The sequence below is a fragment of the Medicago sativa genome, chromosome 3 (assembly GCF_051527215.1).
Source record: "Medicago sativa cultivar Bolivia chromosome 3, Bolivia_mono, whole genome shotgun sequence".
Taxonomy (NCBI): domain Eukaryota; kingdom Viridiplantae; phylum Streptophyta; class Magnoliopsida; order Fabales; family Fabaceae; genus Medicago; species Medicago sativa.
In genome coordinates, this window is record NC_140751.1 from 21,547,393 (window position 1) to 21,619,481 (window position 72,089).

Genomic DNA, 72,089 nt, shown 5'->3' on the forward strand with positions numbered 1-72,089 from the left:
CTCGTAGTTTTGAAAGGGTCAAAATATAAGAAAGAAGTAAGACTTCTTATTTACCCATATAGTTATAGAAAGTTAAATTTCTACTTCTTCATCATAAGTATATGATACTTGATGATTAATCTCATATTTGTTGAAATATAGAGAGTTTTAAAGAAGTAGAACATTAACTATAAGTGAAGTTCACCTACGTCTGGAATGGAACAAATTGTTTCATTGACTATAAGAGCTTATGCTTGGACTTAAACTTAACTTGATATGGAACCAAATAATTTTTATTAAATTCCATATAAAATAGAAACATTAAATCATAAATCTTGTATTGACAAGAGAAGGATTATGTAGTTGAATGATAGACAAATATTGTCCTATTGTCCTAATAATGTTTTCTATACAATGTGCTGATCAAGTAATGGATTTGAGTTCCATGATCTTGTTAAGCTAGTCTATAACATATGAGGAAAGGATCAAATGAGATTTGAACCTTTTGTATATCATTGGCATCACTGTTTAGTTCAAACAAGTGTGATTCACATTTCCAAAATCCATGGATATGGACTATTGGACTCATTTGGTTTTATATCATTTGAAGGATGTGAGTTGCACCTTTCAAAATAGATTAATATACCGGTAAAGGTGAAAAGGACACATAATCTATTTGAGTTGATATACATATGAGATGTATATGGAACACTAAACATATTTGCTGGATATTTTATTTCTCTTACTTCATCTAACATTACTAATTAATAGTATATGAGAAAAGTGTATTTGACACAGTTCAAGAAATCTTTGAAATTGTTCAAAGAGTTTAACAATGAAGTAAAAGAAATAGGTTTGAAAAGTATAAAGACCATATGAGTAAGTCGTGATGGTAAATGCTTGATTAATGAGTATAATTATTATTTATATCGCTTCATGTTTGACATGAATCGATCTAAAATAGTTTGGTTATAACTCATTGACTCTTGATGTTAAATTAAATTACAGTTATTCTTCACCCACTACAAGTTCCAATAGAGTAATCATAAAGACAGCATATTAGATATGGAGGTAAGAGTACCTAGTTTTTGACTTTATGATAATTTGAGGTTATATGGTTTATTAGATAAACTAAACTACAAATTAAATGAATGTACATTTGTGGAGGTACCCTAAGGAAACTAAGGGATACTGATTATACATCACCTTTCATGACAATAGTCGTTTGTCTCTAGATCTGGAGTATTCCTATTAAAGGAGTATGTCTCTGCAGGAGCCAGTGGGAGTGTTGTAGAACTTGAACTAAGTCATGTACCACAAAATACATGTATCTTTAAGAATGGAACATGAACTAATTCAACAAAGGGTTGTTGTTAAATCACCAGTTCGAGTAGCACAAGATCTAGATGAGTTTGATATGTCATATCACTACAATGAGTAACATGATTTTGTCATGGCTCAACAAGGTGTTATGATTTTCATGGTAGATGAGCCCCAAACTTACTAGAAGGTCGTAAATGGCCTGAACTTTGAGAAATGGCTAAATGCCATGGGATCTTATAAAGAATCCATGTACACAAACCATATATGGATATTGGTTAAATCATCCAAATGAGTATGACTCATGAGATGAATGTGAGTTTTCTTGTAGAAAGCTGACATGGATGGTATTATGAATACATTTAAGATGTGATTGATTGTAGAAGGTTTCATGCAACTCGTGATGCAAATCATGACGAAACTATTACATCATCATAATGCTTAAATCTAACGATCCCACTTGTCATTATTGTATAATGCAAATTCTAGGAGATGGACAACGATGTTGCATTCTTTAATTAGAATGACCTTGTATATGTATTTGACATATATGTAGGGTTTCGTTAATCCAAAGGATTCTAGAAAGGTATATATATTACAAAATTCATGTATGAATTGGAGCAAGCTTCTTGAAGTTGAATTATTTGTTTTATTAGTGAAGTTTTATGAAAAACTTTGATTAATAAAAATCTTGTACACACAAGGAGAATAGTGGGAGCATTGATATTAGTTTGGTGGAGTATGTGGATGACATACTAGTCACCAAAACAATTTATCTACACATGTGAGACATGGTTAGAAAATTATTTTCAATATGTACCAAAATTGATTGTAGTGTTCGACACTAGAATACTTTCAAGAATATCCATGGATGTCTTAAAGGACTAAGGATTGTTTCTTGAACACGGATTAAAGGAACATTGTAAAGAAGTTACAATAATGCTGACTTTAATATCGGTGTACAGTATATCCAAATCGCAATTTGGAATAAATGCTATGCTTGGATATCAACTATGAAATTTGTAAAAGTACAAGCTTCAAATAGTTGTTGTTTCTATTACAGATGTCAAATATATATTGGATTGTTTAGCTCATAACTGAACGAAACCATGTGTCTCTTGCGTTGTGGATTCCATTGATCCCGTCTGAGGTGAAATTGGTTTAATCTTGCGAGCAATGAATACTTGATCTCACCAATAATCCAAATGTATACTTTGACACTTCAATTTCTTTTCGATGGAAGATCGAAAGTGGAAATTGAAAGAAGTGTAACCTACCAACATAGGAAAGAGTTCCTTATCTACTAGAATAGTATCATGCCCAGGGTGTGCTTGATACTAACACTTGATCAATATATATTGAGTTAATATTTGATTGGCTTTTAGTGCTAGTGGGAGATTGTTGGAGTAAGCCCTAATATCCAATCAATATTGATTGGGTTTGGCTTTGTATCATGATATTGATATAAATATATATTGTGAATATATATAATCATAAGGCATTTCTTTATTGATTTTGTTATGTTTCAAAATAATAAAGTCCCTAGAATAGATAGTTCATGTAATGGAATATTAAGTGTGACTTAATCATGAGATTACATTACGTAAAGAACGCTATTCTTAAACATATCCATAGTCAAGCTTTAATATGAATTGGGATAATAATAAAGCATAAAGACTATTATGTATGTAGACTGATGATTGCATCTCATGGGTCATTGATATTGAGATATTAAGTCTATACATAGGTATAAATATTAGGAGTAATATTTATACTGGATTGACCCGCCGTGAGAATACTACATAGTAAGTTATGAAATTGTCATAAGATATTCTCACAATGATAATAATGTATATCGCTCTTAGACCTGAAACCACTATGATCCCTAGATGTGGACTCAAGTGCTTTGTTGCCATTCTAACGTTGTCTGTAAAAGGATAACCATAACGTTGGTTGATGGGTACTTGATGAATCATGCTGAGGGACATGAGTGTCCTAGATGGGATTTGTCCCTCCTCATAAACAGGAGATATATCTTTAGGCCTCTTGATGAAATATGACTGTAAAATTGCATGGCCATGCCGAACTAAGTCAATATAAGATATTGGACTTATTCGTTATTCAGTATATTTCAGAATCAAGAAATATAAATATTGATCTATACAAGGGTGACAATATCTATGCCTTGGGATCAATAAAGATATCGAGACAAAGGAGTAATTGTACACATGAGTATTATCATGGAAAGGTTTCGTCAGATCACTTGACATTCTTGTCACTTGGGTAGCAATGATGTGTTGCTAGATACCGCTCATTGTTTATAATATTAAATATTAGATTTAATATTATTGCCAACGTGACTAGAACCTATAGGGTCACACACAAAGAACAGTCAAAAGAGAAATATATAAGTATGACTTATATAAGGGGTGCGTTTAGTAAATAATGCTAATTAGTTAGCAAAATTACTAAACTCGGTGTTGGGCTTACTGAAGCCCAATAGTGACTTATGACTTGCAGAGCACACTAGATGTTCTATAAATAGAACTCTGGTGCTGAAGTTTTTGGTTACACGTTTTGAAGCAACCCCTTTCTTCTCTGCACTTCCAATTCATTGGCTAGCACCGAGTTTTGGAGGAGCACTGTTCGTGTGGACTTGCTAGAGGCTTTGCTGCTTGCTGCTTGCTTGGCTGTGATCGAGATTCCAGTTTCCAGTTCCAGCTTTCAGATTCCACAGTTCAAGGTAACAATCGAATCACTGATTCATGTTTGAATTTCGTAATGATCCAAGGAATGAAAATCGAAAATTTTCCGCTGCTTCTACTCCATTCTTCTATTCGATTTTCCTTCAGAACTCGCTGCTGCTTTTGAAGGTCAATATGAGTTCAATACCCGTCTAAGGCCAAACAGGGACTCTCTCAAAGCCCTATCTCAGAAATCAGATGAAACCTTCCGTGAATATGCTCAGAGGTGGAGAGGGGCAGCTGCCCGTGTTTCTCCTCGACTTGATGAGGAAGAGTTGACACAGACATTCCTGAAGACTCTGAAGAAGGAATATAAGGAGAGAATGATAGTCTCTGCCCCAAACAACTTCTCTGATATGGTTACAATGGGAACTCGCCTAGAGGAGGCCGTCCGAGATGGTATTATTGTCCTCGAGAAAGGTGAATCTTCCACCAGTGCACCAAAGAAGTACGGTAATGGCCATCACAAGAGAAAAGAATCTGATGTGGGAATGGTGTCTGGTAATCCGTCTGCAGCAGCCATGCAACTACCTTTGCCCTATCAATACATGCAATACTCTCAACATCCTTTCTTCCCACCGTTCTACCAACAATATCCTCTGCCACCGGGTCAACCACCAATGCCCGTCAATGCCATTCCTCAGCAAACACAACAACAGCCTCCTGCTCAACAGCAACGACAGCAACAACAGGGTCCCCGACCCAAGCCTTCTTTTCCACCAATACCAATGCGGTATGGTGAGCTGCTCCCAACTCTACTGGCTAAGGGACACTGTGTCACCAGACCAGGCAAGCCTCCACCTAATCCATTGCCTCCCAGGTTCCGTCAGGACTTAACATGTGAATTTCATCAGGGTGCTCAAGGCCATGATATTGAAGGTTGCTTTGCCCTGAAATATATTGTGAAAGATCTGATAGAAAAAGGACGTTTGACTTTTGAGAATAGTGTTCCTCATGTCCTTGACAATCCGCTTCCAAACCATGCTGCTGTTAACATGATTGAGGCCTTTGAAAGGGTTCCTGTCCATCAAGAGGATCCCAGGTTGGATGTCCGCAATGTCGTTACTCCCTTGGTGCCATTACATGTCAAACTGTGCCAGGCTTCTCTGTTCAATCATGATCATGCTTCCTGTTTAGGATGTTCTCAGAATCCTATGGGCTGTTGTGTTGTGCAAAATGATATCCAGAGTCTGATGGATGACAAACACTTGGTCGTCAGTGATGTATGTGTGATTGTGCCAGTGTTCCATGATTCTCCTGTTGAAAGTGCAAAGAATGTTGAGCCTTTGGTGATCAGGTTACCTGGTCCGGTATCTTATACCTCTACCAAAGCAATTCCCTACAAATACAATGCAACCATGGTTGAAAATGGGGTGGAAGTACCTCTGGTATCCCCAGCTACAGGTGATAATGTTGCTAGCGAAGTTACAGCTCTGAGAAGTGGAAAAGTCCGTCCACCCTTGTTTCAAAAACAGGTGGTCACACCCATTGCTACGGTAACTCCACCAGTCGCTCCTCCCGTTGACAAAAACACCGGCCCAGCAGGCCAATCTATTGAAGAGTCCAATCTGGACGAAATCCTGAGGCTTATCAAGAAAAGTGACTATAAGATTGTTGACCAGCTGCTACAAACCCCATCAAAGATATCCATCTTGTCTCTGCTCATGAGCTCAGAAGCTCACAGGAAGGTGTTAATGAAGATACTGGAGCAAGCTTATGTCGACCACGAAGTCTCTGTGGATCAGTTTGATGGGATAGTGAGCAATATTACTGCCTGCAACAACTTGGGGTTTGGAGATGATGAGCTCCCCGAAGCAGGGAAACGCCACAACTTGGCTCTGCATATCTCAGTGCATTGTGGATCTGACCTGATATCCAACGTATTGGTAGACACCGGATCATCTCTGAATGTAATGCCTGAATCCACACTAAGGCAATTGAGCCATCATGGAATTTCTCTGAGGGGTAGCAGTTATCTGGTTAAAGCTTTTGATGGATCCCGCAAGGATGTTCTCGGGGAGGTAGACTTGCCAATTACCATTGGTCCCGAGACATTTCAGATTACGTTCCAAGTTATGGACATCAATGCTTCCTACAGTTGTCTCCTCGGAAGACCGTGGATCCACGACGCTGGAGCAGTCACGTCCACTTTGCATCAGAAGCTTAAGTTCATGAGGAATGGTAAGATTGTCACTGTGCATGGTGAAGAAGCATATCTAGTTAGCCAGGTATCATCGTTCTCTTGTGTTGAAGCAGGATCCGCTGAAGGGACGTCGTTTCAAGGCTTGACTGTTGAGGGTGCAGAGCCCCGGAGGGCTGGTGCTAGCATGGCCTCACTGAGAGATGCCCAGAAGGCTGTCCAAGCAGGGCAAGCTGCTGGCTGGGGCAAGGTGATTCAGATTCTGGAAAACAAGCGTAAAGAAGGCCTTGGATTCTCCCCGACATCTGCTGTTTCAAAGGGAACTTTTTACAGTGCTGGGTTCATCAATGCTATTACTGAAGATGCTGCTGAAGGTGGTCACGTGCCCGCGTTTGTTATACCAGGAGGCACTGTGAGAAATTGGGAAGCCATTGATGTTCCTTTAGTCATGCATGCTTCCATGTAATGTGTTTTGTTGCTCATGTTTCTTGTTTTCAAAATAACAATCCTTTCGCTCTGCCCAAGGCGAAAGTGATATCTTTGTAAGGGCGTGTTTGTTTCGGCATTGCCGTTAATCAATAAAAGTTGTCGTTTTTCTCACGACTCTTTGTTTTTTACTTTTAGTGCCTTTTTCTTGGAAATAATGGTAATGCCAGAAAAAACCAAAACATCTGTATTTTTCTTATTAATTTCAAAAATCTGCATAGAAAACATTTTTCTAAAAATCATCCCAATCATATTATGCAGATTGAACCATAATAAACCCGTTGAACACAGTGACCCTATGGTTCCTCCAAATTTTGAATTCCCTGTATGTGAAGCCGAAGATGAGGATGATGATGAAGAGATACCGTATGAGATCACTCGACTGCTTGAGCAAGAAAGAAGAGCCATTCAGCCTCACCAGGAAGAGATTGAGCTTATCAACCTGGGTACTGAAGAGAACAAGCGAGAGATCAAGATTGGTGCAGCACTGGAGCCAGAAGTGAAAAAGAAGATTATTCAGCTTCTCCATGATTATCCAGATGTCTTTGCATGGTCCTATGAAGATATGCCGGGTCTAGATCCCAAGATTGTGGAACATCGGATACCGACAAGACCTGAATGTCCTCCTGTCAAACAGAAATTGAGAAGGTCTCGTCCAGACATGGCTCTTAAGATCAAGGCTGAAGTACAAAAGCAAATTGATGCGGGTTTCCTCATGACAGCTGAATACCCTGAGTGGATTGCCAACATCGTACCAGTACCAAAGAAAGATGGGAAAGTTCGAATGTGTGTTGATTACAGAGATTTGAATAAAGCCAGTCCAAAAGATAACTTCCCATTGCCTCATATTGATGTGCTTGTTGACAGTACTGCTCAATCCAAAGTGTTCTCTTTCATGGATGGTTTCTCTGGCTATAATCAGATACGAATGTCTCCCGAAGATAGAGAAAAGACGTCCTTCATCACTCCGTGGGGAACGTTCTGTTATAAAGTGATGCCGTTTGGCTTGATAAATGCCGGTGCTACCTATCAAAGGGATATGACAACTTTGTTTCATGATATGATTCACAAAGAGATTGAAGTATATGTTGATGATATGATTGTGAAGTCAAGTGATGAAGAGCAGCATGTTGTGTATTTGAAAAAGATGTTTGAAAGATTGAGAAAGTACAAGCTGCGGTTGAATCCTAACAAGTGCACATTTGGTGTAAGATCTGGAAAGTTGCTAGGCTTCATTGTCAGCCAAAGAGGCATTGAAGTTGATCCTGACAAAGTCCGAGCCATCAGAGAGATGCCGGCCCCTCAAACTGAGAAGCAAGTCAGAGGTTTCCTCGGACGTCTGAATTATATTTCAAGATTCATATCTCACATGACTACTACTTGTGGACCAATCTTCAAATTGCTCAGAAAGAACCAGCCTGTTGTATGGAATGATGAATGTCAGGAAGCTTTTGATAGCATTAAAGAATACCTGTTGGAACCACCTATCCTTGTCCCACTAGTGGAAGGAAGGCCTTTGATTATGTATCTGTCAGTGTTAGATGACTCAGTGGGCTGTGTTCTCGGTCAACAAGATGAGACTGGTAAGAAAGAGCATGCTATCTACTATCTGAGCAAGAAGTTCACCGACTGTGAGACTCGGTATATAATGCTTGAAAAGACTTGTTGTGCTTTAGCTTGGGCTGCCAAACGCCTGCGTCATTATATGGTGAATCACACAACTTGGTTGATATCCCGAATGGATCCAATCAAGTACATCTTTGAAAAGCCTGCTGTTACTGGAAAGATCGCACGTTGGCAAATGTTGTTGTCTGAATATGATATTGTGTACAAAGCTCAGAAAGCAATCAAAGGAAGTATCCTTGCTGAGCATCTTGCTTGTCAACCTCTTGATGATTATCAGCCGATTAAATTTGATTTCCCTGATGAAGAGATCATGTATCTGAAAGCGAAAGATTGTGAAGAGCCACTGATCAATGAAGGGCCGGATCCCAATAGCAAATGGGGATTGGTGTTTGATGGTGCTGTTAACGCTTATGGTAAAGGAATTGGAGCCATCATTGTAACTCCACAGGGGCACCACATTCCTTTCACCGCTCGAATAACTTTTGAATGCACAAACAACATAGCTGAATATGAAGCATGCATCTTGGGTATTGAAGAAGCCCTTGACCTGAGAATCAAACACCTTGACATCTATGGAGATTCTGCACTTGTTATTAATCAGATAAAAGGTGAATGGGAGACTCATCATGAGAAGCTGATCCCTTACCGTGACTATGCAAGACGTCTGTTGACATATTTTACCAAGGTTGAGCTGCACCACATCCCTCGGGATGAAAATCAGATGGCCGATGCTCTTGCTACTTTGTCTTCCATGTTTCGTGTCAATCACTGGAATGATGTGCCTGTAATCAAAGTGCAACGTCTTGATAGACCCGCTCATGTGTTTACTATTGAAAATATGCCAGATCAAGCTGACAAAGATGTAAATGACAAAAAGCCTTGGTATTTCAACATCAAGCAATTCTTGCAGAATCGTGAGTATCCACTTGGTGCTTCCAACAGGGATAAAAAGACTTTGAGACGATGGGCTAGTAGATTCCTTCTGGACGGAGAAATCCTATACAAAAGGAACTATGACATGGTCTTGCTGAGATGTGTTGACAAACAAGAAGCTGAGAAGTTAATGCATGATGTACATGACGGTACTCTTGGGACCCATGCTTCGGGTCATACCATGTCAAGAAAACTGTTAAGAGCCGGCTATTACTGGATAACTATGGAGCGTGATTGCCACAAACATGCTAAAAGATGTCACAAATGTCAAATTTATGCTGACAAGATTCACGTGCCTCCACATGCTCTCAATGTTATATCTTCCCCATGGCCTTTCTCTATGTGGGGCATTGACATGATCGGAAGAATTGAACCGAAGGCTTCCAATGGACATCGTTTTATTCTAGTGGCAATTGACTATTTCACCAAGTGGGTTGAAGCTGCCTCTTACGCCAATGTGACCAAGCAAGTGGTTGTCAAGTTTATCAAGAATAACATCATCTGTCGATATGGTGTTCCCAACAAAATTATCACTGACAATGGTTCCAATCTGAACAATAGCATGGTGCAAGCTTTATGTGAAGAATTCAAAATTGAACATCACAACTCTTCTCCTTACAGACCTCAGATGAATGGTGCAGTTGAGGCCGCTAACAAGAACATCAAGAAGATTGTTCAGAAGATGGTCACTACTTACAAAGACTGGCACGAAATGCTACCGTTTGCCTTGCATGGTTATCGTACTACGGTGCGCAGTTCAACCGGGGCAACTCCTTTCTCTCTTGTATATGGCATGGAAGCAGTTCTCCCTCTGGAAGTGGAGATTCCATCTCTTCGAGTGATCATGGAAGCAAAATTAACTGAGGCTGAATGGTGTCAAAGTCGGTATGATCAATTGAATCTGATTGAAGAGAAACGTATGGATGCTATGACTCATGGACAGTTGTATCAAGTGCGAATGAAGAATGCTTTTGACAAGAAAGTCCGACCTCGAGAATTCAAGGAAGGCGAACTTGTATTGAAGAGAAGAATAAGTCAGCAACCCGACCCAAGGGGCAAGTGGACACCTAACTATGAAGGTCCTTATGTTGTCAAGAAGGCTTTCTCTGGTGGTGCTTTGATTCTTACACACATGGATGGTGTTGAGCTTCCAAATCCTGTTAATGCCGATATAGTCAAGAAATACTTTGTCTAGAAAGAAAAGAACAGCGTGGTAGGCCGAAAACCCGAAAGGGCGGCCTAGGCAAAAATGCGCTTCCCGGTGGATCGAAAACCCGAAAGGGCGATCCAGGCAAAAGTTAGGGACAAAAAAAAATGAATATGAAGAGCTCGCTGAGATCGTACGCAACTCAGGCAAGAATGAGCGCCTCGATGAGCCGAAAACCCGAAAGGGCGGTTCATGCAAAAATGAGGTTGACAATAAAAGACGAGTAACTATATCTGGCAAATCACCATCACCCCTTGGGGCATCTGCAACTGTCAATGATCGTCTTCATCGGAAGCTTCTGTACTTGTGAATTCAAAATTTCTATGAAATGTAGCGGTCATCGTGTTCAATGTATCACCAACCAATAAAATTACCATTTTCCAAGCTTTATAAATCCGTGAAGTCATGCCCTTGGCTAACTTTCACTCTTCTACATCAATTTGAGCCTTTCTACTGTTTGAAACTCTATTTTTCTTTCTACTTTCAATGTTATATACAAAACATTTTCCTTCTATTTGATAATGTCAATATCTGAAACAAACATCTTTTAAAAACTAAAAATCTTTTCTGTCTATTCTGAAAGCAAACCTGAGCAACAGGGTACATTTCAATGAAACATGCATGAATGAATGAATATCAATGTCTATTTCAATACATGTTACAAACAGGTTACCCCCCCAGGATGATCTGTGGTCAATGGCAAGAATGAAAAAACAGAATGGAAATGAAAAATGAAAAAAAATACAAATAAAAAGCTCGCTAAGTCGAAAACCCGAAAGGGCGGCTTAGGCAAAAATGAGCACCCCGCTGATTGACAACCTATGAAGGCAATTCAGGCAAAAATGGGGCAATGAAAAGAGTCTTTACTCCCCGGTGAATCGAAAACCCGAAAGGGCGGTTCAGGCAAAAATGGGGTTTGAAAATGAAAAATGAAAGAATGAAATATTGAAAAAGCATTGACCACAGATGCGAACATCCAATGATTACCCAGCACTGATACGCCTAGCAACGGCGACCTGTATCCAAGGATTTTCCAAGGGTCCCTCCTCTACAAGTTTCACTGCCCTCAGCCATGGTTTTGATACGTCTCTCAACGACGGTCTCTCCAAAGAGGTTTTTCCCCTATGAATATGTTGCAGCACGAGCCACTACGTGCCCAATCTTCCAATGTTTCGTCTGCCTTTGTGAAACTTCTCTGTCAAACTGCCAATCAATCATGCATTTCAAGCATTCATACATGCATAATCATGCATTCTATGTGCTCATACATCCAATAATCTTGCTATACCATACATACATGTTGCATATCCAACTTTCAACTGCCAAATTCAATGCAAGTTTCAACTCTCCAACTTCAATTCCAATCATGTCAAACTGTCAAATTCGAAGCAATTTCCAATCTCCAATGTCAATTCCAATCTCAATTTCAATGTCAAACTGTCAAATTCAACTCAATTTCAACTGTCAAATTCAAAAGCAATCTCAACTTCAATGATAATGTCAATGTTGACATCCAATGACAATGTCAATGTCAATCTCCAATTCCAATGTTGACATCCAATGACAATGTCAATGTCAATCTCCAATTCCAATGTTGACATCCAATGACAATGTCAATGTCAATCTCCAATTCCAATGTTGACATCCAATGACAATGTCAATGTCAATCTCCAAATCCAATTTCAATGTCAATCTCCAATGACAATCTCCAATGTCAGTTTCAATGTCAATTTCCAATTTCAATCCAATCCCAATGCCAATTTTCAATCCAATTCCAATGTCAATTTTCAATCCAATTTCAATCCAATTTCAATGTCAATTGCAACTCTCCAATCCAATGTCAATGTCTATGTCTCAATCCAATTCCAATTCCCAATGTCTCTTTCAATTTCAACTCTCAATCTAATGTCTATGTCTATGTCTCTGCCAATGTCAACTTTCAATTCAATCCAAACCAATGTCAATTTACTCTTGGGCCAACAAAAATGGTCATGTCTATTTGCAAATCAGGTCAATAACAATTTACCCTCAATTGGTATCTTGTTAAGCCAGACTTTCAATTGGTATCTTGTTACTGGTCAAGTGCCAGGTTCGATCCAAAAAAGAACCACTTGTACCTGTTTATATACCTATGCTTCCGGACAAACGGCAAGTTCGATTTGAAGAACAGTTTGTACCCAGCTCATGCTTTGTTATCAGTCGGACGGCAAGTTCAATCTGAAGAACAGTTTGTACCCAACTTATGCTTTGATTCGGTCAAATGACAAGTTCGATCTAAGAGAACAGTCTGTACTCTCCCACATGATGTGGTGATAATCCAACAAGCAAGTTCGATCCAAAGGAACAGCTTGTATCAACCCTTTTGTCTATATCTCCAGCCAAACAGCCAGTTCAATCCAAAAGAACAGTTTGTGTCTGTCTATCTGTCTGTGTTTTCAACCAAGTGTCAAGTTCGATCCAAAGAACCGCTTGTATCTGCCTATATGCCTAAGTTTCCGGTCAAGTGCCAAGTTCAATTCCAAGAACAGCTTGCCCCTATCTCTTGTTTTGTATTCCTTGATCAAGTGACTAGTTCGACCCAAAGAACAACTTGCACCTTATTCTCTACTCCCTGGTTTGTCTACCCCGTCAATGTCCACCTGAATCCCCAGTGACATGATAGGTTCCATAGACTCCAGTTGTTTGTCTTGCATTCATAATCAAATATTGCATAGCATTCAAAATTTTGAAAATCTGAAGCGTATTTTTTCGTCCAAAAACAGTGCAAATGTTAATATTTAAGTATCTTCGTCCCGTCAACTCTAAGACTTCGTCTCTTGACTCTCCGGACAAAGAAACTTAAATAGGGGCAGCTGTTATACCCTAATTTTGGACCTAAAAATACTAGTCAATTTCTCTTTTCTTGCATCTCAAGTCATTTGAACTATCTCTGATTAATTGCATCTTTCCTTGCATTTTATTTCAAAGTTATTTGCAAAATTTACATGTAAGGGCATTTTAGTCATTTCCTATGTCAAGTGTCTCTCAGTCTTTCAAAATTTTGTTTGAAGTCCTTTCAAGTAGTGTGAATAAGTCTCTGTTTCATTCTATGACAAAATCCAGTTCAAAATTTGCATTTGAAGTCATTTTGAGTCAGTTTTGCCCCTAGGGGCATTTTGGTCATTTCAAGTGTCAAGTCACTGTTTAAATCCTAAAAATTGTCTCTGAGTCTTTTAATTTTGCTTGTATGAGTCTTTGATTCAATTTCTTGTTAAAAATTCATTTTAAAATTCGTATCTGAGTCATTTACAGTCGTTTTAGCCCCGGGGGCATTTTGGTCATTTCACACGAAATTTCGGCAGAGAGGTACTTTAAAGTACCTCATTTAGGCCATTGGTTTATTTTAATCCGTTTTGCCAAATTTTAGTCGTTTCACTTTACGTTTATTTCAAATTACGTTTTTTAAATCAATTTTATTATTTTTTTGTTTTAAAGTCCAAAACTTCCAAAAAATTGCATTCAAGTCCTTCTAAGTTCCAAATTTTACCTTTAAACCTTTTTTCTTCTTTGTTAAGTCTTTTTTTTTAAGTCCTTCGAAGTTTTTTTGTTAGTCCTTTTGTCCAAATGTTTTTTTTGCAGAACAGTCCTTCAAGTTTTCCAAATTTGCAAAAAGAGCCCAAGTCCAGTCATTTTAGTCCAAGTCCAGGTGGCAGTTTTCTATTAGTCCAGTGGCACACATGTCAGCCTATATAAGGCTGCGTCAGCAACACAATTACACAGAAGCCATTCACTTTCGGCCAACTCACCAAAAACTGACACCATTTCATTTCCACGCGCCCACGCGCCACCCTAACAAAAAACTCTAACAAACTTTTTCAGCCTTTGAACCACCGTAACAAACACAAAAACTGCACCAATTCTTCACAAATTCAACACAGAACTATCACAAGTTCACCAATCCATTGCCAAATACAGAAGAATCAACACAAATTTCTGAGAATCAAGATCAAAAGTTGCAATTCATCGAAAAGGTTTTCGGATTCAACAAACTCTCAGAGATCACTTGCGTGATCTTCATCATCGAGCTCGTTTCCCTGCAATTCAAGCACAGATTCATCACCGGAGCGACAAATCATGCGATCACAGGGATAAAAGAAGAGAGAAGAAGGGAAATAGAAGCAAAATCAGACCAGTTCGAAGAAGAAGAAGATCAATACCGATTTATTTTCGGTTTCGAAGCTTACCAAAAGGATCTGAAGCTCGCAAGGATCCACTTGCTCAAATCTCCAAGGAATTCAGGTAAAAACACAAAGAAACCTTCTCATATTCATCATCGAAGCTTTGTATTGAAAGATAAACGGTGAATTCGATCGAAAGCTTGAAAAAATTCGAGCAAGTTGAAAACTGAAACCCTAAGACGCAAGATCATGAAAATTCACCGGCTACCTTTCAATTCAGAATGCAAATTCATCATTAACAAATCAATTAGGGCTTCAGTTCCAAAAATCCCCAAAAATCCGAAACGTTTCGAATTGGTGAGAGTTTGAGTTTAAATCCGTTCGAATCAACGAGTTCGAATCACTTCGAACATTTTTTTTCCATCAAGAACAACAAGTTCAAACTATTTCGAACGATCTCTTGTCAAAAATGTCAAAATCGAAGCAGTTCGAACAGTTTCTTTCAAGAAACTTCAAGATCGAAGTGCTCCGAATACTTTTCTGCAAAAAAACTACGAATTCGAAATGGTTTGAACAACATCTTTCAAAAAATCACAAGTTCGAAACGGTTTGAGCATCATCCTTCAAAAATCACAAAAGCGAAACGTTCTGTGTCAGATCCATGCTAGTTTGTGGTTTAGATCACAGTTTATAAGTCAAGAATCATGAGGATGAATGAAAACGATGAAGAGAGAACGAGAGAGTGTGAGAGAATCTGAAGAAGAGAGAGAGAAAACTAGGGTTAGAATGACTTTGAACCGGTCTCCCTGCTTTTATACTGGAGTGAACCGGATTGGTTCAGTCAGACCGGTCTGGTTCACTCCTGAAACCTGAATCCCCCACCGTTAGATCTAGGTCTAGGGTTCCTGGATCAATCCTGCGTTCCACAGGCTTCCTTGTGATCCAGGACCCACTTGTGTTTGGGTTTGGGCCTTAAGCCCGTTATTTTTCTGTATTTCCTTTGTTTTGTGCTATTTTCATGGTATTGTTTGATAATCACACCCCTGGCATGCTTGAAACATTTTAGGAAACCCTAGCAAAATTTATAGATTTTTCTTAGTGTTTTTATGATGCTTTTGTGTTGATTGTACACTGAAAAACTTGATAAAAAATGTTGAGATAATTTCTTGTTATATTTCTTGGACTTCATGTTAAAATTAGGGTGAAATTGGTTTAATTCTTTTGTTTCTATTCTTGATGCACATTTGTGATTCATGAAGGGTGTTTTTGTGAAGAATTTACCATAGTTTGAATGTATTTCCTACTGGTCATGTGCATATGTTACTCACTTGCTTTGCAAGTAATGTTGATAAATCTTTAGGCCTAGTTTGCATTATTTGTGTTTGTTTTTATGTTGATTTTCTTACTTTTGTTATGATAGCTTTGTTTTGTTTCATATCTTGTGCTACTAACCCTCTCCATTTCATGTTTCATATTCATCATAAGCATTCCCACTTCATCTCCTTCTTCATCTAATTTCTTGCATTTTAGGTTTCAATTTCATGCCAAAGTTAGAATGTAAACACTTAGGGGTTTTGTAATATTTTCCTTTCATGCACTTTTAATTTCTTGGCAAAGAGGCCATAGAATGTATCTAGGGTATGATGTAAAGGACAATGGACTCTAATGATGTACACCGACACATGCACACACACCACTATAGCTAGAATATGCATGTATGTTTAGATGAATGCCTAGGACTTATACTTAGAAAAAACCAACTTTCCAAACAAATGTGAACAACTTCACTCAAATCTTTTCCAAATAAACCTTGGGATCCAATATCCCATTGTATTTTCTTTCTCATTTTCTTAATCAAATTTCAATGAAAATAATCAAACTTTGACCATATTTTGCAATTCACTAATTCAACCTCACTACTTTCCAATCTCATGCCCTTGAGGCCTCTTTCTATTCTTCAAAATCCAATTTTCAAACTTAAAATCAACCAACAAAAGCAAAAACATTTTTGGAAGAGAACTACGGTGGATTTGATCCCTTAATCGGGTACGTAGGCAAGGAACAAAATTCCTTCAATTCAACTAAAATAAAAATTCAAAAACATTCTTCTCCCTCCAAATTCTTCATTTAGTAATTCTTAGGTGTAAATAACATTTCAAGATAGCATTTAAAAATAAAGCGCGCGCGTAGAAATTAAAGACGGTTCCTATAGGTTACTATAGTCGTTATGGGTGCCTAACACCTTCCCGTAGCGAAAACAACTCCCGGACCTCGATTCTCAAGGGTTTTGCTTACTTTTTCCCTTCCCAAGAAAAAATAAGATATCACCGGTTTAAAAGGTTCAAACGTAATCAATGTTTGACACCCGAAAACCAAGATAAAACAAACCCTATAGGAGATCCTCACTTGGAAAGGGAGCTGAATAGATCTTGACTTGGAAGAATTTTGTACCCGAACCTCCCCTTTCGGCTGTTGAGTCTATTTATGGGGAAGCCTCCCCCACAAAGGAGGAATTTAGGAATGTTCTGAGCGGGCATGATTTGGTGCACTTGTCAATCAAACAACAAGTTTTAGGCGGCGTTGTCGGAGATTGTTGATATTTCGAAGGTAATCAATAGAGTTTATTTTTTGAATAATTAGGTTAGGTTAGGTAAGTTTTCTTTTCTGTTTTTTTATTTTTTTTTTATGTTTAAGATTTGATCAAACTGGTCTAATTGGTAAGTTTTTGTTTTCCGTTTCCTTCTATCCTCACTTTTAATTGCGTTAACACATAGCTCGCGCTTCAATGTTCATCTTGTTCGGAACACAAACCCCGTGCTTAGTTCGGGTTTGTTGCTAGTTTACTGTTAAACTAGATTAGAGAAAAGTTTAAGAAATACATGTATTTCTAATGCTTTCCATCCAGTGAATTATGTAGAATAATTTAACACGTTGAAAAGACTCGTGTTTGTTTATGGTGTCAGTCGGCAATCCTAAAAACAGGTTGGGTTGTTGCATGAGGCAACACGACTGGAGCAGTACCCACAAACCACAACATGACAACTGTTGCGAATATATCGACAGATCTCCAAAAAATGTGAATCCAAAATCACGACTTGAGAAAACTGAATCCTAAGTGTATTGACTAAATATTATGCTAAAACAATATAATTAACTTAATATATAACATGATTTTGTATTATTGTTAGCCTTTGAGTAAGTACTTTTTATGTTTACATTATGGTTTTTAGGGGAATTCAAACTAATTACTTAAGGTATTAGTAATTTTCTCCTCAAGCACTACGCTGGCTCTTCAACTCTACATTTCCACCTTTCTTCCTTGAAATGTCAAACACAAAGTAAACAATAATTGGTCAAGAAATTATGCAAAAAAGCGAGATATTGGCTCTCAGTTTTGAGGCTCGATTTTGCCTCTCGGTGTTAAGAAAAGACATTTGGAGCAATTTCTCCAATATTCGCAGCAACAATCTGAAAAGGGTAAAGGATTTCAATCCTTTCTATTGGATGTGGCAAACAATCCCATATTTCATCGTTTGAATCAATCTTTCGAAATTCCGAAGTCGTGGCTATGCTTGTTATCTTTCCAACGCATGGTCACATGCTTCGATTGGATAAGGCTCAACCATGTTACGACCTTTTTAGTGAGTATGGGTCAAACATGAGTAAAATCCAAATATTAACATGAAAATTTACTTACCCTCCATTCTGGGCGAATTTTTTGAAAATGCTAAAAATCTACCATTAGTCATCACAGACATAGAAATCCACAAAATAAATAATAATTGGTCAAGAAGTTATGCAAAAAACGAGATAAATGAGTTTTTTTTATATATGTCGTCAATGAAGTTTTAAATTTTGCCAATAACATTCATAATTCAAAATTGTTAATTTACATGAAATTAATTTTGGCCCTGAAATAGTTGTTGGCCATGTTGAGTATCTTATTCTCAACAAACTCAGCCTTGACTAATTTGAACTATAAGTAGAATAGATAATAAATATTTGTGACCCACGAAGAAATACTAATAATCATATATCGGCATTATTAATTAAAGTGACTAATAATTATGTAATAACATTGTTATTTTTTACATTGTTTTTGTCAAAGAGATTTAAAGGTGGGCAAAACATTTCTTAAAGTAAAAACAAAGTGCAAATGAAAAACATGACATCTAAACTCTGTTGGCCTCCTATTATTATAATCTATAATTTACAGCATTTAAAAATTATTATAATAATTAAAAGGAAAATGATAATTACAAATATTGGGGGGACTAGACCAAAACCCAATTAAGGATAAAACCTGAGTATTGGAAAAAACTATAGAGCAATTAAACAACCCAAAGATAACATAAACATAGATCAAAGTGCATAGGATATTATTAAAGTAAGAACATTATGACATAAAAGTAAATTATATGTAACATAGTTATTACACATACTATAACAATTACTATTTTAATCACACACACAAGTTGAAGTTGCGAAATTGCAAAATGGCTTTTCATCAGGAAATTTACACCCAAGTTCTAGCACATTTTCTAAACAATCAAAGTCATCTTTGCATTTCATAAATGATGTTTGCACTGCAATGTCAAATAACAAAAAAGTATTTTCATTAAAGGAGTATGAAATATTATGTCTAATATAAATAAGAAAATGAGAAAATAATGTCAAAAATTACTTACTGCCATCGGTTACCACGAGATATAAAGAAAGAAAGATTATCAAAGCATAAACAAACTTTGAAATGTGAGTCATTTTTTCTTCTTTTACATGTAATCAGTAAAAAATGGATGAAACATTTTATAAGTAAAAAATTTATTGCTTTGTTAACATCAATTCAATGTTTTTTAACACTTAAGAGTTAAAAAAATGTTTATTAAATTGAAGTTATTGTTAAACGTCTCGAAGCTAGATCGGTGCATCAAGTTTATCTTTTAGCTCACTCAATTAACCAGTTATACTTTGATCTCGAACAAACATTCATTAGATTTTTTTTATTTTTTCACTCTTCATAATAGAGAAGGGTCAAATACCTAAATAGAAATAATAGTGATGAACAATGAAAAAAGTTAGCTTTGAGAGGAACTTGGTAGTAAAAATAAAATTGATCAAGTTTTTACTTTCAAGGATTTTGATTCAAAACAGTTTATTTGAAAGAAGCACGAAATTATAGCTCTTTAAATCTTAAGCGAATAATATAAACTTCATCATATGTAAACCACAAGAAGGAGTTTAACTCATGGTGAGCTAGACCAAGAAGATGAAGATGAAATGAAACATAAATGAAAACATGAAAAGCTAAATTGATAAACAATAAAGATTTAAGAATATATTACACTCCAACAAAAAAAAAACAGGCGAGCTTGAAGCATCACTAAAGTAATCCTAACTCTAAATCACTAAGAAATATCACTCATGCTCATCTTCTTACATTAAGTATATTATTCTTCAGAGGGACTTGGTTTAGAGAGTTGCGGTTAGGGTTTCTAAAATTTGTGAGTTAGGTTAAGTGTCTTAAAAAAACTATAATGCTCGATCACAAGGGCTCTATTTATAGAACCACTTGTGTGGTCATCAAGCCAAACACTTAAATACATTGTACCATATTGTTCACCATATTTTACTTAAACCCATCGTACCATACGGTGGACCACATTTCTCTATTTACATAGATTAAATAATAAGTCTTACTTAATTATGTAATTACTAATACCCCCTACTTATTATTTTATAAATAAGTCTTACTTATTTATTTCTCTAATATATATGTCCTTTGTGGGTAACCCTATAGGAGATCCTCACTTGGAAAGGGAGTTGAATAGATCTTGACTTGGAAGAATTTTGTACCCGAACCTCCCCTTTCGGCTGTTGAGTCTATTTATGGGGAAGCCTCCCCCACAAAGGAGGAATTTAGGAATGTTCTGAGCGGGCATGATTTGGTGCACTTGTCAATCAAACAACAAGTTTTAGGCGGCGTTGTCGGAGATTGTTGATATTTCGAAGGTAATCAATAGAGTTTATTTTTTGAATAATTAGGTTAGGTTAGGTAAGTTTTCTTTTCTGTTTTTTTATATTTTTTTTTATGTTTAAGATTTGATCAAACTGGTCTAATTGGTAAGTTTTTGTTTTCCGTTTCCTTCTATCCTCACTTTTAATTGCGTTAACACATAGCTCGCGCTTCAATGTTCATCTTGTTCGGAACACAAACCCCGTGCTTAGTTCGGGTTTGTTGCTAGTTTACTGTTAAACTAGATTAGAGAAAAGTTTAAGAAATACATGTATTTCTAATGCTTTCCATCCAGTGAATTATGTAGAATAATTTAACACGTTGAAAAGACTCGTGTTTGTTTATGGTGTCAGTCGGCAATCCTAAAAACAGGTTGGGTTGTTGCATGAGGCAACACGACTGGAGCAGTACCCACAAACCACAACATGACAACTGTTGCGAATATATCGACAGATCTCCAAAAAATGTGAATCCAAAATCACGACTTGAGAAAACTGAATCCTAAGTATATTTACTAAATATTATGCTAAAACAATATAATTAACTTAATATATAACATGATTTTGTATTATTGTTAGCCTTTGAGTAAGTACTTTTTATGTTTACATTATGGTTTTTAGGGGAATTCAAACTAATTACTTAAGGTATTAGTAATTTTCTCCTCAAGCACTACGCTGGCTCTTCAACTCTACATTTCCACCTTTCTTCCTTGAAATGTCAAACACAAAGTAAACAATAATTGGTCAAGAAATTATGCAAAAAAGCGAGATATTGGCTCTCAGTTTTGAGGCTCGATTTTGCCTCTCGGTGTTAAGAAAAGACATTTGGAGCAATTTCTCCAATATTCGCAGCAACAATCTGAAAAGGGTAAAGGATTTCAATCCTTTCTATTGGATGTGGCAAACAATCCCATATTTCATCGTTTGAATCAATCTTTCGAAATTCCGAAGTCGTGGCTATGCTTGTTATCTTTCCAACGCATGGTCACATGCTTCGATTGGATAAGGCTCAACCATGTTACGACCTTTTTAGTGAGTATGGGTCAAACATGAGTAAAATCCAAATATTAACATGAAAATTTACTTACCCTCCATTCTGGGCGAATTTTTTGAAAATGCTAAAAATCTACCATTAGTCATCACAGACATAGAAAACCACAAAATAAACAATAATTGGTCAAGAAGTTATGCAAAAAACGAGATAAATGAGTTTTTTTTATATATGTCGTCAATGAAGTTTTAAATTTTGCCAATAACATTCATAATTCAAAATTGTTAATTTACATGAAATTAATTTTGGCCCTGAAATAGTTGTTGGCCATGTTGAGTATCTTATTCTCAACAAACTCAGCCTTGACTAATTTGAACTATAAGTAGAATAGATAATAAATATTTGTGACCCACGAAGAAATACTAATAATCATATATCGGCATTATTAATTAAAGTGACTAATAATTATGTAATAACATTGTTATTTTTTACATTGTTTTTGTCAAAGAGATTTAAAGGTGGGCAAAACATTTCTTAAAGTAAAAACAAAGTGCAAATGAAAAACATGACATCTAAACTATGTTGGCCTCCTATTATTATAATCTATAATTTACAACATTTAAAAATTATTATAATAATTAAAAGGAAAATGATAATTACAAATATTGGGGGGACTAGACCAAAACCCAATTAAGGATAAAACCTGAGTATTGGAAAAAACTATAGAGCAATTAAACAACCCAAAGATAACATAAACATAGATCAAAGTGCATAGGATATTATTAAAGTAAAAACATTATGACATAAAAGTAAATTATATGTAACATAGTTATTACACATACTATAACAGTTACAATTTTAATCACACACACAAGTTGAAGTTGCGAAATTGCAAAATGGCTTTTCATCAGGAAATTTACACCCAAGTTCTAGCACATTTTCTAAACAATCAAAGTCATCTTTGCATTTCATAAATGATGTTTGCACTGCAATGTCAAATAACAAAAAAGTATTTTCATTAAAGGAGTATGAAATATTATGTCTAATATAAATAAGAAAATGAGAAAATAATGTCAAAAATTACTTACTGCCATCGGTTACCACGAGATATAAAGAAAGAAAGATTATCAAAGCATAAACAAACTTTGAAATGTGAGTCATTTTTTCTTCTTTTACATGTAATCAGTAAAAAATGGATGAAACATTTTATAAGTAAAAAATTTATTGCTTTGTTAACATCAATTCAATGTTTTTTAACACTTAAGAGTTAAAAAAATGTTTATTAAATTGAAGTTATTGTTAAACGTCTCGAAGCTAGATCGGTGCATCAAGTTTATCTTTTAGCTCACTCAATTAACCAGTTATACTTTGATCTCGAACAAACATTCATTAGATTTTTTTTATTTTTTCACTCTTCATAATAGAGAAGGGTCAAATACCTAAATAGAAATAATAGTGATGAACAATGAAAAAAGTTAGCTTTGAGAGGAACTTGGTAGTAAAAATAAAATTGATCAAGTTTTTACTTTCAAGGATTTTGATTCAAAACAGTTTATTTGAAAGAAGCACGAAATTATAGCTCTTTAAATCTTAAGCGAATAATATAAACTTCATCATATGTAAACCACAAGAAGGAGTTTAACTCATGGTGAGCTAGACCAAGAAGATGAAGATGAAATGAAACATAAATGAAAACATGAAAAGCTAAATTGATAAACAATAAAGATTTAAGAATATATTACACTCCAACAAAAAAAAACAGGCGAGCTTGAAGCATCACTAAAGTAATCCTAACTCTAAATCACTAAGAAATATCACTCATGCTCATCTTCTTACATTAAGTATATTATTCTTCAGAGGGACTTGGTTTAGAGAGTTGCGGTTAGGGTTTCTAAAATTTGTGAGTTAGGTTAAGTGTCTTAAAAAAACTATAATGCTCGATCACAAGGGCTCTATTTATAGAACCACTTGTGTGGTCATCAAGCCAAACACTTAAATACATTGTACCATATTGTTCACCATATTTTACTTAAACCCATCGTACCATACGGTGGACCACATTTCTCTATTTACATAGATTAAATAATAAGTCTTACTTAATTATGTAATTACTAATACCCCCTACTTATTATTTTATAAATAAGTCTTACTTATTTATTTCTCTAATATATATGTCCTTTGTGGGTAACCCTATAGGAGATCCTCACTTGGAAAGGGAGCTGAATAGATCTTGACTTGGAAGAATTTTGTACCCGAACCTCCCCTTTCGGCTGTTGAGTCTATTTATGGGGAAGCCTCCCCCACAAAGGAGGAATTTAGGAATGTTCTGAGCGGGCATGATTTGGTGCACTTGTCAATCAAACAACAAGTTTTAGGCGGCGTTGTCGGAGATTGTTGATATTTCGAAGGTAATCAATAGAGTTTATTTTTTGAATAATTAGGTTAGGTTAGGTAAGTTTTCTTTTCTGTTTTTTTATATTTTTTTTTATGTTTAAGATTTGATCAAACTGGTCTAATTGGTAAGTTTTTGTTTTCCGTTTCCTTCTATCCTCACTTTTAATTGCGTTAATACATAGCTCGCGCTTCAATGTTCATCTTGTTCGGAACACAAACCTCGTGCTTAGTTCGGGTTTGTTGCTAGTTTACTGTTAAACTAGATTAGAGAAAAGTTTAAGAAATACATGTATTTCTAATGCTTTCCATCCAGTGAATTATGTAGAATAATTTAACACGTTGAAAAGACTCGTGTTTGTTTATGGTGTCAGTCGGCAATCCTAAAAACAGGTTGGGTTGTTGCATGAGGCAACACGACTGGAGCAGTACCCACAAACCACAACATGACAACTGTTGCGAATATATCGACAGATCTCCAAAAAATGTGAATCCAAAATCACGACTTGAGAAAACTGAATCCTAAGTATATTGACTAAATATTATGCTAAAACAATATAATTAACTTAATATATAACATGATTTTGTATTATTGTTAGCCTTTGAGTAAGTACTTTTTATGTTTACATTATGGTTTTTAGGGGAATTCAAACTAATTACTTAAGGTATTAGTAATTTTCTCCTCAAGCACTACGCTGGCTCTTCAACTCTACATTTCCACCTTTCTTCCTTGAAATGTCAAACACAAAGTAAACAATAATTGGTCAAGAAATTATGCAAAAAAGCGAGATATTGGCTCTCAGTTTTGAGGCTCGATTTTGCCTCTCGGTGTTAAGAAAAGACATTTGGAGCAATTTCTCCAATATTCGCAGCAACAATCTGAAAAGGGTAAAGGATTTCAATCCTTTCTATTGGATGTGGCAAACAATCCCATATTTCATCGTTTGAATCAATCTTTCGAAATTCCGAAGTCGTGGCTATGCTTGTTATCTTTCCAACGCATGGTCACATGCTTCGATTGGATAAGGCTCAACCATGTTACGACCTTTTTAGTGAGTATGGGTCAAACATGAGTAAAATCCAAATATTAACATGAAAATTTACTTACCCTCCATTCTGGGCGAATTTTTTGAAAATGCTAAAAATCTACCATTAGTCATCACAGACATAGAAAACCACAAAATAAACAATAATTGGTCAAGAAGTTATGCAAAAAACGAGATAAATGAGTTTTTTTTATATATGTCGTCAATGAAGTTTTAAATTTTGCCAATAACATTCATAATTCAAAATTGTTAATTTACATGAAATTAATTTTGGCCCTGAAATAGTTGTTGGCCATGTTGAGTATCTTATTCTCAACAAACTCAGCCTTGACTAATTTGAACTATAAGTAGAATAGATAATAAATATTTGTGACCCACGAAGAAATACTAATAATCATATATCGGCATTATTAATTAAAGTGACTAATAATTATGTAATAACATTGTTATTTTTTACATTGTTTTTGTCAAAGAGATTTAAAGGTGGGCAAAACATTTCTTAAAGTAAAAACAAAGTGCAAATGAAAAACATGACATCTAAACTATGTTGGCCTCCTATTATTATAATCTATAATTTACAACATTTAAAAATTATTATAATAATTAAAAGGAAAATGATAATTACAAATATTGGGGGGACTAGACCAAAACCCAATTAAGGATAAAACCTGAGTATTGGAAAAAACTATAGAGCAATTAAACAACCCAAAGATAACATAAACATAGATCAAAGTGCATAGGATATTATTAAAGTAAGAACATTATGACATAAAAGTAAATTATATGTAACATAGTTATTACACATACTATAACAGTTACAATTTTAATCACACACACAAGTTGAAGTTGCGAAATTGCAAAATGGCTTTTCATCAGGAAATTTACACCCAAGTTCTAGCACATTTTCTAAACAATCAAAGTCATCTTTGCATTTCATAAATGATGTTTGCACTGCAATGTCAAATAACAAAAAAGTATTTTCATTAAAGGAGTATGAAATATTATGTCTAATATAAATAAGAAAATGAGAAAATAATGTCAAAAATTACTTACTGCCATCGGTTACCACGAGATATAAAGAAAGAAAGATTATCAAAGCATAAACAAACTTTGAAATGTGAGTCATTTTTTCTTCTTTTACATGTAATCAGTAAAAAATGGATGAAACATTTTATAAGTAAAAAATTTATTGCTTTGTTAACATCAATTCAATGTTTTTTAACACTTAAGAGTTAAAAAAATGTTTATTAAATTGAAGTTATTGTTAAACGTCTCGAAGCTAGATCGGTGCATCAAGTTTATCTTTTAGCTCACTCAATTAACCAGTTATACTTTGATCTCGAACAAACATTCATTAGATTTTTTTTATTTTTTCACTCTTCATAATAGAGAAGGGTCAAATACCTAAATAGAAATAATAGTGATGAACAATGAAAAAAGTTAGCTTTGAGAGGAACTTGGTAGTAAAAATAAAATTGATCAAGCTTTTACTTTCAAGGATTTTGATTCAAAACAGTTTATTTGAAAGAAGCACGAAATTATAGCTCTTTAAATCTTAAGCGAATAATATAAACTTCATCATATGTAAACCACAAGAAGGAGTTTAACTCATGGTGAGCTAGACCAAGAAGATGAAGATGAAATGAAACATAAATGAAAACATGAAAAGCTAAATTGATAAACAATAAAGATTTAAGAATATATTACACTCCAACAAAAAAAAAACAGGCGAGCTTGAAGCATCACTAAAGTAATCCTAACTCTAAATCACTAAGAAATATCACTCATGCTCATCTTCTTACATTAAGTATATTATTCTTCAGAGGGACTTGGTTTAGAGAGTTGCGGTTAGGGTTTCTAAAATTTGTGAGTTAGGTTAAGTGTCTTAAAAAAACTATAATGCTCGATCACAAGGGCTCTATTTATAGAACCACTTGTGTGGTCATCAAGCCAAACACTTAAATACATTGTACCATATTGTTCACCATATTTTACTTAAACCCATCGTACCATACGGTGGACCACATTTCTCTATTTACATAGATTAAATAATAAGTCTTACTTAATTATGTAATTACTAATACCCCCTACTTATTATTTTATAAATAAGTCTTACTTATTTATTTCTCTAATATATATGTCCTTTGTGGGTAACCCTATAGGAGATCCTCACTTGGAGAAAGGGAGCTGAATAGATCTTGACTTGGAAGAATTTTGTACCCGAACCTCCCCTTTCGGCTGTTGAGTCTATTTATGGGGAAGCCTCCCCCACAAAGGAGGAATTTAGGAATGTTCTGAGCGGGCATGATTTGGTGCACTTGTCAATCAAACAACAAGTTTTAGGCGGCGTTGTCGGAGATTGTTGATATTTCGAAGGTAATCAATAGAGTTTATTTTTTGAATAATTAGGTTAGGTTAGGTAAGTTTTCTTTTCTGTTTTTTTATATTTTTTTTTATGTTTAAGATTTGATCAAACTGGTCTAATTGGTAAGTTTTTGTTTTCCGTTTCCTTCTATCCTCACTTTTAATTGCGTAAACACATAGCTCGCGCTTCAATGTTCATCTTGTTCGGAACACAAACCCCGTGCTTAGTTCGGGTTTGTTGCTAGTTTACTGTTAAACTAGATTAGAGAAAAGTTTAAGAAATACATGTATTTCTAATGCTTTCCATCCAGTGAATTATGTAGAATAATTTAACACGTTGAAAAGACTCGTGTTTGTTTATGGTGTCAGTCGGCAATCCTAAAAACAGGTTGGGTTGTTGCATGAGGCAACACGACTGGAGAAGTACCCACAAACCACAACATGACAACTGTTGCGAATATATCGACAGATCTCCAAAAAATGTGAATCCAAAATCACGACTTGAGAAAACTGAATCCTAAGTATATTGACTAAATATTATGCTAAAACAATATAATTAACTTAATATATAACATGATTTTGTATTATTGTTAGCCTTTGAGTAAGTACTTTTTATGTTTACATTATGGTTTTTAGGGGAATTCAAACTAATTACTTAAGGTATTAGTAATTTTCTCCTCAAGCACTACGCTGGCTCTTCAACTCTACATTTCCACCTTTCTTCCTTGAAATGTCAAACACAAAGTAAACAATAATTGGTCAAGAAATTATGCAAAAAAACGAGATATTGGCTCTCAGTTTTGAGGCTCGATTTTGCCTCTCGGTGTTAAGAAAAGTCATTTGGAGCAATTTCTCCAATATTCGCAGCAAAAATCTGAAAAGGGTAAAGGATTTCAATCCTTTCTATTGGATGTGGCAAACAATCCCATATTTCATCGTTTGAATCATTCTTTCGAAATTCCGAAGTGGTGGCTATGCTTGTTATCTTTCCAACGCATGGTCACATGCTTCGATTGGATAAGGCTCAACCATGTTACGACCTTTTTAGTGAGTAGGGGTCAAACATGAGTAAAATCCAAATATTAACATGAAAATTTACTTACCCTCCATTCTGGGCGAATTTTTTGAAAATGCTAAAAATCTACCATTAGTCATCACAGACATACAAAACCACAAAATAAACAATAATTGGTCAAGAAGTTATGCAAAAAACGAGATAAATGAGTTTTTTTTATATATGTCGTCAATGAAGTTTTAAATGTTGCCAATAACATTCATAATTCAAAATTGTTAATTTACATGAAATTAATTTTGGACCTGAAATAGTTGTTGGCCATGTTGAGTATCTTATTCTCAACGAACTCAGCCTTGACTAATTTGAACTATAAGTAGAATAGATAATAAATATTTGTGACCCACTAAGAAATACTAATAATCATATATCGGCATTATTAATTAAAGTGACTAATAATTATGTAATAACATTGTTATTTTTTACATTGTTTTTGTCAAAGAAATTTAAAGGTGGGCAAAACATTTCTTAAAGTAAAAACAAAGTGCAAATGAAAAACATGACATCTAAACTCTGTTGGCCTCCTATTATTATAATCTATAATTTACAGCATTTAAAAATTATTATAATAATTAAAAGGAAAATGATAATTACAAATATTGGGGGGACTAGACCAAAACCCAATTAAGGATAAAACCTGAGTATTGGAAAAAACTATAGAGCAATTAAACAACCCAAAGATAACATAAACATAGATCAAAGTGCATAGGATATTATTAAAGTAAGAACATTATGACATAAAAGTAAATTATATGTAACATAGTTATTACACATACTATAACAGTTACAATTTTAATCACACACACAAGTTGAAGTTGCGAAATTGCAAAATGGCTTTTCATCAGGAAATTTACACCCAAGTTCTAGCACATTTTCTAAACAATCAAAGTCATCTTTGCATTTCATAAATGATGTTTGCACTGCAATGTCAAATAACAAAAAAGTATTTTCATTAAAGGAGTATGAAATATTATGTCTAATATAAATAAGAAAATGAGAAAATAATGTCAAAAATTACTTACTGCCATCGGTTACCACGAGATATAAAGAAAGAAAGATTATCAAAGCATAAACAAACTTTGAAATGTGAGTCATTTTTTCTTCTTTTACATGTAATCAGTAAAAAATGGATGAAACATTTTATAAGTAAAAAATTTATTGCTTTGTTAACATCAATTCAATGTTTTTTAACACTTAAGAGTTAAAAAAATGTTTATTAAATTGAAGTTATTGTTAAACGTCTCGAAGCTAGATCGGTGCATCAAGTTTATCTTTTAGCTCACTCAATTAACCAGTTATACTTTGATCTCGAACAAACATTCATTAGATTTTTTTTATTTTTTCACTCTTCATAATAGAGAAGGGTCAAATACCTAAATAGAAATAATAGTGATGAACAATGAAAAAAGTTAGCTTTGAGAGGAACTTGGTAGTAAAAATAAAATTGATCAAGTTTTTACTTTCAAGGATTTTGATTCAAAACAGTTTATTTGAAAGAAGCACGAAATTATAGCTCTTTAAATCTTAAGCGAATAATATAAACTTCATCATATGTAAACCACAAGAAGGAGTTTAACTCATGGTGAGCTAGACCAAGAAGATGAAGATGAAATGAAACATAAATGAAAACATGAAAAGCTAAATTGATAAACAATAAAGATTTAAGAATATATTACACTCCAACAAAAAAAAAACAGGCGAGCTTGAAGCATCACTAAAGTAATCCTAACTCTAAATCACTAAGAAATATCACTCATGCTCATCTTCTTACATTAAGTATATTATTCTTCAGAGGGACTTGGTTTAGAGAGTTGCGGTTAGGGTTTCTAAAATTTGTGAGTTAGGTTAAGTGTCTTAAAAAAACTATAATGCTCGATCACAAGGGCTCTATTTATAGAACCACTTGTGTGGTCATCAAGCCAAACACTTAAATACATTGTACCATATTGTTCACCATATTTTACTTAAACCCATCGTACCATACGGTGGACCACATTTCTCTATTTACATAGATTAAATAATAAGTCTTACTTAATTATGTAATTACTAATACCCCCTACTTATTATTTTATAAATAAGTCTTACTTATTTATTTCTCTAATATATATGTCCTTTGAGGGTAACCCTATAGGAGATCCTCACTTGGAAAGGGAGCTGAATAGATCTTGACTTGGAAGAATTTTGTACCCGAACCTCCCCTTTCGGCTGTTGAGTCTATTTATGGGGAAGCCTCCCCCACAAAGGAGGAATTTAGGAATGTTCTGAGCGGGCATGATTTGGTGCACTTGTCAATCAAACAACAAGTTTTAGGCGGCGTTGTCGGAGATTGTTGATATTTCGAAGGTAATCAATAGAGTTTATTTTTTGAATAATTAGGTTAGGTTAGGTAAGTTTTCTTTTCTGTTTTTTTATATTTTTTTTATGTTTAAGATTTGATCAAACTGGTCTAATTGGTAAGTTTTTGTTTTCCGTTTCCTTCTATCCTCACTTTTAATTGCGTTAACAGATAGCTCGCGCTTCAATGTTCATCTTGTTCGGAACACAAACCCCGTGCTTAGTTCGGGTTTGTTGCTAGTTTACTGTTAAACTAGATTAGAGAAAAGTTTAAGAAATACATGTATTTCTAATGCTTTCCATCCAGTGAATTATGTAGAATAATTTAACACGTTGAAAAGACTCGTGTTTGTTTATGGTGTCAGTCGGCAATCCTAAAAACAGGTTGGGTTGTTGCATGAGGCAACACGACTGGAGCAGTACCCACAAACCACAACATGACAACTGTTGCGAATATATCGGCAGATCTCCAAAAAATGTGAATCCAAAATCACGACTTGAGAAAACTGAATCCTAAGTATATTGACTAAATATTATGCTAAAACAATATAATTAACTTAATATATAACATGATTTTGTATTATTGTTAGCCTTTGAGTAAGTACTTTTTATGTTTACATTATGGTTTTTAGGGGAATTCAAACTAATTACTTAAGGTATTAGTAATTTTCTCCTCAAGCACTACGCTGGCTCTTCAACTCTACATTTCCACCTTTCTTCCTTGAAATGTCAAACACAAAGTAAACAATAATTGGTCAAGAAATTATGCAAAAAAACGAGATATTGGCTCTCAGTTTTGAGGTTCGATTTTGCCTCTCGGTGTTAAGAAAAGTCATTTGGAGCAATTTCTCCAATATTCGCAGCAAAAATTTGAAAAGGGTAAAGGATTTCAATCCTTTCTATTGGATGTGGCAAACAATCCCATATTTCATCGTTTGAATCAATCTTTCGAAATTCCGAAGTCGTGGCTATGCTTGTTATCTTTCCAACGCATGGTCACATGCTTCGATTGGATAAGGCTCAACCATGTTACGACCTTTTTAGTGAGTAGGGGTCAAACATGAGTAAAATCCAAATATTAACATGAAAATTTACTTACCCTCCATTCTGGGCGAACTTTTTGAAAATGCTAAAAATCTACCATTAGTCATCACAGACATAGAAAACCACAAAATAAACAATAATTGGTCAAGAAGTTATGCAAAAAACGAGATAAATGAGTTTTTTTTATATATGTCGTCAATGAAGTTTTAAATTTTGCCAATAACATTCATAATTCAAAATTGTTAATTTACATGAAATTAATTTTGGCCCTGAAATAGTTGTTGGCCATGTTGAGTATCTTATTCTCAACAAACTCAGCCTTGACTAATTTGAACTATAAGTAGAATAGATAATAAATATTTGTGACCCACGAAGAAATACTAATAATCATATATCGGCATTATTAATTAAAGTGACTAATAATTATGTAATAACATTGTTATTTTTTACATTGTTTTTGTCAAAGAGATTTAAAGGTGGGCAAAACATTTCTTAAAGTAAAAACAAAGTGCAAATGAAAAACATGACATCTAAACTATGTTGGCCTCCTATTATTATAATCTATAATTTACAACATTTAAAAATTATTATAATAATTAAAAGGAAAATGATAATTACAAATATTGGGGGGACTAGACCAAAACCCAATTAAGGATAAAACCTGAGTATTGGAAAAAACTATAGAGCAATTAAACAACCCAAAGATAACATAAACATAGATCAAAGTGCATAGGATATTATTAAAGTAAGAAGATTATGACATAAAAGTAAATTATATGTAACATAGTTATTACACATACTATAACAGTTACAATTTTAATCACACACACAAGTTGAAGTTGCGAAATTGCAAAATGGCTTTTCATCAGGAAATTTACACCCAAGTTCTAGCACATTTTCTAAACAATCAAAGTCATCTTTGCATTTCATAAATGATGTTTGCACTGCAATGTCAAATAACAAAAAAGTATTTTCATTAAAGGAGTATGAAATATTATGTCTAATATAAATAAGAAAATGAGAAAATAATGTCAAAAATTACTTACTGCCATCGGTTACCACGAGATATAAAGAAAGAAAGATTATCAAAGCATAAACAAACTTTGAAATGTGAGTCATTTTTTCTTCTTTTACATGTAATCAGTAAAAAATGGATGAAACATTTTATAAGTAAAAAATTTATTGCTTTGTTAACATCAATTCAATGTTTTTTAACACTTAAGAGTTAAAAAAATGTTTATTAAATTGAAGTTATTGTTAAACGTCTCGAAGCTAGATCGGTGCATCAAGTTTATCTTTTAGCTCACTCAATTAACCAGTTATACTTTGATCTCGAACAAACATTCATTAGATTTTTTTTATTTTTTCACTCTTCATAATAGAGAAGGGTCAAATACCTAAATAGAAATAATAGTGATGAACAATGAAAAAAGTTAGCTTTGAGAGGAACTTGGTTGTAAAAATAAAATTGATCAAGTTTTTACTTTCAAGGATTTTGATTCAAAACAGTTTATTTGAAAGAAGCACGAAATTATAGCTCTTTAAATCTTAAGCGAATAATATAAACTTCATCATATGTAAACCACAAGAAGGAGTTTAACTCATGGTGAGCTAGACCAAGAAGATGAAGATGAAATGAAACATAAATGAAAACATGAAAAGCTAAATTGATAAACAATAAAGATTTAAGAATATATTACACTCCAACAAAAAAAAAACAGGCGAGCTTGAAGCATCACTAAAGTAATCCTAACTCTAAATCACTAAGAAATATCACTCATGCTCATCTTCTTACATTAAGTATATTATTCTTCAGAGGGACTTGGTTTAGAGAGTTGCGGTTAGGGTTTCTAAAATTTGTGAGTTAGGTTAAGTGTCTTAAAAAAACTATAATGCTCGATCACAAGGGCTCTATTTATAGAACCACTTGTGTGGTCATCAAGTCAAACACTTAAATACATTGTACCATATTGTTCACCATATTTTACTTAAACCCATTGTACCATACGGTGGACCACATTTCTCTATTTACATAGATTAAATAATAAGTCTTACTTAATTATGTAATTACTAATACCCCCTACTTATTATTTTATAAATAAGTCTTACTTATTTATTTCTCTAATATATATGTCCTTTGTGGGTAACCCTATAGGAGATCCTCACTTGGAAAGGGAGCTGAATAGATCTTGACTTGGAAGAATTTTGTACCCGAACCTCCCCTTTCGGCTGTTGAGTCTATTTATGGGGAAGCCTCCCCCACAAAGGAGGAATTTAGGAATGTTCTGAGCGGGCATGATTTGGTGCACTTGTCAATCAAACAACAAGTTTTAGGCGGCGTTGTCGGAGATTGTTGATATTTCGAAGGTAATCAATAGAGTTTATTTTTTGAATAATTAGGTTAGGTTAGGTAAGTTTTCTTTTCTGTTTTTTTATATTTTTTTTTATGTTTAAGATTTGATCAAACTGGTCTAATTGGTAAGTTTTTGTTTTCCGTTTCCTTCTATCCTCACTTTTAATTGCGTAAACACATAGCTCGCGCTTCAATGTTCATCTTGTTCGGAACACAAACCCCGTGCTTAGTTCGGGTTTGTTGCTAGTTTACTGTTAAACTAGATTAGAGAAAAGTTTAAGAAATACATGTATTTCTAATGCTTTCCATCCAGTGAATTATGTAGAATAATTTAACACGTTGAAAAGACTCGTGTTTGTTTATGGTGTCAGTCGGCAATCCTAAAAACAGGTTGGGTTGTTGCATGAGGCAACACGACTGGAGAAGTACCCACAAACCACAACATGACAACTGTTGCGAATATATCGACAGATCTCCAAAAAATGTGAATCCAAAATCACGACTTGAGAAAACTGAATCCTAAGTATATTGACTAAATATTATGCTAAAACAATATAATTAACTTAATATATAACATGATTTTGTATTATTGTTAGCCTTTGAGTAAGTACTTTTTATGTTTACATTATGGTTTTTAGGGGAATTCAAACTAATTACTTAAGGTATTAGTAATTTTCTCCTCAAGCACTACGCTGGCTCTTCAACTCTACATTTCCACCTTTCTTCCTTGAAATGTCAAACACAAAGTAAACAATAATTGGTCAAGAAATTATGCAAAAAAACGATATATTGGCTCTCAGTTTTGAGGCTCGATTTTGCCTCTCGGTGTTAAGAAAAGTCATTTGGAGCAATTTCTCCAATATTCACAGCAAAAATCTGAAAAGGGTAAAGGATTTCAATCCTTTCTATTGGATGTGGCAAACAATCCCATATTTCATCGTTTGAATCAATCTTTCGAAATTCCGAAGTGGTGGCTATGCTTGTTATCTTTCCAACGCATGGTCACATGCTTCGATTGGATAAGGCTCAACCATGTTACGACCTTTTTAGTGAGTAGGGGTCAAACATGAGTAAAATCCAAATATTAACATGAAAATTTACTTACCCTCCATTCTGGGCGAATTTTTTGAAAATGCTAAAAATCTACCATTAGTCATCACAGACATACAAAACCACAAAATAAACAATAATTGGTCAAGAAGTTATGCAAAAAACGAGATAAATGAGTTTTTTTTATATATGTCGTCAATGAAGTTTTAAATGTTGCCAATAACATTCATAATTCAAAATTGTTAATTTACATGAAATTAATTTTGGCCCTGAAATAGTTGTTGGCCATGTTGAGTATCTTATTCTCAACAAACTCAGCCTTGACTAATTTGAACTATAAGTAGAATAGATAATAAATATTTGTGACCCACGAAGAAATACTAATAATCATATATCGGCATTATTAATTAAAGTGACTAATAATTATGTAATAACATTGTTATTTTTTACATTGTTTTTGTCAAAGAGATTTAAAGGTGGGCAAAACATTTCTTAAAGTAAAAACAAAGTGCAAATGAAAAACATGACATCTAAACTCTGTTGGCCTCCTATTATTATAATCTATAATTTACAGCATTTAAAAATTATTATAATAATTAAAAGGAAAATGATAATTACAAATATTGGGGGGACTAGACCAAAACCCAATTAAGGATAAAACCTGAGTATTGGAAAAAACTATAGAGCAATTAAACAACACAAAGATAACATAAACATAGATCAAAGTGCATAGGATATTATTAAAGTAAGAACATTATGACATAAAAGTAAATTATATGTAACATGGTTATTATACATACTATAACAGTTACAATTTTAATCACACACACAAGTTGAAGTTGCGAAATTGCAAAACGGCTTTTCTTCGGGAAATTTACACCCAAGTTCTAGCACATTTTCTAAACAATCAATGTCATCATTGCATTTCATAAATGATGTTCGCACTGCAATGTCAAATAACAAAAAAGTATTTTCATTAAAGGAGTATGAAATATTATGTCTAATTTAAATAAGAAAATGAGAAAATAATGTCAAAAATTACTTAATGCCATCGGTTACCACGAGATATAAAGAAAGAAAGATTATCAAAGCAAAAACAAACTTTGAAATGTGAGTCATTTTTTCTTCTTTTACATGTAATCAGTAAAAAATGGATGAAAAATTTTATAAGTAAAAAATTTATTGCTTTGTTAACATCAATTCAATGTTTTTTAACACTTAAGAGTTAAAAAAATGTTTATTAAATTGAAGTTATTGTTAAATGTCTCGAAGCTAGATCGGTGAGTCAAGTTTATCTTTTAGCTCACTCAATTAACCAGTTATACTTTGATCTCGAACAAACATTCATTAGTTTTTTTTATTTTTTCACTCTTCATAATAGAGAAGGGTCAAAATACCTAAATAGAAATAATAACGGTGAACAATGAAAAAAGCAGCTTTCAGAGGAACTTGGCATTAAAAATAAAATTGATCAAGTTTTTACTTTCAAGGATTTTGATTCAAAACAATTTGTTTGAAAGAAGCATGAAGTCATAGCTCTTTAAATCTTAAGCGAATTATATAAACCTCATCATATGTAAACCACAAGAAGGAGTTTAACTCATGGTGAGCTTGACCACGAAGATGAAGATGAAATGAAACATAAATGAAAACATGAAAAACTAAATTGATAGACAATAAAGATTTAAGAATAGATTAAACTCCAACAAAAAAACAGGCGAGCTTGAAGCATCACTAAAGTAATCTTAACTCTAAATCACTAAGAAATATCACTCATGCTCATCTTCTTACATTAAGTATATTATTCTTCAGAGGGACTAGGTTTAGAGAGTTGCGGTTAGGGTTTCTAAAATTTGTGAGTTAGGTTAAGTGTCTTAAAAAAACTATAATGCTCGATCACAAGGGCTCTATTTATAGAACCACTTTTGTGGTCTTCAAGCCAAACACTTAAATACATCGTACCATAATGTTCACCATATTTTACTTAAACCCATCGTACCATACGGTGGACCACATTTCTCTATTTTCATAGATTAAATAATAAGTCATACTTAAATATGTAATTACTAATACTCCCTACTTATTATTTTATAAATAAGTCTTACTTATTTATTTCTCTCATATATATGTTCTTTGTGGGTAACCCTATAGGAGATCCTCACTTGGAAAGGGAGCTGAATAGATCTTGACTTGGAAGAATTTTGTACCCGAACCTCCCCTTTCGGCTGTTGAGTCTATTTATGGGGAAGCCTCCCCCACAAAGGAGGAATTTAGGAATGTTCTGAGCGGGCATGATTTGGTGCACTTGTCAATCAAACAACAAGTTTTAGGCGGCGTTGTCGGAGATTGTTGATATTTCGAAGGTAATCAATAGAGTTTATTTTTTGAATAATTAGGTTAGGTTAGGTAAGTTTTCTTTTCTGTTTTTTTATATTTTTTTTTATGTTTAAGATTTGATCAAACTGGTCTAATTGGTAAGTTTTTGTTTTCCGTTTCCTTCTATCCTCACTTTTAATTGCGTAAACACATAGCTCGCGCTTCAATGTTCATCTTGTTCGGAACACAAACCCCGTGCTTAGTTCGGGTTTGTTGCTAGTTTACTGTTAAACTAGATTAGAGAAAAGTTTAAGAAATACATGTATTTCTAATGCTTTCCATCCAGTGAATTATGTAGAATAATTTAACACGTTGAAAAGACTCGTGTTTGTTTATGGTGTCAGTCGGCAATCCTAAAAACAGGTTGGGTTGTTGCATGAGGCAACACGACTGGAGCAGTACCCACAAACCACAACATGACAACTGTTGCGAATATATCGACAGATCTCCAAAAAATGTGAATCCAAAATCACGACTTGAGAAAACTGAATCCTAAGTATATTGACTAAATATTATGCTAAAACAATATAATTAACTTAATATATAACATGATTTTGTATTATTGTTAGCCTTTGAGTAAGTACTTTTTATGTTTACATTATGGTTTTTAGGGGAATTCAAACTAATTACTTAAGGTATTAGTAATTTTCTCCTCAAGCACTACGCTGGCTCTTCAACTCTACATTTCCACCTTTCTTCCTTGAAATGTCAAACACAAAGTAAACAATAATTGGTCAAGAAATTATGCAAAAAAACGAGATATTGGCTCTCAGTTTTGAGGCTCGATTTTGCCTCTCGGTGTTAAGAAAAGTCATTTGGAGCAATTTCTCCAATATTCGCAGCAAAAATCTGAAAAGGGTAAAGGATTTCAATCCTTTCTATTGGATGTGGCAAACAATCCCATATTTCATCGTTTGAATCAATCTTTCGAAATTCCGAAGTGGTGGCTATGCTTGTTATCTTTCCAACGCATGGTCACATGCTTCGATTGGATAAGGCTCAACCATGTTACGACCTTTTTAGTGAGTAGGGGTCAAACATGAGTAAAATCCAAATATTAACATGAAAATTTACTTACCCTCCATTCTGGGCGAATTTTTTGAAAATGCTAAAAATCTACCATTAGTCATCACAGACATACAAAACCACAAAATAAACAATAATTGGTCAAGAAGTTATGCAAAAAACGAGATAAATGAGTTTTTTTTATATATGTCGTCAATGAAGTTTTAAATGTTGCCAATAACATTCATAATTCAAAATTGTTAATTTACATGAAATTAATTTTGGCCCTGAAATAGTTGTTGGCCATGTTGAGTATCTTATTCTCAACGAACTCAGCCTTGACTAATTTGAACTATAAGTAGAATAGATAATAAATATTTGTGACCCACGAAGAAATACTAATAATCATATATCGGCATTATTAATTAAAGTGACTAATAATTATGTAATAACATTGTTATTTTTTACATTGTTTTTCTCAAAGAAATTTAAAGGTGGGCAAAACATTTCTTAAAGTAAAAACAAAGTGCAAATGAAAAACATGACATCTAAACTCTGTTGGCCTCCTATTATTATAATCTATAATTTACAGCATTTAAAAATTATTATAATAATTAAAAGGAAAATGATAATTACAAATATTGGGGGGACTAGACCAAAACCCAATTAAGGATAAAACCTGAGTATTGGAAAAAACTATAGAGCAATTAAACAACACAAAGATAACATAAACATAGATCAAAGTGCATAGGATATTATTAAAGTAAGAACATTATGACATAAAAGTAAATTATATGTAACATAGTTATTATACATACTATAACAGTTACAATTTTAATCACACACACAAGTTGAAGTTGCGAAATTGCAAAACGGCTTTTCTTCGGGAAATTTACACCCAAGTTCTAGCACATTTTCTAAACAATCAAAGTCATCATTGCATTTCATAAATGATGTGCAATGTCAAATAACAAAAAAGTATTTTCATTAAAGGAGTATGAAATATTATGTCTAATTTAAATAAGAAAATGAGAAAATAATGTCAAAAATTACTTAATGCCATCGGTTACCACGAGATATAAAGAAAGAAAGATTATCAAAGCAAAAACAAACTTTGAAATGTGAGTCATTTTTTCTTCTTTTACATGTAATCAGTAAAAAATGGATGAAAAATTTTATAAGTAAAAAATTTATTGCTTTGTTAACATCAATTCAATGTTTTTTAACACTTAAGAGTTAAAAAAATGTTTATTAAATTGAAGTTATTGTTAAATGTCTCGAAGCTAGATCGGTGAGTCAAGTTTATCTTTTAGCTCACTCAATTAACCAGTTATACTTTGATCTCGAACAAACATTCATTAGTTTTTTTTATTTTTTCACTCTTCATAATAGAGAAGGGTCAAAATACCTAAATAGAAATAATAACGGTGAACAATGAAAAAAGCAGCTTTCAGAGGAACTTGGCATTAAAAATAAAATTGATCAAGTTTTTACTTTCAAGGATTTTGATTCAAAACAATTTGTTTGAAAGAAGCATGAAGTCATAGCTCTTTAAATCTTAAGCGAATTATATAAACCTCATCATATGTAAACCACAAGAAGGAGTTTAACTCATGGTGAGCTTGACCACGAAGATGAAGATGAAATGAAACATAAATGAAAACATGAAAAACTAAATTGATAGACAATAAAGATTTAAGAATAGATTAAACTCCAACAAAAAAACAGGCGAGCTTGAAGCATCACTAAAGTAATCTTAACTCTAAATCACTAAGAAATATCACTCATGCTCATCTTCTTACATTAAGTATATTATTCTTCAGAGGGACTAGGTTTAGAGAGTTGCGGTTAGGGTTTCTAAAATTTGTGAGTTAGGTTAAGTGTCTTAAAAAAACTATAATGCTCGATCACAAGGGCTCTATTTATAGAACCACTTTTGTGGTCTTCAAGCCAAACACTTAAATACATCGTACCATAATGTTCACCATATTTTACTTAAACCCATCGTACCATACGGTGGACCACATTTCTCTATTTTCATAGATTAAATAATAAGTCATACTTAAATATGTAATTACTAATACTCCCTACTTATTATTTTATAAATAAGTCTTACTTATTTATTTCTCTCATATATATGTTCTTTGTGGGTAACCCTATAGGAGATCCTCACTTGGAAAGGGAGCTGAATAGATCTTGACTTGGAAGAATTTTGTACTCGAACCTCCCCTTTCGGCTCTCGAGTCTATTTGTGGGGAAGCTTCCGCCACAAAGGAGGAATTTAGGAATGTTCTGAGCGGGTATGACAAGGCATTTCTTAGATCCAGAGATCATGTTGCCAAGTGGAAGATCCTTGCAGACAGCGTTATGAGCTCTTTTGAAATGGTTTGTCTTTCCACCCTTCTGACTACTGATGACAGTTAGTCATTCACTATTTTTAGAGTCATTTTAGTTAAGTTTTTAGTTTATTTTTATCATTTTAGTATTTTAATTTAGAGTTATTTTAAATAAATTGTCGTTTCTGATTTATTGTGTCAAGTAGAGAAAGCATTGAAAACAAGGGTTTATTATTCAATTTATATCCACATGAGTAAACAAATGATGTGTCAACGTTTTGGAGGGCTGAATAGCATAGAACAATGAGAAAAGAAGTTGGCTTGCATTCATCGTGTTGGCCCAATAGAAATACCAAGGGAGGCATGTGATTGGCTAGAAGAAAAAGAAAACAATCAGGATTGGAGATTATAAAAGGAAGAGATAAAGCAACAATGAGGGCATCACGACGGCTTGTACAAGAATCACGGTTTTGGAGAAGTAGCTAGCTAGCACGCATCACGTTTTGGAGAGAAAAGAAAAAGGCTGCGCACAGTGACGGAAGTAGCATCACGGCACATGGGAATTCAACAGTAGCTATTTGAATTAAATTGAGGAGGAACGCCGACAACGACGGAACTCTATCGGTTTATTTTTCTTTATCATGTTGTTTATTCCTTTGATCATGTCTAGCTAAATTCCTTTGATTAGGTTTGAGATGATTTTAATTTGAGCTGTTTGAACCATGTGATTGTATAAACTCTTTTCGATACAATTATAATCCTAGTTTTATTCAGAATTGTTTGCTCTTAATGCTTTTTGTATACTGATCACATATAAACTGAATTCAAATATCAATTGACTACTGACCCTAGCTATTAATGAATTGGATCTAATAATTCTGGTTAATCTAACGGGTCGGTCTAGGGATAGATGATTGTTAGGTTATGACATAAAAAAATTAACGTTCATAAAGCCTTCAACGGTTACGAACTCACCTAAGGGATTAGGGTGTTGTAGCTTTAGAAGTGTGTTCTGAGTCAAGGGATTGATCAAAACTATTTTGTTAATTTGTCGTGAGTCTAGGAGAATAATTGTAGAGACTAGGTGCAATTTACCAAACAGCGATAATTAATTGATTCGAAAGACCTGATCACTTTTTATCTCTATATTTTCCAAAACCATTTATTTTTATTTTTATTTACTGTTGAACTCAATCAAATATATGCTCTACATACCCGTTATTTGTTAAATCCTTTATTTTAACGCTTTTGCCGAGTAGAAATTGAAACACTCCCTGTGGATACGAACTTATAAATTTTATTACTTTGATGCATTTTTAGTACACTTGCTAAAAGTATATCAAGTTTTTGGCGCCGTTGCCGGGGACTGTTAAATCATTTCAACTTGGCAATTTTGTTTTTATTTAGGATTTCTGTCATTTATATTTTTGTATATATTGAAGAAAAAAATATATAGATTTATGCTTTTAGTTTTCTTCTCATTGTACAGTGCTACTAAAAAGTTTATCCAAGTTTTGCAGCTATGATGGACAGGTTAGTAGACAGGTTACGCCTCTATGACACAAAAGAGATTGTTACGTTGCAGTATGAAAAGTATATGCTGCCTTTGAAGATAAAATATTTGGACTCGATATTAAATTTGAGAAGTGGTCGTTATGAGGCTAATCAACCAGGTAGTAATTGTGAAGGGAAGAAAGAGGTGATCAACATCGATTACAATACTCAACTTCAAAATATTTTAGATGATTTCTTGATGTCAAATCAAGTTTCATTTGATAAGTTAGATGTTCAGTGTGGTGATCTTGTTGAGAAAGCACATAAGTGTCAGAGGATGTTGGTTCAGATGGAGACTGAGTGTCACGAGGTAGTGTTGGAAGAAAATCCAAAAGTGAAGAGTGTTGATATTTTCCCAAAGTCTGAATTATTGGGGGTTAAAGAAATCACTCGTGTGCAAACCAATACATATTCTTCTTTATGGTGGGAGAACTCTAATTTCAAAAGTTTAACAATGGGAGCATGGGAGCATCTGCTTCTTTTTATGAAGTTCATGGAATTCCTACCAAACAAAAGGAAGAAGAGAGATGATATATTTTTTCTATCATTTTTGCCACCCTAACCGTGGTTGAAGCGTCAAGCTCAATGACGTAAAAGAAAGCGCTTGGTGGGAGGCAACCCATCCTCTTATTTTTTTAATGTTTTTTATTTTGCAGGTATTTTTATTAAAAAAAAAAAGCAAAAAAAGATGAAGAGAAAAAAAAGTGAAAAGATGGACAAAAAAAAAAGAGTCCACATCAGTTCTTATTTTTTCAATAACTTGTCTTTGTTAGATGTCAGTTGTGTCAGTTCTCAGTTTGATTCTCTTTAAGTGTTTGCTTGTTTATTATTAATGAATTTTCTTGTTTCTTGAAATTTTCCAGTTTGATAACAGTTTGCTTCACCAATGATAACATCAAAGTTCATAAGGAGGTAGTGACTTGAAATTCAAAGGCGAAGTGTACGGCATGTGTGATAGGTAGTCACAACTTCCAGAAATCTAACACTGTAAGGTTCATAGCCAAATTTTATTTTTCAATTTACTTATAAAGAGTGTTCCATGCAACTACATTTCTAGAACTTTTGCATTGTTTCTTTATTGTTGATTGATCTTTGTCATATACACACTGAGGCAAAAGTGCTTGGTCCTGTGAGCCTTTTTGAAGCCTACCCTGATTTTTATTGAATTTATCCTTTTTGAAAGCCAAATTGAGCCGGTAGGTTTAGATCTTTTTGTTCGGTGACAAACTACATATTAAGCCTAGAGACTTTTAGGATGTGACCCAAAAATGTTATATTTGAGTTAGGCTATGTAGAGTGTTGTTAAACAATAAGTTTGGGGTTGCTATTGGAATTTGCAACCAACTAAGTTTGGGGTGGGGGTACTAGAGAACAAAGAACATTATCATGAAAAATACAAAAAAAAAATAAATACACTAAAAAATGGTGTATAAAAAAAATATAAATAGAATGAAAAAGGGACAAACAATGAAAAATCTGAGTAACTTTAAACTCGATTGTCCCAACAAGTTATAAATATTCTCTAGTACCTTTACAAATTGTTGTTTCAAGGGGTGAATGATGGATTGAATCCATGTTTTAAATTCCGTAGGAATGCCTAACTCAAATTTTGTGTAGCCTACTTATCCAAATATTATCCCACCTTTACCTAAGCCCCGTTATAACCCTGAAAGACCTCAAAGGGTGTAATGACATTGATTTTGATTGACGTTTAGAAATTTTTCAAGCGTATGGTAATATGTAGACCTGCATGTCGATTGAGTGTGAACCCTTATCATATTGTTGCGTGGAGTTGTGAATGGTGGATACAAGCAAGTCAAACTAGCTCATCACATGGCTAGTAGGGATATGAACTTTGAGGATATCATTGGTTGGTGAGCTGTTATTTTACTGTCATTTTTCATTTAACAAGTTTGTTCCTTGAGGACAAGTAATAGTTCAAGTTTGGGGTTGTGATGACAGTTAGTCATTCACTATTTTTAGAGTCATTTTAGTTAAGTTTTTAGTTTATTTTTATCATTTTAGTATTTTAATTTAGAGTTATTTTAAATAAATTGTCGTTTCTGATTTATTGTGTCAAGTAGAGAAAGCATTGAAAACAAGGGTTTATTATTCAATTTATATCCACATGAGTAAACAAATGATGTGTCAACGTTTTGGAGGGCTGAATAGCATAGAACAATGAGAAAAGAAGTTGGCTTGCATTCATCGTGTTGGCCCAATAGAAATACCAAGGGAGGCATGTGATTGGCTAGAAGTAGGCATGGCAATGGGGCGGGGTGGGGACGGGTTTTACCTTCCCCGTCCCCATACCCGATTCTCATATATTTACCCGTTAACCTACCCATACCCAACGGGGATGAGAAATTGAATCCCATCCCCGTCCCCGACGGGTTCGGGTATCCCCACCCCATCCCCATCCCCGCATTGAATAATTTTCTTTATTAAAAAATAGAAGTTTTTTGGCATCCCCAAGAGCAATGTTGTAATACATTATCCAACAATGCGCTCACTTTAACATTTGTTAGACGGAATGATTTAGTTGATCTTTAAATATCAATGGTAGTTTTTATTAACATGACAATTATCAAATAAAATAACATGACATATCAACATAAAGTAATTTTTTTCATTTGGGACGAGTTTGGGTATGGGTTCGGGGTGGGTACCTATATACCCGTTACCCATCCCATACTCGTGTTTTGAAATCGGGGAAAACCCATACCCATACCCAAACCCGGTCAAAACGGGGAAAACCCGTCAAGTTGGGTTTGGTTCGGGCGGGTAACCGTGGGTATGAGTTTTGTTGCCATGCCTAGCTAGAAGAAAAAGAAAACAATCAGGATTGGAGATTATAAAAGGAAGAGATAAAGCAACAATAAGGGCATCACGACGGCTTGTACAAGAATCACGGTTTTGGAGAAGTAGCTAGCTAGCACGCATCACGTTTTGGAGAGAAAAGAAAAAGGCTGCGCACAGTGACGGAAGTAGCATCACGGCACATGGGAATTCAACAGTAGCTATTTGAATTAAATTGAGGAGGAACGCTGACAACGACGGAACTCTATCGGTTTATTTTTCTTTATCATGTTGTTTATTCCTTTGATCATGTCTAGCTAAATTCCTTTGATTAGGTTTGAAATGATTTTAATTTGAGCTGTTTGAACCATGTGATTGTATAAACTCTTTTCGATACAATTATAATCCTAGTTTTATTCAGAATTGTTTGCTCTTAATGCTTTTTGTATACTGATCACATATAAACTGAATTCAAATATCAATTGACTACTGACCCTAGCTATTAATGAATTGGATCTAATAATTCTGGTTAATCTAACGGGTCGGTCTAGGGATAGATGATTGTTAGGTTATGACATAAAAAAATTAACGTTCATAAAGCCTTCAACGGTTACGAACTCACCTAAGGGATTAGGGTGTTGTAGCTTTAGAAGTGTGTTCTGAGTCAAGGGATTGATCAAAACTATTTTGTTAATTTGTCGTGAGTCTAGGAGAATAATTGTAGAGACTAGGTGCAATTTACCAAACAGCGATAATTAATTGATTCGAAAGACCTGATCACTTTTTATCTCTATATTTTCCAAAACCATTTATTTTTATTTTTATTTACTGTTGAACTCAATCAAATATATGCTCTACATACCCGTTATTTGTTAAATCCTTTATTTTAACACTTTTGCCGAGTAGAAATTGAAACAGTCCCTGTGGATACGAACTTATAAATTTTATTACTTTGATGCATTTTTAGTACACTTGCTAAAAGTATATCAACTACCAATGATACTAGTGTCTTTGGGGATCCTATGTGGGAGGACGAGAAGGATAAGGCTCTCAAGACCCTGGAGAATGCTAAGAAGCGTCAAGTGGAGGCGCTAAAAAAGTTGAAGACTGAGGGGGCCTCCAAGATTAAGGAAGTGGAGGATGAGGCCAACTAGAAGATCGAAGCTGCTAGGAAGGATCACAGAGATATTGAGAAGAAGCTGGATAAGGTTAAGGGTTTTTGAAGTTACTTATAACATTAGGTTTATTTTTCATGATGTTTAGATATATAATTAGGTATAGTTTATTTTAATGATGTCTATATAAATAGTAGTTATGGCCTAGATTCTTGTCACATCACCTAGCAACCTTTGTCGTCATGTCATATGATTCTTGGATCTCAATTAAAAGTTTTGATATGCATAAAAATCTTCTGTTTGAGTGGGAGTTTTTTTTCCTATGTGTTTTATTTGATTCAAAGGATTTTGAATTGTTTAAATTTTCCTATATTCCATTGTTGGGTTTGTATCATGCATTTTGATGCGATTCATGATGTTTTTGAATCGTATCACTATTGAATCGATTCAAAATCTTCTTATTCGTATCATTAATTCTTTATGGACTTGGTTTTTAAGACATTTGTACGATTCACAAACCCTTGAATCGTATCAACCTTCATCTGGGAAAGGTTGAATCGATTCAAATATAGTCTGAATCGTGTCAATCTTAGTATCTCCTGGTTCTCTCTTTTCCACATGTTTGATACAATTCAGAATATGTGTGATTCAATTCAACACGTTGTTTTTGGTCAAAACTTTGCACTTGCCACTCATTTCTATAAATAGTCATATCCTCACAACTCCCAAACTACTGAATCATTTGCATCTATTCTCTCTAGAGTGTCCAAACCTCTCTCTCCACTTGTTCTTCAGATTAACCACTTTTTCTAAGGATGCTAGCCATGTGCCCCATGCATCATAAAAGTTTAGGGCGCAAGCGTCTTTTCCTATTTTTTGTGGGTAAAGCCCACACTTTTAGCACAAACCCAGGTTGAAACTCTCACTATAAATACCAACCTTCCTCATTCATAATTTCTCATTCAAAACTGCGGCAGTTCAAGAGGAAGACAATTCTAGAGCTTTGGAGGAGTTTCTATCTTCTCCTTGATTTTCTAGGGTATGTTTTTTATCTTTAGTAATTTGTTTTTAGTTACCATGTGTAACTAATTCTTTTTAGGTTAGAGTTCTAAGATGAACCTCTATTTATTTTTGTTGGATATTTATTTAATTTAATGTCATTTTTATTTTATTTATCTTTTGTTCGCTATTAAGTTTTATTAGGAAATTCCATACTTTATTTACGTAGTAGGTGCAACCCTATAATAGATACTTAGGTTAAGACATGACAAAATATTGATATTACTATCCTGATGCTTATATCTTGATATTTATATCTTGCTACTATTATCTATCTGTTTAGGAAGTAATTAGTTATAACTTGCGAAAGATACCGAAAGCGAGTTAACCATGGTAGCAAGTACTTAGGAGGTGACATTACTAATATTGAGTAAAATCTACTAAACCTAGGAGGTAACTAGTTAGTAATTAAGGAAACAAGTGTTTTCTTGAAGGAAATATGTCGTGGCCTAATAGAACCATTCTCTTAAACCCTTGGTAAGGTAGACGCTGATAGGGCTGCCTGTTTGTATAACGACTAAGTGCGAGAGAGAGAGAGAGAGAGAGAGAGAGAGAGAGTGTGCTATGTGTGTCCTAAGATGCATAGATGAGTGGATTTAAGGAACCTTGGCCTTCATTGCCTTGGGAAATGGTGGAAAGCCAACATAAATTCTATGTTTTCAATTACCTTTGAGGTGGTAAGACCCAACACGTAAGGATCACCATGTGACCAGCAGGTGTAATATCCCGCCTGTCAGTATCGGAATATTACCAGTCGATCGTGCCAGAGGATTAATATTTTGGAAAGGAAGTTTGACGGCAATATTTATTATGTGATATCAGCTCATTACGGAATAAGTATCAGAGTCGGATTTAGCACGCTTGAGGCAGGGGCAAAATGGTAATTTCACGAAAAAGGATATTTATATGTTTTGGCCAAAGAATATCTCATATTCTTATCTTCTTTCTCTCTCTCTCTCTCTCTAGGTTAGAGAAAAGAGTTCTGCTCTCTCTTCTCTCCCTACCTCACCAAATCATCAAATCTTCTTCCCCATGGATTCTTAAGTTGGTGATGGATCATACATCATGGTTTCCTTCTCCTCCTCCCTCAAGAACAACTAGAAGCTTTGGGTGATTTCACTACTTCTTCTCCTCACTAAGATAAGTTTATGAAGCTAGGGTTTGGTTTATGGTAAAGATGGATCCTAAACTTGTGCATGTTATGGTCTTCACATGATCAAGGAAACAATATGAAGTTTGGAATGGATTTATATCTCTATACTTCCTCACATAGAGATTCTCTTGAGATTAGGGTTTTGGTTAAGAAGCTTTGGGTTGGAATAAAGATGATCAAGCAAGGATCATGATGTCTTAGATTGCAAAAAAAACATCAAGATAGAATGGTTTGAGCAAAGGAAGCAAGTGGGACAAGAGCTAGGGTTTTGACATGCTTGAGCTTAAGACTTGGAGCTGCTATGAGAATCTTCTTTAGGTGAGTTCCTTAGATAGTTTTCCACCCTTGGGATTATGTGTCTTCCCCTCTTGTAAGATAATAAGAATTCTAGGGTTTTAAGTATTAGATTAGTTGCCCTTTTCTTGCTATGCTTTCTACACTTGCAGATACTTGCCATAAACATGTTTTTACAGGTTTTCCATTACCACTAGAGTCATACTATGCATAGAGACACTTGGTTTTGAGGTTTTTGGGCTTAAAACACCATTTTTACAAGTGTTGGACTGTCACAACTCGCCACAGCGAGTAGATAGCTCGCGAGGCGAGCTAGGCAACAGAACAGGGGGTCCTGCTCGCCCCCAACTCGCCACAGAGAATGGTTACTCGCAACCAACTCGCCATGGCGAGCGGACAGCACCAAAGCGTGTTGTTGGCTCGTTTCGGGCAGTTTTTGGCAGTTTCACGTGAGGTTTTTCCCTGTGGTATTTTTATAAGATTAAACCCCTCAAACCAAGGTCCTATTTGATAATCTTTTGCAAGGTTTTCTTAAGAAAGAAGCAAGTATTTGATAAGTTAACAAAGCATGGCAAACGAGAGAATTATGTCATGAATCGGTTAGCAAGTTAATCTTTTAAGGAAAGGGAAGGAACTAGAGCCTCGGTATAGTTATCGAGAACTAGATAGTCAAGCATAGATTCATTATTGTTAAGTTGTGGATGATTAATTAACTATTCACAAAGTAAGATAAGCAAGCATATAAGTTTACCTCTAGTGGGATCGTTTAAAGATCCGAGGTAAAAGAGATAGCATGAATAGGTTTAACCTTCATACATGCATAAGATTAAGAATTATATGGTCAAGACCATTAATAAAGTAAAGGTGTCGTGTCTTTTGTATTCCTTCCAAGGTTGGATATAAAAGGTTCTCCAAGGGGAAGGGGGTGAGCCGTAAGGGACCCGCACGTCACTAAGGGAGTCCGGTACGCCCTTGCTAGGCATTTTATCGGGAGTAAAGGGTTAACTTCTGAGGTTACTCCACCCGGGACTAATCCGTAAAATGAACTCAGATAATCATTGTTTGTTCGACGCTAACATAATGCATGAATGAATTTGACTATGCATAATTATTAGACATGTTTATGTTATGTCATAGAGCCTTGACATAGGTCGTCAAGAATAGTAAGATAGCAAGAATCACCTTTTGTGATAAGATAAGATATGTTGTTAGATGCAACGTATTTAAGCAAGTAGAAGCAAGTAAAGGAAGATATGCCGAAGACGATCTTAGGTTTCCCTATTCGTCCGGTACAGGTTCGTGTCATGATTATTAAGTGTAGGCTTCGATGTGTTTAACGTATCTTAGCAAAGCGGTTCTAGGATCCCCTTAACCGCCATGACACGTATGAGAAGTGAAGCCTATAACAAGTTAAGATAAGACTACGACGGATCTAGTATGCACGACCTTCTAGGGAAGCAAGTCCCCACACACGTATAATCAACTGGAAGGTTGTATTGTAGACACGTGGTGACCGTAGGTTTTCCCCATGGTTGCCTATAGCGTAGGATTAGGTGGAACTCACTGAGACATTATGTCTCATCCCAATCCTTATTTGTTTCAGATAACCAGGATGTGATGCAAGCTTGGAACTGGATGGATGATTCAACAAGATTATGTTCGTACCTCCGCATGATGTTATGGGTATCAAGGATGTTTTCTATGTTTGGACGAGATGTTTTGTATTTTTATTGTACGAACGCAAATTGTTGAGTAAATATTCATTTGTATGTATTTTAATGTTGTAAGTTTTAATGTATCTAATACTAAACTAACGCACATGCTAGACTTTCTAGATACGTCTAGTATGGGTGTTACAGCAGGTGCAACCAAACGTTGGAGGGATAGACCTAATTGACCGAGAAGTATAGATCCCACACGTAAGGATCACCGTGTGATCAGCAGGTGCAATTTCTAAGCTATTAGGTTAGTAACGTCCCAACGGCCTCATCACTTGTATAGTCTACCTAAGATAAATAAATATGACATGACTATTAGTTAATATCCAACAATATAAATAGAGGGGATATATTTGAAGAATCCTAACCGCTGCTTAATTTTCTTTAACAGGTAAACTTGTTATGTTGCAAACAGATAAAAATTGCAAGCTTCTAACCCTTAACTCTTCTATTATATCGTCTACATGTCACTTTATTACTTGGTAAACGATTTGGTACTCTTGCTTAATCCGCACATCAGGTATGTCACCTCCCTAAGTACTTACTATCAGGGTATGCTCGCTTTCAGTTTGTTTCATTAGTTAATAATTAATTACTTCTTGGTTAGACATATATAGAGGTGGAAGTGGTTTGGACAAAACCGATGAAACCGAAAATCCAAACCGAACTAAATCGAAAAATTATCCGACCTTCTTTGGTTCGGTTCAAAACCAAACCGAACCAACCAAAACTGATATAGTTTGGTTTGGTTCACGGATTTTAATTTTGAGATCCAAAGAACCGATAAACCGAACTGAAGCTAACATCACTCCCCATTTTAGTAATAATATCCTTCGTCACACACACACACACACACTTATGATTAAGCTCAAAATTAAAGTCCAACATAAAATTCTCCTTAATTCATTCACTTTCTCCAATCATCATCTTATCTCATCCCTCACACCTAATCTACAATTCCTCACCGTTGATGAGATTGTCCATCTCATGTTAGTTTTTTCATGTTAATTATACAAAGTAGTTCGAAAAACAAAGAACAAGGAAAACAAAGTTCTATGAAATATTTGAATATGTTGTATACATGAAATATTTGTAGAAATATGAATTTTTTTAATTGTATTTTCAAACAAACCGATCAACCAAACCGATCCAAACCGAACCAAACCAACTAATTTGGTTCGGTTTCTTTTTTGAAAAATAGTAAGAACCGAACCGAACCAAACCGATCCGATGAAGATTTCATTGGTTCAGACATTTTTTTGACCAAAAACCGATCCAAACCGAACCGTTACACCCCTAGACATATATAGATACCAAGATATAAATATCATTATTAGGACCTACCACTACCTAAGTGCCTAAATCAAGGTTATGCTCTAGAGGAGACAAATTTTACGCACGACAGTTAAACTAAATAGTGACATAAATAATTGAATAAAATAAATATCCAACAAATAATATAGAGGTTCATCTTAGAACCTTAGCCTAAAATGATTTAGTTACTCATGGTAACTAAAAACAAATTACAAAAGAAATAAAACATACCCCAGAAAAACTTGGAGTGAGGAGAGAGAAACTCCTTGCTGAAAGCTCCTAGTTCTTTCCTTCCTCTTGAACCGCTTCGTTCTGAATGAGAAATTATGAATGAGGAAGCAGGTATTTATAGGGAAAGTTTCCACATGATTTTAGGCTAAAAACACGGGTTTTTGGGCACAAAAAGTAACAAAACAATGCCTTGGGACGTAAGGCATTAGCGCCAGGGGCATGTGTTTGTGCTTCTAGGCGTCGGGTACCTCCTTTCCATGCGCCAGGCACCTTATTGGAAGTTCATGTGTGCCTGGCGCCCTCTTCTGTGCATCGGGGTGCTTGTGAGTGCATCCGGATATCATCCATCTGAAAACGAGCTCATTCAAGATATCAGACATTTTCTGAGAGCCTTCTCTCGAACAAACAAAAACAATCCAATTCCATATTCTTAGTGTGAGCATTATGTATTGGGTCGTGAGAAAGGGAAACTAAACTCATATTGTCACAACATACAATATGAAAACTTTTCATACTATATCTTGTGACAATTGAAAAGAAACTGGACTACTGAATTTTACAAAACGAGATCGAATCGCAGATTCTTACATGCAGCAGTTGAACTTGAAAATATTCAGCCATGGTGCTAATGGATCTGGCCACAATTGTTTTCCTTTTGGATCACTAAAAAGATTTGGTCGAAGAAATTAAAATTATAGAAGCACCGGAGGTGCAGTCCAAAGGAGAAATTAGCATCGAAGCAAGATTTAATGGTGAGGGGAAATTGGGCAGATGCAGTTTGTAGATGTAAACCATGTGCAATGGTCCCTAAGAACCCGCTTGATTTTGAGGTCCCCTAAAACCTTGCCACAAAGAACTTTTTCCTTTTTCCGAGATGAAATTTTTAAGGCTATCAGATGTTACATTGTAGGCCAGAATCCAGATTGCCCACATACATATTTTAGGGACTGTCAACAAATTCAGATTTCCTTAGCTTGCCTAGAGTAACAAATCGACCGTTGTTAGTTTCAATGTTTCAAGGGTTCCTGTCATAAAAACATATAGGCCAGATTTCCCTGTAAAAACATGAAGTTCATTAGTCCTTTAAGAAACCTAATTTGTTGAAAGAACTTTAGCATTGAAACTTAGTGTCATTGAGTTTCTTAGCTGCTGCATTTGCATCCTCGATGGTTTTCATTGTAAGAAACGCAAAGCTCGGAAAAAATGGGTCGATGTTTGTAACACCCATACTAGACGTATCTAGAAAGTCTAGCAAGTGCGTTAATTTAGTACTGGATACATTAAAAATTTACAACAAATCATACTTCGAATGAATACATTATACAACTAAATGTGTTCGTACATAAAATACAACTCAACTTGTCCAAAACATAAAAGGTGCATCCTTGAACGTCCATATCATTCTCCAGCGGTACGAACGAACACTTGTTGATACATCCATTCGGCAACTAGCTTTACGTCCGACCTGTTTATCTGAAACAAAATAAGGATTGGGATGAGACATAATGTCTCAGTGAGTTCCACCTAATCCTAGGCTATAGGCAACCACGGGGGAAAACCTACGGTCACCACGTGTCTATTATACAACCTGACGGTTGATTATACGTTTGTGGGGACTTGCATGCTTAGATGGTGGTGTATACTAGGGCCGTCATAATTCATCTTACTTGTTATAGGCTTACTATCATTCGTGTCATGGCGGTCAAGGGAACCTAAGACCACTATTCCAAGATACGGTAAACGCATCGAGGTCTTCATGTAACATATTCATGACATAATCCTAAGCCGGACGATTAGGGAAACCTAAGAACGTCATCAGCATCATATTCTTTACTTGTCCTAATCATAACTTGTACTTAACATAACCATACATAATCATAAACATATCATACATATTCACGTCTAAGTTCATTATTCATTATGTTAGCGTTGAACAAACATTATTATCTTGGTTCATTTTACGGATAGTCCCGGGTGGAGTAACCCCGAGAACAATCCCATACATGACCGATGTACGTACATCGGACTCCCTCGGTGTCGTGCGGGTCCCTTGCGGCTTAAACCGTTCCCCTTAGGTCGAGAACCTCCCGTATCCCCCTGACGTGGATAACAAGAGACACGAGCACCTACGTCTTGTTAATTTCAGTGACATGCGGGTCCCTTACGGCTTGAATCGTTCCCCTTAGATCGAGAACCTCTTGTATCCCCCTGATGTGGATAACAAGAGACATGCCACCTACTTATACTTGTCATGGTCTTGTCGTATACATAAGTTAAACATGTACATACTTGATTGTTTACCTCGGAACCTTAATCGAACCGATTAGTGGTAAACTCTAACTTGTTCTAGCTTATACATTCTTATTCTTAGTGGAGAGATTAACCAATCAATCCATGGCTTAAAGTGCTAACTAATCATATATGATCATATGCGAAGAAATTACACTTCGCGTCTTAACATCCTAGGGATTCTTGCTTAACTTGCTAGTTCTCGACTACTATGTCGAGGCTCTAGTTCTTTCCTTTCCTTAAAGGTTATCTTGCTACCCGAATGAAACATCATACTCTTGCTTACCATGCTTTACCATACTTGTCAAATAATTGTTTCATTCATATGGAAGTCTCCTTTTAAAACTTTAACAATTGGGATCTTGGTTTGAGGGGTTTATTTCTCTTAAAAATGACTGCACAAGAAAAACCGCTCGCGAAACGCCGAAACGACCTGAGGCGAACAAAACAATGGGTTTCCCCACTGTGTTGCTCGCCTAGGCGAGTAAAATTACTGGGGAAGCGAGCTCTTACTCGCCATGGCGAGTTGGGGGCGAGCAGGACCCCCTGTTCGACCTTCTAGCTCGCCTTGCGAGCAGTTTACTCGCCGTGGCGAGCTGTGACAGTCCAGCAACTTCAAAATTGATATTTTTGACTTAAAAACCTCAAACCAAGCATCTCCAAGTGCTATATGACCCTTAGGATCATTTGAAACCTGTAAAAACAGTCCTGGAACAAGTATGCACAAGTATAGCAAGCATGATAAGAAAAGGGGCAACTAAACATATACTTAAAACCCTAGAAATTATCATATGATTCATATTAATCAACAAGGCTTAAACATAATCCCAAAGGGAGGGAAACTAACTAAGGAACTCACCTAAACAAAGTTAACATAGCAGCCCCAAGTCCTAAGCTCAAACATGCCAAAACCCTAGCTCTTGGTCTCTTGCTTCCTTTTGCCCAAACCACACAAACTTGTTGCTCTTTCTTGCAACCTAAGCTTCTTGATCCATAACCATGAAGAAGCCACTTCTTGCACAACTTCATGCTTCAACTCCCAACTTACCAAAACCCTATCTTCTTGTGACCATCTTAGTGAAGAGAAAGAGGAACAATAACAATCCAAACCAAGCTTCCATGCTCAAGCCACCAAAACTTTAGTTCCTTAATCAAGAACCAAACCCTAATTTAATGGAGGGAAGAAGAAGTTGAGAAATCAAACAAAAACTAAGCTTCCTTAAGATTATGAGACCATAAAGAAACATAGTCTAGAAGCTTACCAAGAGAAGATGAAATTTTTAAGAAGGATTGGTGGAGGAGAAGAGAGATGGGGCGTGAGCTTCCTAGAGAGAGGGAGGAGAAAACTTTCCCAACCAATCTAGAGAGAGAAAGGACAAGAAATAATGAAAATATCTTGGTCCAAAACATATAAATATTCATTTCCATGAAATTACCATTTTACCCCTTCCTTAAGCGTACTATATCCGACTCTGATATTTATTACGTAACGAGCTGACATCACATAATAAATATTTTCCATTATACTTATTGAGCATAAACTTTAATCCTCAGACACGATCGACTGGTAATATTCCGATACTGACAGGCGGGATATTACATTCTACCCCCCTTAAAAAATTTTGTCCTCGAAATTTAGAGAGCACTTAACATGTAACGAGTTCCAATAGAACATCTTGAAATAATTCTTGCAGAGTCGGAATCATCCTTTTTATAATCTTAGCTTAACTTAAAACATCATGGTCATAACTTATCTTTACGGCATACTGGACTATATCTCGAATCCATATCTTATCTTCTTAGCATAAAACATTTACATAAATAACTTATCATTAACTGGAACACTCATGATTTGCCTTTTTAACTGGAGTCTTACTAGAATCCAGGTTTGCCCTGCAGTGCTCAATTGCATCATAAACATCTTATTGTGTAAACACTTAGTTCATACATACTTTTCCTTATGTAACTTGAGGCACTTATCTCTTACCTACATTACTTACTAGACGATTCTACGAATCCTCTTTCATAGCCTTAAGAAAAATCTCCTGATCTTATTATGATTTCATGCACTAGGAACCATCGGTAACTCATATATCTTGACATGAAGAAGCAAATTTAAATTTTTACCATTAAACTTGTCGTCTATAAACCAATCTTTGGTTCACATGCGCTTAAATTTTTCGACTTAATATGCTTGCACTTGAGCATTCTTATCATAAACTTGTATGCCTCATAAAATCTTTTGAAGAACATGGTCGTCCGCTTCGTCAAACTTTACCTTTCATTGCATCTTACATACTTTCAAGTGCCACATATTGTTAGATAATAACGATACTTGTTCTATCCTTTTTTTTTTTTTTTGAATATAAAAAAATATCATGTTATTAAAATAATTCATTTCCAAGTCCATTAATACCCATTTTTACTTTAAAAAAAATTGTAAAAATCATAATTTGACATCATTGTAGCAAGTATCGTCATTACTTAACCATTATGGCATAGGAGAGTATGAATCTCGTCTTGCTAGCTCATATATCATTTCTCTTTTCTTGATAATATTCTTAAACTTTAAAAGTGGACTCTTTATATTCCTTCTTAACTTATGTGTATGCCTTAGACACACATTTATGCAGACTTAGACCATGTAGAATTCTTGATTCACATAACAATATCTAGCTCCCTTATTTCCAGAATACTGAACTCTTCACTCGTTTCATAAGGCTTCTCATGAGGTTTCTTTATTATTAACAACTTAACCGATTTACATCCGTTGCGCTACTCTGATTCCCATCAGTTGGTTGTAGCCAACACTCCATTCTATTGATACGAGTGAAACTTCTCATTCCTTTTCTTATACTTTATCATCTTCCTGACCTCTTCTCAAAATCATTCATGTGGCATCCCATGCCGCAACTTGTTCTTCATAAGGCCTTGTTTGACAGAACCTCATGATAGACTTACCGTATTCTCATATTACCTTCTTGTAGTTGAGCTTTACATACTTACTAGTAGACTTACCTTCTGTTGTATCATTACCATTCTTAAGTTTATTCCTGAGCAAATCTCGAATTCCCATAGCATGCTCATATTGCACACCGTGCATACCTTTCTTGAACATCCTACTTTGCATCTTCGATTCTCGCATGCTATGCTTTGCTTAATCTTACCAATGCTAGCTCGTAAATTTTCCTCTTGAAAAAAACTTCATAATTTTGCACACGGATCATTGGTGTTGATGTTTCTTTTTTTATATATATCTATATAGAATATTGAATTCTGGGTCTCGGTCGCTACCATAAAATTCATGGAACGAGTTGATAACACAACAGTGTCATCAAATCTTGCTCCAAATGTTCAAATTATTTTTCATAAGTAGTAATCGACCGGTACCTACAAAATTCCATTTAAAAATTAAGAACACCAATTCCAATCACCCATATGCGTATATCTTTTCTCAAATCTTATAAACTTTGCAAATATTTAAATTTGTCATGGTAACGAGCCTTAGTAAATTAATTAAGCAAATCATAGATTCGAGGGGTAATTGATGTTCCACAAAACCTGAGAATCTTATGATCTAACGTAGCTCCTCACCACCTTAACTTCTTACTTCATGTCTTCATGTCCGTTTCGTATACCGGAACCTTTAATCTCTTGGTTTAAACTCCTTTCTAACTCTTGACACATTAATCTCCGAGATTACCTTAAACTGAATCATTAATGATTGTCCATGCCTTTTTCCTTTGGAAACTTTAGGATGTAATGTGCATTCATTACTTGTTGTTGTAAAAAGTGTTATTGCAAAAAGGTTGTGAAGACAACTCTCCAATAGTCACTGCGGACACTAGAGACGAACTGACAGTTTTTGAAAAACTGAAAATTTCGCCCCATATTCGCTATCAGCGAAATCATCTAAAGTAATTTCGCTATTAGCGAAAATTTCGCTATTGGCGAGTTTCTTCATCTCAGTTCTCCAAAAATATATATATATATTGTACAAAATCTTATTCCTCAAGCAACCTAATGCACATTATCCATTCTTAACATCATTAAAACATTTATATCGTATGCATGAAAAACATCAATATCATTCGATTCAATTCTCGGCTCATCCGAAATTAATGCCTTAATCCTGATATCATTAACATAAAGTGTTCACATAAAACCTTGACTTCGTTTGCTGTGAACGATTTGACTTGTTCTCTGTCAACTCGATCAACATTCCAACATTAGAACCATATCCTCTCTAGACATTCCAATCTTTAGCTTCATTCACAAACCTCTATCTCTGAGAACATACAAATTCTATCAACATGTGTCGGCTTCTCCTTATCTTGTAACCTCATACTTACATTCCAGAAATATTCATTTCCTTTCCATAACACAGTCTTGCTCCAACAACGACTTTTACCGAAGCTCCCGGTCACTCTTAAACATTCCCAAAATATTCACTTACGGACATACAAAATATCTTTAACAACTTCCCAACGTTGTCGGATCAACCCATCTTAACTTTACCTTGCATTCCCGGAGAAATCAAACTTAAACGGATTAGCTCACCGACCACCATTTGGCACGATTAGACTCTTACTATTCTTACTCCTAGTTTCTACCTTCTCGAAACATCTTCATCACATACTTCGTTCCTCCTGGTCCTATTCAGCTCTCAGGCATCCGTTCTAACCGTCGAATGTTAAATTGAGTTGATCAGGCTCAACTAACATCAACAATTAAAACATTTACCTGGAACCCAATGGTCCCACTTCCTTAGTTGTAACTTAATGACCCAAGGCACGGTCTGAATCGACCTGCTCTGATACCAAATGTAACACCCATACTAGACGTATCTAGAAAGTCTAGCAAGTGCATTAATTTAGTACTGGATACATTAAAAATTTACAACAAATCATACTTCGAATGAATACATTATACAACTAAATGTGTTCGTACATAAAATACAACTCAACTTGTCCAAAACATAAAAGGTGCATCCTTGAACGTCCATATCATTCTCCAGCGGTACGAACGAACACTTGTTGATACATCCATTCGGCAACTAGCTTTACGTCCGACCTGTTTATCTGAAACAAAATAAGGATTGGGATGAGACATAATGTCTCAGTGAGTTCCACCTAATCCTAGGCTATAGGCAACCACGGGGGAAAACCTACGGTCACCACGTGTCTATTATACAACCTGACGGTTGATTATACGTGTGTGGGGACTTGCATGCTTAGACGGTGGTGTATACTAGGGCCGTCATAATTCATCTTACTTGTTATAGGCTTACTATCATTCGTGTCATGGCGGTCAAGGGAACCTAAGACCACTATGCCAAGATACGGTAAACGCATCGAGGTCTTCATGTAACATATTCATGACACAATCCTAAGTCGGACGATTAGGGAAACCTAAGAACGTCATCAGCATCATATTCTTTACTTGTCCTAATCATAACTTGTACTTAACATAACCATACATAATCATAAACATATCATACATATTCACGTCTAAGTTCATTATTCATTATGTTAGCGTTGAACAAACATTATTATCTTGGTTCATTTTACGGATAGTCCCGGGTGGAGTAACCCCGAGAACAATCCCATACATGACCGATGTACGTACATCGGACTCCCTCGGTGTCGTGCGGGTCCCTTGCGGCTTAAACCGTTCCCCTTAGGTCGAGAACCTCCCGTATCCCCCTGACGTGGATAACAAGAGACAAGAGCACCTACGTCTTGTTAATTTCAGTGACATGCGGGTCCCTTACGGCTTGAATCGTTCCCCTTAGATCGAGAACCTCTTGTATCCCCCTGATGTGGATAACAAGAGACATGCCACCTACTTATACTTGTCATGGTCTTGTCGTATACATAAGTTAAACATGTACATACTTGATTGTTTACCTCGGAACCTTAATCGAACCGATTAGTGGTAAACTCTTACTTGTTCTAGCTTATACATTCTTATTCTTAGTGGAGAGATTAACCAATCAATCCATGGCTTAAAGTGCTAACTAATCATATATGATCATATGCGAAGAAATTACACTTCGCGTCTTAACATCCTAGGGATTCTTGCTTAACTTGCTAGTTCTCGACTACTATGTCGAGGCTCTAGTTCTTTCCTTTCCTTAAAGGTTATCTTGCTACCCGAATGAAACATCATACTCTTGCTTACCATGCTTTACCATACTTGTCAAATACTTGTTTCATTCATATGGAAGTCTCCTTTTAAAACTTTAACAATTGGGATCTTGGTTTGAGGGGTTTATTTCTCTTAAAAATGACTGCACAAGAAAACCCGCTCGCGAAACGCCGAAACGACCTGAGGCGAACAAAACAATGGGTTTCCCCATTGTGCTGCTCGCCTAGGCGAGTAAAATTACTGGGGAGGCGAGCTCTTACTCGCCATGGCGAGTTGGGGGCGAGCAGGACCCCCTGTTCGACCTTCTAGCTCGCCTTGCGAGCAGTTTACTCGCCGTGGCGAGCTGTGACAGTCCAGCAACTTCAAAATTGATATTTTTGACTTAAAAACCTCAAACCAAGCATCTCCAAGTGCTATATGACCCTTAGGATCATTAGAAACCTGTAAAAACAGTCCTGGAAAAAGTATGCACAAGTATAGCAAGCATGATAAGAAAAGGGGCAACTAAACATATACTTAAAACCCTAGAAATTATCATATGATTCATATTAATCAACAAGGCTTAAACATAATCCCAAAGGGAGGGAAACTAACTAAGGAACTCACCTAAACAAAGTTAACATAGCAGCCCCAAGTCCTAAGCTCAAGCATGCCAAAACCCTAGCTCTTGGTCTCTTGCTTCCTTTTGCCCAAACCACACAAACTTGTTGCTCTTTCTTGCAACCTAAGCTTCTTGATCCATAACCATGAAGAAGCCACTTCTTGCACAACTTCATGCTTCAACTCCCAACTTACCAAAACCCTATCTTCTTGTGACCATCTTAGTGAAGAGAAAGAGGAACAATAACAATCCAAACCAAGCTTCCATGCTCAAGCCACCAAAACTTTAGTTCCTTAATCAAGAACCAAACCCTAATTTAATGGAGGGAAGAAGAAGTTGAGAAATCAAACAAAAACTAAGCTTCCTTAAGATTATGAGACCATAAAGAAACATAGTCAAGAAGCTTACCAAGAGAAGATGAAATTTTTAAGAAGGATTGGTGGAGGAGAAGAGAGATGGGGCGTGAGCTTCCTAGAGAGAGGGAGGAGAAAACTTTCCCAACCAATCTAGAGAGAGAAAGGACAAGAAATAATGAAAATATCTTGGTCCAAAACATATAAATATTCATTTCCATGAAATTACCATTTTACCCCTTCCTTAAGCGTACTATATCCGACTCTGATATTTATTACGTAACGAGCTGACATCACATAATAAATATTTTCCATTATACTTATTGAGCATAAACTTTAGTCCTCAGACACGATCGACTGGTAATATTCCGATACTGACAGGCGGGATATTACAAGGTTGCTTGATCAAAGACACTGAGTTTGATTTTAAGTTCAAGAAATCAAATGACACTTGTGAAAACACTGCACTTAAAGACATTTTTTGAGAGCCTTCTCTCAAATAAACAAAAAAAAATCCAGTTCCATATGCTTAGTGTGCACATTAAGGGAAATTGTACTCAAATTGTCACAAAATACAGTGGTAAAAAATCTGGATCATTGAATTTTGAAAAAAATGTTGGAATCACAGAATTATTCAGCCTCAGTGCTGGATCTGGCAATAATGGTTTTCATTTTGGATCACGAAACAATATTTTGATGAATAAATTAGAAAGATAAAAGCTCCATAGGTGAACTTTCAAAGCAAGCTTGGTGAGACGAATCTGGGCAAAGGCAGGTTGTAGATGTAAATTAATTAGTATCAAAACAAGCATGGTGAAAAGAACTTATTGTAATCTTAAATTTTAGCGAGTCTAATAACACTTTGGTAGGAAGAGTAGGTTGTCACCAACAACAATCAGGTAATTTTGGGGATGCTTTAAAACTATGGAGTATTGGACCAAAATTTTCATTAAGCCAACAAAGGAAGAAAATTGTGGCTCAAGTCATAAAGGAGAGTATCAAGTAATTACAATATTACAAAGCGATAACCATATTGAAAAATCGAAGGAAACTGATATTGAAACATAATAACGAGATTGTACAAACTGGACACCCAAATAACAAGCACATCGGGGACAGAATAGATGTCATGTAAATCTGTCTTGAATACCAAACTTACTTGATATGGAAAATGAAAAAATACACAAAAGATATGAAAAAAAAGAGATAAGTGTGGTGAAAAATGTCCTTTGAATACACACAAGTACGGATATAAAAGGCAAAGTTTTGTAAAAGGCAAGAAGGAATTGGACTGACCTCAAAATCCCAGTGAACTCTAAACCTGCAACCAAAAGGGAAAGAGGAAAAAGAAATACCGTGCACAAATTCTACGTCTCTTTTGCCAGCTTCTTAATATGCAGAAGCTCTTGTGTGAAGGATGGCAAAAGTAAACCGCAAATAAAAAGTACGTAAACTTTTCATGGTTGATTCATACATGTCATAGGATATTCAAGCTATGAAATATTGTACAATGGATAAATAAAGAAGATAAAAAATATTCAAATACATAAATAAAAATCCCCAAAAAGTAGAATACAACCATTAAAAAAAGAGAGTAGAATACATGAAACGAAATAGGAACTATAATATAGCAGAATGCAGAAAAATAAATAAAATCTTAAACATATTATCTAGCTAGTTGAAAGATTGTTCATGGTATAGGGGTTCCACAAATGAAGGACTCTCTTGATACATATCACATTCCACTAGAGGCTTCTGTATCCTCCATCACTGTGGCTTAAAATATGTTATGGAATGTCCAACCATATGTATGTGCAATTTGGTCACAAATATCTCTTTTATTAGTATATTTATGTACTAATTTAGCACTCAAATCCTTAACCACCTGTGAGTTCTGTCATTCCTCCTTAGTGGAATATAGACCATTCTAGCATCATGTACTGGAGCCTGCTCAATTCTGAAGAAAACAGCACCCCAGAAACATCGCTTGTAGCTTCAGCAGATGGCGAACATGAAACAGATTTAGTCAACGAGGTAACCTTTGTTCCTTCAAACTCTTCATATATGACATTTTTGGAAAGCACATAATTTACATGAGGTGTGGCACCCTTGAGTGCCCGTCTACAGATCTATCAAGCTTTCCCTGCTAAGATTAGATCCATTTGAGGGACTCATTTTTGTTTATAAATGGAAAAATTATTTAATAAACACACAACAGAGCATGGGAAGATGGATTAGGAGGAAAAATAGGTGTATTAAATGAAAATAACTAAGATTTTTTCCTGGTCTAAAAGATTTTTGTGTTTTGTTTTTTATAAAAAAGACCGGAGGAAGCATGTGTTAATTGTTAAGTTTAAAAAAAAAGCACCCCAGAAACATCCGAAGAAAAAAACACCTTAGAAACATCGTATGAACTTTTTCCCAATAATAAGAAAAGGGAGGAAGCCATCAGTTTTATTTTTTGTCTGATAGCCAAGATTACTCCTGATGTGTGCTTACAGAGTTGACATGTCTGTAACACCATTTTGGTTTGTGCTTTTCTAGTTTTGGTCTGGGATTCAAGTATTAGGGTAGATAGTTGGGGTTGGGACGATACATTCCAATTTTTTTTTTCTTTCTATTAACTCAACCACAAAGACACAAGAAGGATGACCGGTGTTGAGTATCCGCCTATCATAGATCGGTGTTGGGATTTTCATTAAAGCTAACTGTTGAGTGTTTGCCTTTAATATCTTTTGAGTCAAGTATAAGAAAAATATATATATATAAATTTTCATGCTCGGGGGGCATTTTGCACATAAGTGCAAAACTTCAGGAGGGTATTTGCAAAACGTGATCTTGACTAACATAAATATTTGACGGAGGGGGTAAATTGATTAACGTTGTGCAATTTCAGGGGTAATTGAAGTTTTGTTAACATCAGGGGATAATTGACGAAACTTACAATTTTAGAGAGGGTAATTGCCTATTTACTCATTTCTATTTCCTTCATTTGTTGTACTTCAATCATAAAAAGAAGTTTTGTTGGTCAGATATATATTGTTCAGTACTTCATTCATCATGTGTACTTTTAATCGCTTTTGAAATACATACCACTTCTCTCGTGGATATTTGAATCGGATTCTTCAAAAAATTCAAAGTTGATGAAACTTCAAGCTCACATAAAGTTGTCTTTTTTCTCAAAATTCATCAATATTTTCATAAGAAAACTTATTTGTGATAATATTTGTATGTTGTTGGGTTTTAAGTGTCAATGGTTAAATTTCTGACTAATTATTTCTTTCATTGCTTATGAATAAATAAAATTTTCAATATCCAAGAAAGATGATCCATTAATCAAAATGTAGGGTCTCCCATTCTTGTGATCTGGGAACCATTTATGTTGTCAACGTGTATGTATGCTCTTTGACGATCTTGAATTCCAATTCTGTTGGATAGGATCTTCCTCTCCTTCTTTCTCAAACTTTGATGGGTAAGTATCTAATAACATGGATGATCTTTTGCATATGCCCCAAGACAAATTTATAGAGAAAGTGGAGAAGGGACCTACCCTTTCATGTAGGGTTACAATGGTTCTACCAATTCTTTCATGAATAGTCACAAGGTATCAAACCATACCCTTTCATAAAGAGTTGAATGGTTCCACCCATCATGGACTCATTCAACTATAGGCTACATTATTCAAGTACACCTACCATGTGATGTCTAATATCTATTGATCACAATATAGATATTCCAAGACCCAACAAGATACCATTCAACCAATGTTTAATTTTATAAATCAATGGAAGACCAAAAATTTCTAACATTCTCCCAATTGGGCAACATTGATTTGATAAATAAAAGAAAACAAAACAAAACAAAAACAAAATAAAATAAAACTTTAAAAAAAAACACATTGGTTGAATAATAGTGGCCACTTTTGTATCTTGACTAAAATCACAAATAACCATGATCAATGTCGACAAGCAAAAACCTATCAGCTAGAGCTATAGGTGAAAATTAGACTATCAAGAGTTTAAAGAGTTTATGTCACCCACAACCACATAACTAACACTTCTTGTTGTCATGATCACCAATTAAGCTTACAAATGCAATACACATAGTATATGTATTGTGATCATTGTATACTATTGTGTACAAGTCCTCATTGTACCTTTCAAAGAAAGTACAATCAATCCCTTAAAAGAGATTCATGTTTCAAATGAAACACTATTCCATTATGGAGCACAATTTCTTTCTCAAGAAAAATATGACAATCTCCCCAAAGAGATTAAAAACACATTTCATATGGAACATCATTTCCACAAGGGAAATCAAAGATTGACATCTCAAAATAACAAATAAGAAAATCAAAGATCTAAAATATTGTTTTCAAATAGAAACATACATCTTTCTCATGAAAGAAAATTTATCAATGTTTTCACAAAACATTAATTTCTCAAGATATTTCAATGGTATATACCAAAACACAATAACAATATGGAGATGTCAATCTGCGAGATAGAGATAACGTTTATATGCAGATAGAAGTGAAGAATGACGTTGAAGGTGTTTACCGCAACAGTTTCAAACTTTGATTCTGTTTTTGAGAAGTTCCGATTAGAGATTCCTCAACACAAAGCCAACCTCATTCTCTTCTTGGCTGATAATGACATTCTACCTCTCTCAGCTGGTGCCCTGGTATTTTTTTTGTTTGATTGCTTTTTACTGTCTGTTTTTGGTATTACCCAGATGAAATTTTTGAAGGGTTTCTCTGTTTTGTTGTGAATTTCATAGGAAAGACTTGATTTTGAAAGAAATAATTTGATATTGTATCTGATTTCATGGATTGTTTGGTAATATTAGTTATGATTATTTGATTGAGAAATGATATTTGTACAACTATTTAGTAGTGGCAACTTTTTGACAACTTTCTCTCTCATATTCACATGATGTTATTATTCTCTCTCTTACTTTTTCTCTCTCCATTGTTTTTGACCAATAAAAAGATAGAAAAACAAGGTTGTCACCAAAATTGTCATTTAATGGATGTACAAATATCATTACACTATTTGATTACATACACTGTAGCATCAACACTTGATTGAAGTAATTGAAGGTGTCTGGTGTTTGACACATATCAGTGTAGATAACCTCTTTAGCACTGACGCTTCTGATTGAGCATGATCCTTCATTATCCAGTCTGAATTGCTCATACCGGTGAACCAAAAGATTTTCATGTGTCCCGATGTCCGACACATGTGATTACATTGAACTATATCATTGTCTCCATATTTTATTGGTGTCAATGTGTCAATGTCAGTTTGCGCTATGAAGCACGGACATTCATTGGATTAGGCTGAATTATGTGATAATTATCTGTCATGTCACACCGACGGATAATTACACTGAATTATGTGATTTTCTCAAATTATTAGCGATGTCAGCGTCTGAGTGTCACTCTCCGTGTCTGTATCCGTGCTTCGTTGTTTCGTGTCCACTGTCCATGTATGTGTCTGTGTGCTTCATAGTCTGATACCTACATGACAACACATGTGATTACATTCAATTATGTTATTATTCTCAAATTATTATTTTTGTCGATGTGTTAGTGTTCTTGTATGTGTCTGGATTGGTGCTTCGTAAATTACATAGCATTATGAAGACACAAAATTGGGAAAAATTTGAGAAAAGGAAAATTAGATTATGAAATTGCTTTAGATAAATGATTCGTTAAAGAAAGTAGAAGTTAAATTAATCCTCTATAGAAGGAAAAATAAGTGAATGTTTGGAAATGGGATAAGGTTGGCAAAAGTCACATGGTACATGATGATTTTGCCAAACTCGTTGTTACAAAATAAAGGGAAAGAAGAGATTACTTGCGATGCAAGTAATGTTGCAAATAAGGAGGAAGAAGTTACTTGGGATGCAAGTAACTTGAACTTGCCAGCTGCACTTTCTGTTATGGCAGTTAGATAAGTAGTGCTAGTATACAGTTAGTGTATGATAGCTATAATAAACTCTCATGAACCAATAAATAGATGCTTGTAAATTGTAACAATTCATTCATTCAATAATGAAATTTACTCTCTCATTTCACTCTCTTCATTTCTGAAGTTTCTTGTTATGGTATCAGAAGCCTTCTATTTGGAGAAGGTGGTTACGATTCAGTTACGCACCATTTCCGCCATTGATGTGTGCTTCTGAAGCATTCCTAAGCTTTTTCTTCTTCATTTTTCCTTCTCGTTGAAGATTCTTAAATCTTCTTTCTTTTCTTTTCATTTTTCTTGTGTTGATTCCTGAATCCTCCATATTTGATTCTTCCTCAAGATCTTTCTTCACCTTACTATGTTCATCCTAGTGATGGACCTCATTCAGTTGCAATCAAGCCTCAATTGAACACGTCCAATTATCAAGCTTGGGCGCGTGCTATGCATAGAGGTCTTGGTGGCAAGAACAAATATCAGTTTGTAGATGGAACAATTCCACCTCCTACATTTGAAGATTTGAATTTTTCTGCATGGGAGCGTTGCAATAACCTCATTCACTCCTGAATCATGAACTCTTTTTCTGATAATTGATGACATCTTGTCATTACGTAATTTTATATGTACTTTTATCACAAAATGGAGTTCACAAGAAGACTTATGCAGCAAAAAGAGCAGAAAAACTGATGAAAATGCAAAGAAAGGAAACGTGTCACGATTTGTCAAAAACGTGACACGATTTGGTGAAGACCATAAAAGCATGGGTTTGACATTAAGGAAAAGTGTCACGATTGGTAAAACGTGACACGATTATAAGAAACCCTAATTCAGTTTCTTGCTCCATAAGGTAAAAACATGTCACGATTCACTTAAAATGTGACACGATTTGGGCGATATTCTATGCCTATTTAAGCTGAAGTTTATTCCAAAAACAAGGGGAACGAATCAAGGAGAGCAAAGTGCGATTTTGTGACTACAAGACGGCCAAGGAGGACGATTTCTTCATCCTTCCACCACTTTGTGTATGTTTTAATCCCTCTAATGATTATGTTATTTGTAATCACTATTATGAGTAGCTAAATTCATTAGAGGTTAGGTCTGAGATGATTCTTTGTAACCCTAATTGATACATGATGTTGTGAAACTCTATTTATTATGAATGATTATTTAGTCTTTATTCAATTCAATTGTTCTTAATGCTTTTTATATCTTGATCAAATATAAATATGATTTAGTGAGAATGAATGACTACTAACCACAGCGTTCTACTTAGACTTAATTGAATTGTTCTAATAAACATGGTTAGTCTAGGAATGGATAATCGTTTATTAGTGATATTAGATTAACGTACTTTAAACCTTCAAAGATTATTAGACCACCTAAGGGAGTAGGAGCTGTAGTTTGAGAAGAGGGTCCTAACTCAAGGGATTGATTAGGACTATTTTGTTAACTATCGAGGGACTAGAAAATCATTCACACGAATAGGTGCAACATACCAATTAGGGAAACATTGATGATTCGAAAGACCTAAACTCATCTCTCTCTTATTCTTAAAAACCAATTTTATTTTCAGCAATTATTTTATTGAAACCAAATTAATCTACTGCCTAGTGGCAAATCAAAACAAATTTTACACATCCTAAAGTACAACGTAGTTGAATTATTGAGATTAAAAACAGTCCTCGTGGGATCGATATTTTACTACTTCGATAGTATTTGGTGCACTTGCCAAACGCCTATCAAGTTTTTGGTGCCATTGCCGGGGACTGTTGATTTATTTCAACAAGGCAATTACGTTATAATTTAGGATATCTGCAATTTAAATTTCTGTTTTTATTTTAAATTTTCTGTTTCAGTATTCATTTGATTACTCTGTATTGTGCAGTGCTACTAAGGCATTTTGTTGTTTATGCGAGGTAAAGTTAGCTCAGACGATCTAGAGTTTGATCCAGAAATAGATAGGACAGCTAGAGCACTTCGGAAAGCTGTACGGTTGCAAAGGTTGTCTCAATCAGTGCCACCTAGTGCATGAATACCGTTACCGGAGCTAATCTCTACTGAATCTGAAACAACTGCTTCTTGTAACACCCTATTCCTAATAAGCGGTAAAACGCGCGAATATACAAACATATTCTAGAAATAGATGCTACGTCTCCGAATAAACCACAATACATACATGCATAAAGATCATGTCGCATCACATAGCAGCGGAACATATACATATAATTCATAGACATATCTGGATCTCCAATAAAATACATATGTATTCTCCAAACTCCAAATAACAAAATAGCTCAACAATTCCAAAATACAAAGTCAAAAATAAAAACCAACATGCAAGAACTACCCTAGATCAGAGCCCTAATCTAGACACTTGCATGAAAAAGAGGAACTCCACTCCTCGGCATCATCAAGCAAACAACTAAGCATCATGCACGCCGTCTACCCGTCCATACAGAAAGGTAGGCGGTCCACCACAGACCACTGAGGGTTAGCATTACATCATCATAATCCACGAAAAACATTTATAATGAACATTGGAAATAAAAGAATATATTCAAGAATAACAATCCATACATATATTCATAAGTAACCACAACACATGCATATTATCATTCCAAGTTCATCTCCACAAGTGTATCATACACGTATCACATATACATAACCCTCCCTCCTAGAACACTAGCATCACATGATCATTACTATCCCCCATCACTTACATTTCAAGCTATCACATTATTACCATAGCATAGCATGCATATTCAACCTCTAATCAAGTCATCAACAAAAGCTCATCATTTATCAACATCAATCAATGATCACATCACTTACCTCATTACTCAATTTAGCATGCTTAATTCAACAAGTACAATTCATCATTTCAAGTTATAAGCAATCAATCATCATCATCAAAGAAATCACCACATCTTATGTATATACATATACAATTCTCACCTCATCATTATCATCCAATCAATTATCATCAAATAGATTCACCAAGTGTATAAGTACAAACAAATAAGACATGCAATTAGAGCATAAATCAATTATTCACAACCATCCACAAAATCCACCAATGTACTTATACATCAATCCACACAATCACAACATTCACCAAATTTCACCAACACACAATTCACCAAGTCATATATTCAATTATGACACAACTCATCAATTATTCAAATGCATGCAATGTTCTAGACTCTTCTCTAGATGCATGTGGTACCAAAACACCTCAAGGTCGTCACCTTCGATGCAACAAAAACATCGTATGTAAGAGTACACCTCCTCTTACAATTCACCTCAATTGGATATAAAATCCGCCACCATCAGTCATGAATGCATGAACATATGACTCAACTACAATGCATATGTTCATACAAACAATAATCACCTCACCATCACCAATATTTGTATATATGCAATCAACAACAATTCACCACCAAATCATATATACAATCACCTACAACATCCACAACACAATCAACATATAGTTGTCACACAAAAATACACCACTATTCATCTCCACATAAATCAACATATAGTTGTCACATTCCCACATAATTCATACAAGGAGCAAACACAACATATGATCACAAACATCATATTCATCACTCAACAACCATTCATACATCATCTCATAATCATATTAATCTATCCATAAAGGATTCACAAGACAATCAACTCAAAAAAATCATTTTCTACCAAGTTCGTCTCCAAAAGTCACAACTTAGAAATACTAGAGGTTATGAACTAAAACCAAGTAAACAAGCTCAATTGCCTATGCCATGTATTCTCACAAGTCACATATGTGTGCAGTAGAGGTTACATAAGCATTTCATCGGCCAAATACGACGAATTCAAGAAAAACTCAAAGTTCGTCTCACCTTTTCACTTTTCACAAAATTTTTCCATTTTCAAAGCAAAACAAGTTCAAACTTGATGGAACCAATCACATCCATTTTTAAAAATCATATAAACAATATACAACTCTAATCCCACTTCAATTTCCGGAGAAAACGAGTTTTTGGAAAAATTGACGTTTGGACCGTTTTCACAAAAGTTAGACGATTTTCATAAATTCAAGTCCAAACCAACTCAAATCTTGTTCCAGTAGGATTAAAGGTATAAACAGAGGTTAATTATGTCCAAAGAAACATTTTAGAAGTATTAGATTGGTCCCCAAAAGCTCAAACGAACAAAACAGAAAAGCTGTTTCTGGGCATTTTCGCTATTAGCGAAATCTGAGCTTTTAGCGAAATTTCGCTATTAGCGAAATCTAAGCTTTTAGCGAAATGTCGCTATTAGCGAAATCTGAGCTTTTAGCGAAAAAACTCCAGACAGTTTCGCTATTAGCGAAATTCTAGCGAATTTCTTCAGCTGTTACGGGTTTTCACCCCATTTTCACCCAAAATCCCAATTTTCAAACCCCCAACTCCCAAATCAACTTCCAGAAAGTGTTTAAGGGTCAAAATAGGTTCAATACACTTAAACAAACATGAATCATGCATTAGAAACAACAAT

At 34.9% G+C, this 72,089-nt stretch overlaps 6 long non-coding RNA genes across 7 annotated transcripts; 1 reads left to right on the forward strand and 5 right to left on the reverse strand.

Annotated features, from left to right (window-relative positions):
• Nucleotides 1-18,810: 18,810 nt before the first annotated feature.
• On the reverse strand, nt 18,811-20,421 carry LOC146936353 (uncharacterized). The gene is made up of 2 exons (XR_015030562.1): nt 19,281-20,421; nt 18,811-19,178 (listed from the first exon to the last, which is right to left on the reverse strand). It is a non-coding gene; the product is annotated as an uncharacterized LOC146936353 (long non-coding RNA).
• A 1,789-nt stretch (nt 20,422-22,210) lies between these two features.
• On the reverse strand, nt 22,211-23,796 carry LOC146936354 (uncharacterized). The gene is made up of 2 exons (XR_015030561.1): nt 22,684-23,796; nt 22,211-22,581 (listed from the first exon to the last, which is right to left on the reverse strand). It is a non-coding gene; the product is annotated as an uncharacterized LOC146936354 (long non-coding RNA).
• A 1,816-nt stretch (nt 23,797-25,612) lies between these two features.
• LOC146936355 (uncharacterized) lies at nt 25,613-26,225 on the reverse strand. Its single transcript, XR_015030563.1, has 2 exons — nt 26,086-26,225; nt 25,613-25,983 (listed from the first exon to the last, which is right to left on the reverse strand). It is a non-coding gene; the product is annotated as an uncharacterized LOC146936355 (long non-coding RNA).
• A 995-nt stretch (nt 26,226-27,220) lies between these two features.
• LOC146936356 (uncharacterized) lies at nt 27,221-37,882 on the forward strand. Of its 2 annotated transcripts, XR_015030567.1 has the most exons (4): nt 27,221-27,408; nt 30,600-30,811; nt 34,002-34,213; nt 37,401-37,882. It is a non-coding gene; the product is annotated as an uncharacterized LOC146936356 (long non-coding RNA). The 2 variants fall into 2 exon arrangements; XR_015030566.1 differs by lacking the exon at nt 37,401-37,882 and having other exon boundaries at nt 34,002-34,531.
• LOC146936357 (uncharacterized) lies at nt 29,021-30,425 on the reverse strand. Its single transcript, XR_015030564.1, has 2 exons — nt 29,491-30,425; nt 29,021-29,388 (listed from the first exon to the last, which is right to left on the reverse strand). It is a non-coding gene; the product is annotated as an uncharacterized LOC146936357 (long non-coding RNA).
• On the reverse strand, nt 32,420-33,767 carry LOC146936358 (uncharacterized). Its single transcript, XR_015030565.1, has 2 exons — nt 32,893-33,767; nt 32,420-32,790 (listed from the first exon to the last, which is right to left on the reverse strand). It is a non-coding gene; the product is annotated as an uncharacterized LOC146936358 (long non-coding RNA).
• Nucleotides 37,883-72,089: the final 34,207 nt, after the last annotated feature.